Here is a 72,089-nt window from a genome sequence, read left to right on the forward strand (position 1 = left end):
CCCAAAGGTCAAGGGACCATCTACCAGTTGAGAACTAGCAGAGCATAGCTGCGCTCCATCCGTGACATGCTGCCTCCTTCCCCAATACAACCCCTACAACAAGGTAGGGGTTAGGATGGTGTAGCAGTGATGCAAAAGGAGGAGAGGATCCAGTTTGTGTGTAACTGGCCCATAAACTGGCTACATCTAGAGTAACTGATTAAAAGGATTGGAAACCAGAAGCAGAATAAATTCTGGAGTGAAAGGTATTACCAGCTGTGATTGCCTAGAATAGTCATTTCTTTTTTTCTTCAAAGTCACTTTAATACAGAGCTCTCTAAAGCTTTATTTCACTTTCCAGAGGCCTCCTCTGATTCCCCCCCCCCACATTTGTCTCTGATATTGATGATTTTTGACTCTATTGTTTTAGGTGGGAGTTGAGAGCTATAGTTCCTCAGGTGATGAGACTTAGCAATATCACACTTTGCGTGCTTGGAGGAAAAGAGTTTAGAAGATTGCGAACCTTTGTATTTTACTCTGTACGGGTACATTTAAACACTTTTCTTTCCTCCAAGTGATCATCCCAGTAAGCTTTTATAAAATTGCAAAGACAGGACTACTTACAGCTGCAAAGTAACAGCTCCATTTTAAAACAAAGTCTACTTATCCCCACAGCAGTGTGCAAATTTTCCCTCACAGGCACATGCATAATTTAGAGAAATCCTATTCATGTAGGAAAATGGAAAGAAATACCTATATCTATTTCCCTAGCCACAATGTGAGAAAGACAAATTGTTCTAAAATGAAAGGCCATGCATATAAACAAAACACAGATCATTTCTACTGATTAATCGATGACTTGCCATTTGACCACTGATTTCCCTTTGGTAGTGGGGAATAATTACTTAAAATACACAGAATCTGACATATAACTATAACACCACTAAAATTTTTACCAAGTCATTCCTCTGACTTCAGTAGTGTTGCTCTGGATTTACCCAAATGTAACTCAGAGCAGGATTTGGCCAGAGTTCTTAAGCAAATGAATTTACTCAAGTCTCACCCTTATTACATTAAATTAATTAATTAAATAAAAGCTCTATCATAATAAATTTGGCACACCCTCTATCAGGGGATTTGAGAAAGAGTCAGTAGGATAGGCATAGGTTCTAGAGACCAGGAAAGTAAGTGGAGTTATTCTGGATATACCCTGGTGTAACTTGGAACAGAATTTGACACCTTACATGTAAAAGGAATTAGTGTATTTTCCCTAAAATATCTGCCCCCTCACTATTATTTCTGCTAATTAGGTGACACATTGTCTGAAGTTTTCCTTAACCAAATGAGATGAGGAAACAAATCTACTGACCCTCTCTAGAATAATAAAACAAAGCAATTTGAATCCATTTCTCATCAGCCTCTCTGGTCTGCTGAGACCTCATTAATCACCTCACTGTACTGTTTTATGTGTTTTATGCACTTGTGTACTGAGTGATGAATATTTTTTCCTTGCTTTCCCTTTCGACTGTGCCTCTTATGACTAGTTTTAAAGCCACTGTCACCTGACACACTTACAAAAGAGAAGGTTCCTACTTTTAAAAGCTTTCCTTCTTTCCTTTATCACTAACTGATCTACTTTCAAAGATACCTTTGGCTTTTAGCTTGTCAACTACATTTGTTTAATCTCAGTGTGATGGTATATCCACCCCATACAGGACTGGAAGGGGTTAAGGTGGCCAGGTAGGTTAATTCCGCAGGCTGCACCTGGAGGAAGAGCCAGGGAGCAAAGCTTGATTGTAAGCAGGCTCAGCTAGGAAGGAATAGGAGGGGCCTATTAAGCCAGGAAGCTGGCAACAGACAAGGGCAGCAGATGCTCCCTGGGAAGAAGGAGGAGGTTTGGAGCTGGAACTTTCAGAGAAAGGGGGGAGACCTAGGAGTGGAAAGGAGTAGTGAAGCCAGGGAGAGTAAAGGCCAGAATTTCTATGTTGAGGGTCCCTGGACTGGAACCTGGAGTAGAAGGTGGGCCTGCGTTTCCCTACTGACCAGTTGAGAAATGGCACCATCAGGGCAGTACTGGAGAAGACTGCCTAGGACTGCTGAAGAAAGACTTTGGAACCCCAGAAGGGGTAAGCACTCTTTTAATAGTAAAATAGCCCTCTGGATACAGACCATGTAGATAAGAGACAGGAATATTTAGTTAGATCATATTATATCTGAAGGCATGAGCCAACTATCTGGCATGGCTACATAGCACCTAAATACGCACCCTTCCAGGAGAAGCACAAAGAACTACAAATCAATCGTCATTCCAGCTCTTATTTCAAAACATAATCCATGGCCTTCTTCCTCCCAGCTGCAACTGGATATATGTTGGAGGTATTGTATGTGGGTATCATACATTGGCATTGCAATATTTGCTCTGTTGTACATAATGGAGACCGCTTAGACTGATATCTGATGTCTAATATCTATATCTATCTCTATACTGGAATAGAACTTAAATTGCTAGATTCCTGGATTCCCAGGCCAGAAAGGACCATTGTGATAATTTAGTCTGACCTCCTGTAACATGATCCAATGCTGGTTGCAATTCTAGTTACAGGGCTGGATCCTGTACCTACTGAAGTCAATGGCAAGACTTCTGTGGACTTCAGCAGGTGCAGAATCAGGCCCATAGTGAACCTCCAGTTAGTAAACTTGTCCTGTTAAAAAACTGTGGTGTGAAACCAATACAACAAGGTCCAATTTAAAGAAACACATGTGACATTTTCAAAGGGGGAATACAAGCACGTGTGTATATATACTGTGGTGTCATGGCAGCCTGTGAGCTGTGAGCAGCCATTCAGGCAGACGGTCAGTGTAAACAAACTGTCTTGTGGCCTGCCAGCGGATTACCCTGATGGCGGGCCGCAGATTGCCCACCACTGGGTTAGACCATCCCTGACAGGTATTAGTATAAGTATACTTAATCCTGCCTCACTGCAGGGAGATGGACTAGATGACCTTTTGAGGTCCTTTCTAGCCCTATGTTTTCATGATTCAACCACCATGAGACTTCTCTTCCTGCAATTCCCTGTCTCATTCACTACAGACTTTCTATCCTGGCTCACCTCATCAGTGGCCCCAAAAAGTTGTGAGATCTCCTAGTCAACTTCCTCCTGGCACTGGCCAAGATGACCAGCCATCAGTCCAGGAGAAGGAAGTTTGATTGGGGTGGGGTACTCTGAGCTACAGGCCTATTTCTGTTGCCTTGTTCAGTCATACCTCCGAGTCCAAGCACAATTTTTTTGGGCAGCATCCACTGACTTCTAAGAAACCTTTGAGGAGCCGTGGCCACTGTCTGGGGCTCTCAGCTTTGTGCCCCCTTCTGGCTACCTGATCTTCACCCTATGACCATCACTCCCGTCCCTGTTTTTTCACTTGTTCACAGTATTCAGTTGTGGCTTGGGTTCATTGGTCCCTCCATGCCAGCTAAGAGGGAGGGACTTTAGTTATGGGTGGCTTAGGCCCACCATTTTCTCATTACTCACAATAAGTACAGACCTTCCAACTTCTGCATCAAATGAGGCAAAGGTCACAAAGACAACCGTCTCCTTCTCTATATAACCCTGATTCATTCCCAGAGCCTGGTCTGTCCTGTGCATTGAATGAGATGGGATCTTGTGCAAAAATAGTATATGCCGCACAGGCAACATTAATTCTAGTATTTCTTATCTTTTGAATGCTTGACTATGCAACTTTAGAATGCATTTAAGAGGGTGTGGGTTGTTTATGTATTAATCTCTTCGGTTTTTAAATAAGCCAACGGGAGTGGGTGGGAAACAAATTCCATCATGTGGCATCATATTGATACCCACATGGTTCATCAGCAGGGTTGGAACCATTTGAGTCATCATCTCTCTGCCTACCTTCAGGAGAGGGTTCATGGCTGTGAATGCAGAGGAGAAATAGGTGAGGTCCAACAGTGAGGTCTGGTCTACACCACAGACCTATATCGGTATGATTTTTCATACTCCTGAGCGACGCAGTTATACTGACCTAACCCTGTGTAGATAGTGCTATGTCGGTGGGAGAGCTTCTCCCAATGACAGCCAGTGATGAGCTCCCAAAATCCTAAGAACCGGTTCCCTACCGGGTCCTCGGCGGCACTTTGGCAGCGGGGAGGGTCTTCACTCACTCCGGGTGAAGTACCTGCCGCCGAAAACCCAGAGTGAATGAAGACACCCCACCCCCGCTGCCGAAGTGCCGCCAAAAACCCGGTAGGGAACCACGCGGTGAGTACAAGCCCCACATGCCTGTCTTCTCCCCCCCCATCTGACCCCAACCCACATCCTGCCCTCCTCAGAACCTGCAACCCATCAACTCCCCCCCGCTCCTTGTCCCCTGACCACCCCCTCCCAAGACCCCCCACCCTAACTGCCCCCCCAGGACCCTACCCCCTACCCAACTCGCCCCGCTCCCTGTCCCCTGACTGCCCCGACCCCATGCACCACCACCCTGACAGACCTCTGGAACTCCCAGGCCTACCCAACCCCCTCCCTTTCCCCATCCCCTGGCCATCCCCCCCGAGCCTCTGCCCCCTCCAACTGCTCCCCACCCCTTAGCCAACCCCTCCTCCCAGCCCTGGCCCGGCCTCCTTACCATGCTGCTGTGTAAGGATGCTGCGCGGCTGCTGGAGCTCGCAGCCCCACCCCCTGACCATGCCACTCAAAGCGGAAGGAGCTGCAGAGCTGCCCAGAGCGCTGGTGCTGGCAGCGCAGCGCGCTGGGGCTCTGCGGGGGGGGGGGAGGGGGGGACGGAGGGGGAGCGGGGGAGGGGCTGGGGGAGCCTCCCCAGTTGGGAGCTCAGGAGGGCCGGGCAGGACGGTCCCACGGGCCGGATGTGGCCCGCGGACCGGAGTTTGCTCACCCGCCTGCCCCTTTAGGAACCGGTTCTACACCGGCTTCTAAATTTAACAACCAGTTCTTGCGAACCGGTGCAAACCAGCTCCAGCTTACCACTGGACATAGCTATCACCTCTAGGGAAGCTGGATTTACTATGCCAATGGGAGAGCTCTCTCCACTCAGTGTAGAGTGTCTTCATTAAAGCGATACAGCAGTGCAGCTGCACTGATGCAGTGTCTTAAGTGTAGATTTGCCCTCAATTAGACACCTAACTCCCTTTGAAGGGCAGGAGTGAGGCCCCACCCCTATTTTCAGCATTTCCCACAGACTAGTTTAGGAAGCTCCCCACTCAACATGCTAGCTTCTGTGAATCCCATTCTTGGGCACCTAAATTTATCAATGCATTGCATAGGGAGTCTGGGTGCCTCACTTGCAGATTCCACTAGGCAGCAGGGCACCTATATGTTAGGTATTGTGACACTGAGCCTAAATCCCCTTTGTTGAGCTAGGCTTAATATTTTCTTTTAAATGAAAGCTGTGGTCTGTCCATGCACCCTGGCTAGCTAATCATTTCCTCCGTCCCCGCTTTCTTTCAATGTGGTAATGCTCCACACCTTGGAAAGATGTCACTAATTAAATACAATGGGATAGTTTTCAATGTCTCTACTTGGCTTGAAAATGTAGGGAGATTCAGAATGCTGAAAAAACATTCTGACAGTGATGATGTCCCTGAACTACTGAAAGTATCTCTGATTTTAAAAGCTCAAACAGAGATAGGAATGAAGCCTTGAGCTCCCTCTACACAGCAAAAAGATAAATTAGCTACTTTTCCAACATTTTAATGTTAATGTATTTGAATGTGCTTAAAAAGTGTTAAAGTAATGACTCTAAAATATTCTCTTGGGTACTTAATTATGAAGTGTTTAAGGTTCCCATAATCAGAGAAAGATGAAGAGTTAAAGATTCCATGATGTCCACTAGGATTCTCTCTATGCCAATCCAATTAACTCGGGAGGCATTCAAATACAGCAATGATAGGAAACGCTATATAGCCCTAAGGCAGTGGTTGTCAACCAGGGCTATGTATACCCCTGGGGGTACACAGAGATCTTCTAGATATGTCTAGTTTTACAACAGGCTACATAGAAAGCACTACTAAAGTCAGCACAAACTAAAATTGATTCATTTTATATTGCTCTATATGCTAAAATATAAGTACAATATTTATATGCCAATTGATTTATTTTATAATTATATGGTAAAAATGATAAAGTAAGCAATTTTTCAGTAATAGTGTGCTGTGACACTTTTTTATATTTTTATGTCTGATTTTGTAAGCAACTAGTTCTTAAGTGGAGTGAAATTTGGAGGTACGCAAGACAAATTAGACTCCTGAAAGGGGTACAGTAGTCTGGAAAGGTTGATGCCATTTCCCTAAGGGCTTGATTGTGCAGTTATAATTTTCTCTGTAGAAGGGGCAGAGGAACAGAACAGAAAAATAATTCCTTCGACATCTCACTTCCTTCCGAGCTTCCCCCTTGCCTCAGACAGGTTGTAAGCTGCTTGTCCAGCCTAATGTATGCTATGTTGTAGCCATATTGGTCCAATAAAAGATATTACCTCACCCACTATGGCTCTCTAACGTCTTGCCTAACTGCATATTACTACCTGACCCTGTGACAGCTTTAGATGTACTTGCTGGTATATTGTGAGGGGTGTCAGGGAAGAAGATCTGCAACAAGGAAGTTAAAGAACTTACTAGCACTAGACTGAATCAAAGAATAAATGTGCTACTGAGGGGGGAAAAATTAAGTGTTTCCTGAACTACTTAGTTGATAGTAGCTCCAGGGCAGACTTTTTGTTATGCATTTTATAGGGTATTTCTCATTGTATTCACCATACCATTTGATAATTGGAATGACAAGGGTTATGAAGACAGATTTAAATGTGTGGAAACAGTTTTGAAAGGTTGCAGCTAAGGTATTCAAATGTAGAGTTCTATTTCTATATGCTGTTGGGGCCTGGAAGCTTCTTTTCAAGCAGGGCTTTGGAGCAGAGCCCAGAGCTGGAGCGTGGAGCAGTTCCGGAGCAGTAGAGCTGCAGGTTTTTGCCTGGAGCTGGAGCGGAGCCGGAGCACAGCTCCAAAGCCGTTTTCAAGGACACACTTTCTCTGGGTAGATGATTAGCATAGTTAACAAAGCTGTATTTGGAGTGGGTATTACTAGAGCATTTCTCGATGGTTTCCTAAGGGTTAGGCATGCAAGATCTTCACCTACGGGAGGGGGGGAGGAGTCAATTCAGTAGTGCTATGCTGGAGATTGGATGGGTTCCAGCAAGCATGTCTTTGATCTATGGGCAGTTACAAACTTAGTTGAAGTCGATGGATATATTAGCTGCCTTCCATTCAGGCTAATGAGAGAACCGTTAAATGCTCCCTTTTTTAGTGATAGCTAAAACAATGGAAACCACCACCCAAGGACTGGACTGAATGCAAACCCAGGGGCTGGGATTGATTTGGTTGTAGCTGTCTATTGGTGTGTGCGTAAAAAGGGAAACAGACCAGGAGAAAGCTGCCTGAAAGTCGGTGACAGCAAGAGAAGCACTAGTAGTGAGGCCCTGAGAGAGAGTTTTTTAGGGTAGTGCTGGATAGAAAGGCAGGTTTGGAACTGTGAACAAATAAACAGAGTCCTGCTTTTGTTTGTATTGTGTTCAAAGAAACAGAACCGTTGTGTACATTCTTTGTAAATAAACAGGACTGCACCAAAGAAATACCTGACTCTCAGCAATTTCTCCTCCAAACAGAAATAACTTGCAAGGCCCCAGATACTGGCTAACTACTTGGGTTTAACAGAAGCAACACTATATGGCTGACAGATTCTTTCATTCAAAGTCACTTATTTTCAGGTGCTTATAACCTTCTGAAAAAATATTTTGGGGGTCAACATCTTCAAGCTTATTCCCAACCTAAAAGTGAATTTCTTTGGAATGTTGATCAAATTTAATTTGGTGATTTGAGTTACGAGTTTGCTTTTATGTGTACGAAGATAACAGATTAGGAAGGAGTCTAGTCTGTGAAAGGAGCTTATTGAAACATCTCTGAAGATGAGATATTACCTGTAATCAGTTTCTTAATGTATTAGGCTTAGACTTGCATGTTTTTGCTTTATTTTGCTGGGTGACTTACTTTGTTCTGTCATTACCTGAAACCACTTAAATCCTACTTTTTATACTTAATAACATTACTTTTGTTTATTAATAAACCCAGAGTAAGTGATTAATACCTGGGGGAGCAAACAGCTGTGCGTCTCTCTCTATCAGTGATATAGAGGGAGAACAATTTACAAATTTACCCTGCATAAGCTTTATACAGAGTAAAACAGATTTATTTGGGGTTCAGGCTCTCAGAAAGGCTGAACACTGGGAAAGTGCCTGTTAACTAAGAAGCCCCTGGGCTGAGTGAATCTCAGTTTCAGTGAACTGCAGAGAAGCGGGGCCCAACCTCTGGGTCTGTGCCTAACTCAGCAAGACAGGAGTGGAGGGGCAACCTGTTCTGGCAGGAGGGTTGTTATCAGGAGTATCCCAGCTCATCGAGTGACAGTCTCGAGGGGAGTCTCTGTGACCGAATCTGTTAGTGGTGTAGTTGGCAGGATTCGAACCTGTGCGGGGAGAGCACCCTTAATGGCCTCCACACAGGCCTGGTTCACACTAACCCCCCACTTCGGACTAAGGTACGCAAATTCAGCTACGTTAATAATGTAGCTGAATTCGAAGTACCTTAGTCCGAACTTACCGCGGGTCCAGATGCGGCAGGCAGGCTCCCCCGTCGATGCCGCGTACTCCTCTCGCCGAGCTGGAGTACCTGCGTCGACAGCAAGCACTTCCGGGATTGATTTATCGCGTCTAGACAAGACGCGATAAATCGATCCCAGAAGATCAATCGCTTACATCCGGACCAGGAAGTAAGTATAGACGTACCCTTAATATGTTTACATCAGTGATACAAGTTTATATCTTATTCTCCTAACTCCAGATATAGAAATAATACATGCAAACAAATAGGATGAACACACTTAGTAGATTACAAGCTTTCTAATGACACCATACAAGGGGTATTTAGCGTAAAGTATATTCCAGTGATGTCATATTCATAAGCATATTTCCATAAAGCATATAGAGTGCAATGTCACAACATAACTAATTTTTTCCTTCAAAAATATCAAGCATCTTTATAGAATTTGAATGTAATTTTAGGGCTGAAAATGTACATACATATCAGATACATGAAATTACACTACTATAACACAATCAAATTGCACATCTCTTTTAGGGCATAAAAGTTCTTAGCATATTCAAGAATAAAAAATACATTATACTGAAAAGGACTATGTTTCAACTGATGTAAGAGCCTTAACTCTGAATTTCTTAATGCAATATAAAATTCACAGATAAAAATGCTTTGTGGTGATTAATTTTTTTTTTTTACAATTCCCTACCATAATTGCTTTAGTATACATTTATATTTTTGTCCAAAATATCAGGTTGTTTTGCAAGGCGAGGTGGGTGAGGTAATGTCCCTTATCAGACCAATTTCTGTTGGTGAAAGAGACAAGCTAGTGAACTTACTCTGAGCTCTTCTGCATTATTGTAGACACAGGAATAATCTAATACCAGACGTTCTTTCATATTCACACTGGTTCTGGTTCCAGAAGTTCATGTAGGAGGCCAGTGTGAATTCTTTGCCATTGCTATAGGTAACACAAGAGATGGTTTAGAATCATGGAGTGGTTTATGTGATATTGATAGTAATTGTGATACTGATAAAACAGGGAGGAGGGGCTTTTCAGATATTAATTAAAATATCTCATAATTAACCAATAACCTAGCATAATTTTGGGAATCTTCTTGAATGATGGCTGCTATAGCAAGTAAAGCTTAGCTGCATCTCACAACTTTGAGACTGTTTTATGATAACTGGTTGTCAGAGAGAGAAGTCAGTAGGACTACTCACATCCATAAAGTTAAGCATGTGCGTGAGTCTTTGGAGGATTGAACCCTAACCTATTTAATAGCAGAGACCCCATCCAGGGGTACTTGTACTTGCTAAAAGCAAGCTGTTGTCATAGCTAAGACTCAGACTGCTGCTCTTGTAGATAGGGTTGCCAACTCTTCAGGTTTCATCGGCGGTCTCCCAGAATGGGGCTCTATCGGCTGGAGGCTACTGAAGCCAAAGAGGGAGATTTTAGGCACTAAAAGTCCGGCAGCGCAACGGGGCTAAGGCAGGCTCCCTGCCTGTCCAGGCCCCACGCTGCTCCTGGAAGCGACTGGCATGTAATTGCGGCCAATGAGAGATGCGGGAGCGGTGCCTGCAGGCAGGGGCAGCACGCGGAGTCCCCTGCCCCGCCGCAGGGACATGCTGGCCACTTCCAGGAGCAGCACAAAGAGGGGGCAGTGCGGAGAGCACCCTGGCCCCTCTTACCACAGGTGATTCCTGGTCAGTGGTGCAGCAAGGCTAAGGGAAGCTCTGCCCCCTCATCTCCCATTGGCCGCAGTTCCCAGCCAATGGGAACTGTGGAGTCGGCACTCGGGGCACAGGCAGCTCACTGAGACCTCTGGCCCCCTTCCAGGGGCTGCAGGGATGTGCTGGCCGCTTCTGGGAGTGGCAGGGAGCCTGCTTTAGCCCCGCTGTGCCACTCGAGGTAAGCGCCACCAAGCCAGAGCCCGCACCCTTTACCCTCTCCCAGCTCTGAGCCCCCTCCTGCATCCAAACTCCCTCCAGAGCCTGTACCCCTCCTGCACCCCAATCCCCTGCCACAGCCCTGAGCCCTGGCCCAGAGCCTGCACCCCACACACCTTCCCACACCCGACCTCCTCCCTGAGCCCCCTCCAGCACCCAAACTCTCTCCCAGAGCTTGCACCCCACACTCCCTCCTGCGCCCCAACTCCCTGCCCCAAGCTCAGCGCAGAGCCCCCTCCCACACGCCAAACCCCTCCGCCCCAGCCCATAGCCTGCATCCCAACCCCAGCCTGGTGAGAGTGAGGGAGGGTGGGGGAGAGCCAGCAACAGAGAGAGTGGGGATGGAGTGGGCAGGGCCTCGGGGAAGGGGTAGGGGGCAGGGCAAGGGTGTTTGGGTTTGTGTGATTATTCAGTTGGCAACCCTAGAGCCTCCTGCTCCTAACCTTCCTTCCTTCACACCAGGCTTCTATCCACTCACCCTCCTGCACCTGTCTCAGTGCCTCTCTACCCCTGTTCCTTACCCCATTGCATTGTTTAAGTTAGGCAGCTTCCTCTTTCTCCTCCATGTTTGCTGTGTGCCAGATGGAGGAACACAGAGCACAGGAGAGACCGCCTCCTTGCTCTCAATTCTGGTGCCCAGCAGGACAGCACCTCCAGCAATCTAGAGAAGCACTTGCAGGGGCAATCCTGGTAAGCCTGTTCAGATCTAGGATGGTTCAGTTGCTCTTTGCATGTATCCTCTTCACAATCTGGGTTGCTATGAGGGATAATGCATATGGAATCTTTGGATAATTTAGGTAGCAAATTCTAACAAGCCTCTATTGAACTGTAACTTCTCAAAGATTTATGATCTGGGCAAGTTTTCACCATGTTAACAAAAGACACCCCTGACACCACAGCGTCTCTTCTACCAAATTTCAAGCCCTTGCTCCAAAGTATCGAGACACTAGAACTTCCCAATGAACACCTGGCATGGAAAATTTCAGCCTGCTCAGTTTAAGGTTAGCAAAGTTATAGGCAACTGAAAATGGAGTCTTTATAATGGTAAGTATAACAGTCAGCCACCACCTGAGCACCCATAAACAGAGTAGCCCATGGTACCCTTGCCACAGTTTCCCTTCGTTCAGGACTTCTCAATAAGCCTACAAAGGAGTACGGTATGTGTCCATGTAAGCTTACAATTTACGGGCCAGCACCCTCCCGGTAGCAATGATTCCGGCCTGTGGTGATCTGCTTCTCCTTTTGACTTGACCCTCCGGCTAAGTCAAAGACCCACCCCTTCCAGGGTAAACCAGTAATCCAACAACAAATAGTTCAAGTTCATGTTGAACACTCAGTTTGAGTCCAGACTCACTAGTCCTTACCACTAATATAGCGGTAGGGGGGTTACAGTAGTCCTTACACCTCGTCAGGGGAAGGGAACCCAGGTCCTCCCTTCTTCCCTGGATTCCAGTCCAGGGACCCTTGAATGGGCAGTCAAGCCATGACTACACAGACCCCCCCCTTGCTACTTCCCTGGACCACTTCCTACCTTACCCTGTCTTGGGCCTTTGCCTCAGCCTGTTCAGTGCATTAGCTCAATGCTGCCTTTGAGCCTTGTCCAAGAGCTTCTTCCCACTTTCTGCCACCCAGCTGATCCTGCTGCAGGAGTTTTCCTTCACCTCCCAGGCAGTCCCTCACTCATCAGGAGTCTTCCTGCTCCCTGTAAGCTCTTCCACCAGGGTACAAAATCTTGGGCATACTCACTTCCTTTCCCAACTGCTTTGGGCTCCTAGCTACCCCACTGAGCTTCCTGACTCCAGCCAGGCTTCTTATTGCCTGAGCTCAATAGGTGGGCTTTCCTTCTTAGTCAGGCCCTAATTGAAGCAGGTTCAGCCCTTTTAATCCTCCCTCCAGGTTTGATACAGCAAGTGTAGTAGTGCAAGGCTGATTGCTCCCATAGGCAATCATTAACACTTCAAGTCCAGTTTAGGATTGGTACACCCGATCACAGTCCAGTAACATTCCTTCTTAGGGTCTGGTTTATTAATGAGGAATAAAGTCTCTTCTGCCCCTATCACAGGCTGGGCACAGTTTGTTAGACTTTCCCAGGTTCTGCTAAGTCTCTCCCCATAGTCCACCCTGGCTGGGGATATGGGCTTTGGTGTGGGGTGCAGGGTTTTGGGGTGCAGGAGAGAGCTCAGGGCTGGGGCATGGGTTTGGAGTGTGGGAGGGGGTTTGAGCTCTGGGAGTTAGTTTGGGTGTGGGAGGGGGCTCAGGGCTGGGGGTTGGACTGCAGGAGAGGGTGATGGGTGCAGGCTCTAGGAAGGAGCTTGAGTGCAAGAGGCGTTTCAGGGGGTTGGGAGTGTGGTGCAGGTTCTGGGAGGGAGTTTGGGTGTGGGAGGGGGTTCTGATCTGGAGCACGGGCTTGGAATGCAGGAGAGGGCGAGGAGTGCAGGCGTTGGGAGTGAGTTAGTGTGCAAGAGGTTTCGGCTGTGGCTGGGCAGCACTTATCTCAGGCGCCTGCCAGAAGCACCTGGCACGTCTCTGCGGCCCCTAGGTACAGGGTCTTTGAGCACTGCCTGCAGGCACTACCCCTGCAGCTCCCATTGGCTGTGGCTCCTGGCCAATGGGAGCTGTGGAGCCAGCGCCGCTGCTCAGGGTGGCCGCCCCTGCACCTAGGAGCCGGACATGCTGGCTGCCACAGAGCCAGGGCAGGCTGGGAGACTGGGCAGGCAGGGAGTCTTCCTTAGCCCCGCTGGCTAGACTTTTGCGGCCCGGTTAGCAGTGCTGACCAGAGCCGTCAAGAGTCCCTTTTCGACCAGATGTTCTGGTTGAAAACCGGATGCCTGCAAAACCTAGTTGCCCAGCAGCCTTAGTATAAGCTGGCACCAGGTCTGTCTGCACGTCATAGCCTCCTCTTCCCTAACGTCAGCCTCTTACACCCACTTGTACCACACTTTGCACCGTGTTCACAACCAGCCTTTGTTGTGGTGCTTGTTGGAGCTGGGGAGGGTACAAAGGTCTGGGCCCCGCTCTGCGAATATGTCCCCACAGGGGTGGTTGGGGCATGACGCGACTCCGCTAGGGAGCGGTCTGAGCAAGCTGAGGGGAAGAGACCCGACATGCCCGCCGCGGGGCGTGGGGTACCGACAGGCAGCACGCAGACCTCACCGCCGAGGCTGCGGGCGGGACACCAAGAACCTGGTGGTACGTGCCCGGTCTCTCCCCGCCCCAGGTCACGCGCAGCAGGCGGCTCCGCCCGGCCCCACCCGCCGCAGGCGAACGTGGCAGCAGGAGGTGGCGTCTCGCTCCCAGGCGCAGCCATTTTGGATGCGGGAAGCGAGCGGCGGCACGCGGCAGGCAGCGCCAGGGAAGTGGCGCCCGAGGCCCGGCCAAGGAGGAACCCGCAGCTAGGTGAGGACGGGAGGGAGAAGCTGCTGCCAGGCGGGACAGCGCGCGCGGGAGCGACCCGGCCCCGAGGAGCGTGGGCAGAGCCGCCGGCGGGAGAGAGAGACGTGGCAACCCAGACCGGCGGCGGGCGGCATTGCGCATGTGCGGTGCCACCCCAAGTCTCATGGGAGTTGTAGGCCTTGCACTGAGTCTGCGCCCGTTCCTCACGCTCTGACCCCTGCTCTGGGAGGCTGCCCGCGCGGGGCTGGGGGTGGTGCTTCTTCTCCGGCGGCCGCGTCAGAGCCGGCTGCGGGGTCACGCAGCGCCGCGGGCCCGTTGCTACCGTTACGGGGGCTTGTTTTACGGGGTCCTTCCCGCCGCCGGGCGGAGCTGCGCTGTAGACAGCGCTAGAGAGTCTGGCAGCGGGGCCGCAGCCTGGGATCGGGGGGCGCTTCTGCGAAATGAACCGAAGTGAAACAGCAGCCTCGAGTGTTTGACTAGTGTGTGCAGGCCCCGAGAGATCGTCACGCCTCTGGGAGCTGTGGTGGCCGGCTCAGGAAGGCCTCCCTAGGTGGGTTTGCACTCGGGTTACCGTGGCAGGAGTTGTTTCTTTCCTGCATGGGGGGGGGGGGGGGTAGGAATAACTTTGAAAAACAAACCAATGCAAGCTTGGAGTCTGAAGGGGACTTTTCTAGCAGGGCGTGAAATTCCTGCAAATGTTGCAGATGGACGTTTGCAGCTGCCTGTGTTTTTACTGCCTGTGTAACTGGTGTAACCTGAAAAAAATGTCTTACATCTGAAGAAGTGAGGTTCTTACCCACGAAAGCTTATGCTCCCAGTACTTCTGTTAGTCTCAAAGGTGCCACAGGACCCTCTGTTGCTTTTTACAGATTCAGACTAACACGGCTACCCCTCTGATACTTGATTAAATGTTAAATACTCATAGCAAATGTTTAGAAAACAGCTGGGCCTTGGGGTAGTCTGATCAATATCATCCATACTAGAAAAGTGAGAAAAGGACTGGTATAGAAAAACTCAAGAAGTTCTGATTTTGGCTTGACTCTTCCTCGGGCTTTGAACATGTCAGTGAGCATCCATTCTTGCTGTTGACTGTATGTGCATGGTCTTTCCTGTGCCCACGTGGCACTTCATTTACATCAGCAAGGCTCTGTCACCTGAGGGGCCTGCCCATCTGCATTAAAAAATGTGTGGGATCCTCTTCTGTCAAATGGAACTAACATCATTTGCTTAGCTTCTTCAGGAGGCTGGTCAAGATTAATTACTCAATTATAATACCTGACCTTTTGTTGAAGAAGCCACCCCATTGATTGGCAGATGGGTATCACAGCATGTTCTGATAGTTGCTGTTATCTTTTTTGTGTTGCCCAAGAATGAGCTGAGTGCCACAAAAGAGAAAGATAGGGTGGCAGAGCTTGAGTCTTTACCCCAGTACCTGTGAGCTGTTTCTGTTCTGTGGCCTTTAATGAGGTTGGCTGTCTGAGGTAAATAGGATGGATTTTATTGAGTCAGCTCCCCGCTTTATATGCAGATGAAACAATATGTTAACAGTATGTATAGCGTGGTATGAATCTGATGTCCTTCAGCTTTCCCTAGCCATGTTAATCCTTTCCTCTACCCACACACTCCCACCCCCAAACTAACCTGATGCCCATCTTGCCTGGGAAATAATGGTTTAATATCTAGAAAAGACTTAAGCTATGTCTGCACTACCACTTACGAATAAAGCCAACCCCAAGAGACATAAGTTATACTGACCTAAGCACATCCCATTGATATAGTGCAACTGGTGTAAGCTCTCTAGTCCAGCCATAGGCTTAGAAGATGAGAAGGGCTACAGTTCATAAATGAGTATTATTTATATCTGTGCCTATATATCCCTTAATTAGAATGTGTGTATTCAGGATGGCTGCTCATTTGGGGATGCCTCCTAGCAGTTAATTGGCCATGCATGAGGACATCTGCTGCTTGATCAGGAGAGTATTAACAAAAATTCTACTTAATGAGCCTAACCAGTGCTTTAGGTGTTAACCCAATATTACCTTTTCACACCTAGTTATAGAAACATTGCCTGTTACATATTAAAAAAAGTATTAAATAACATTTGAGTCTGGTATTTTAATTGATTACTGAGCTTATTCACTTCTCAGGTTAAGCCTGAGCCTCTCAAGATAATTCTACTGTGCTTTGTCTGTTAACATGGATGTCTACTCAACTGTGGAAATCTGCTTGTTAAGGGTTAACTGTTAAACAGCACCACTGCAAACTGATTCAGTTCTAGAAATTGACTTTAACCTTCTCAATTTTGGGTGGTCTTCATTTGTAAGTAGTTCATCCTTAATTATCAATTCCCATATTTTTGGGACATAACCTGAAAATGATTTTAAATTAAGATTATAGTCAGAAAAACAAATATATACATTATTTGGTTTCACATTTTTCAGTTACTTCTCATAGCTTTTGATTTTTAAAAGTAAACTTTTTCTGATTGCCAACTCAGCAAGCTCAACCTTTGATCTCTAAAATTAAACTTTTTTTTTTCTGCTTCTAACATAATCACCACTTAAAAAAAAAAAAAAGTTGTGCAGTCAGAATTTATTATCTGGTTTTTCTTAAGTGCTGAATGTCCACACATCCTGCTGAAGCAAATGAGAGTTATGGGTGCTTTACACCTTGGAAAATCAAGCTATTAACTGACAATTTGGGGGAAAAGGCTAACAACTGACTAGAATTCAGCTCCCTCTTCCTTGGCTGTATTGGCTCTGCACTTGGAATAAAGTAAATACAGGTCTGTTGCATCTTATGCGCATTTAACATGCGCGATTTCAACTTTATGCGGTCAGCAAAAACAAAAAAAGAGAAAAACAACAATTTTAATACTGTACCTGTAGTGCGGGCGATTTCGCCCGCCATTGAACTCAATGGGGTTTTGGTTATATGCGGTTTTCGCTTTACGCGCTAACCGTGGAACGGAACCCCCGCGTAAGTTGAGACAGACCTGTTGTTACACCTCAAAGAGGCACAGACCTTGTCTGTACTAAGTATTCTTCTTGTTAAAAGCTCCCATGATTGCTCTAGTACTGGTGCAGCTCTAACATTGCTGGACACAGTGGTAGCATTAGCATAGACCAGTTTTTTTTTTTCCTCACTCCCACCCCCTTGTCATTTAGTAACCTAACCCTGCTGAGTTTTATATTAAACTCTTCTGAAAACTTGATCTATATTAAAGGAACTTTTTAGTGGCAAATTTAAAAAAAAAAAAAATCTCTGTAAACAAAGCTACAGGGCAAGGAGCTGTTAGGAATGTGCTACTTTTATGATATTAATTTAGTTTAATAAACACTTTAATGTAATCATATAGAATGCACTCAACTTTGGGTTTTTTCCAAATTTGGTGACATGACCAGACTCACTAAATGAACTTTTAGTCACAAACCGCTAGATGGCAGGAGCACAATTTCTTTTGGGCTAATTACACACTTGCTTGACTCTGCTTGTAATTCTTTGTCTCCTGGATTTTATATTTTTGGACTGGTTTGTGGGGCTTGTATTAGGTCAACTTTGACATAGGAAGTATTGGTTTTGTGGGTTATGTTCAGAATTTTTTTTTAATCATCTGAGAAAAGGCAGCAGTAGGTGTGAGGAGAAAGTGACTAGAGGCATTTCTACACTGCAAACATCCCCTCTCTCCCCCCCACCCCCAGGCTAGCCCACACCAGCTGACTCGGGCTCCCCAGGCTTGGGTTGCAGGGCTGTTTCGTTGTAGTGTAGACTTCCAGGCCTGCACCCAAGCCTGGAAGTCTATATGACAGTGAAACAGCCCCTTAGCCTGAGATCTGTGAGGTGAAGTCAACTGGCATAGGCCAGCCGCGGGTGTTTAATTGCAATGTAGACATACCCTAAAATAGACTTTACTAATTTGCATTAAGGACTGGGTAATCCACTGCTGACTGAATGTTCTTGTGGTAAATAAAGATGAAAATACCACAATGCATGTTGCTAATATATGTGGATAAACATTTTATTTTTGGTAGTAGGTTATAATGTAGTATTTGTGTAGCAGCAGTGACGTCTTAGGAAGAGAGACTTCACTGTAGGGCTCTGTAAATATGTAAAACTAAATCTTTGCTTGAAAGTGGGGTTTAACCTTCAAGGATTACTTGCTGAGAATTATGGGTTTGTGGATTGGAGCAGCGAGGAGAAAGAGAGGTTTTTCTGTAGCTAAATAACTTTAATATGAGGTTGGGAGTAATAGTAAAGACAAAGGCCACTGCCAAAGCTGGTAGAGACTAAGGATTTGGGGCCTGATCCTGATAGGCACTTTGCCTCTGCATTTTTCTTCAGGACATTTTTCAGCAGCTTAGTTGTGTGGTGACTAGTCTTCAAACCTTATTTGTCCTCTTTTGGTTTCTCTTATTCTTCCATACCTGCTCTCTTTTAATTCTCTAGAATTATATCTAAGGGCCTGATTCTCCACTGTCTTGCTCCTTTCATAATCGCTTACACCTGTGCAAACTGAGAGTGGATACTTTTAATTTGGAAGCATGTTATACTTGCAGTGTTGCCAATTCTTGTGGGGTTTCTTTACCATGGGCTTTGTGATATTTGGGTGTTTTTAAGTTTCCTATGATCTCACAGTTCCTGGCTTAAAAAATCATGACATTTGCCCTTATTCACAATGGCTTGATGGGTCGTATGTGTTTGTAGGAGGCAGACTGAGGAAGGTGAGGGAATAGAGGTTGGCAGAGGAAAAACGTGAGGGGTAGGTTACTGTAAAGGAATAAGAGGCGAAAAAGTGGAGGTAGGTGAACTTAAGGTTTGGAGACTGTATGTGAGCATGGAAGGGTGAGGGGAAGAGTGTGTGGATTAGGAGGCAAGCAAGATAGAGTGGGGAAGGATACAGGCTACTGATAGTGGGGGTTGGGAGATGGACACGGGGTTAAGAAGGGGTAAGGAGACGTTCCCCTCTGAACTGCCAGTGGCATGGCATTTTATTTATATATATATATATATATATATATATATATATAAACTTGAAATGCTCTTACACATTTTGGGGCAGGCAGTTTCCCCTCAACGACTCAAGAACTAGAAGGCAAACTTAAAATCACAAAATATATTTTAAAGTCATGATTTTTAGGGGCATACCTGTGATATGTGAACACTTAGGGTAGGCAGTGCTGTTGCCCACTTAGCACTCATTCCACATAAATGTAAATAACTATATAGAATGCATGGTAATGGAGAATCAAGATGATAGATTTCTATTTAAGTATTCTGTTTACACCTTATTTTCTAGATTAGATTATTTGTTCCTTAGCTCTTGAGCCTATAATCATTCTGGAAAATGTATGTAGTAAACCACTGAGAAAGTTCCACGTGGAACCTGTTCAGTCATTCCGTGTGTGTGTGTGTGTGTGTAAATATATTTAGGGGGGAAAAAAAAAACCCTATCAACAGCATTTATTCACAGCATTATCTGGAATACTGCTGTTTAATGAACGTGTTATGGAGAGGAGTCCGGTGGCACCTGAAAGACTAACAGATTTATTTGGGCATAAACTTTCATGGGTAAAAAACCTGCTTCTTCAGTTGCATTGGTGTTAGGGAGAGTTGCTCAAATAGCTTACGTGTTTTAGTCTTTTTGACCAATAACTTCTTTACTTGTCTTACTCCTGGGGGGAATTCTGTGCCGCTACACAATGCAGAATTTGCACAGAATTAATGTTCTGGGCAGAATTTCATTTTTTCCTGCAGAATTGGTGCTGCTGGCTGCCCCAGCAGAGCCTAGCTCGCAGTGAACCTGCACGGGTGGACAAACCTGTTCCCAGGTTTGCTGGCTCCACTTGGTCACCTGGTGTGGCTGAGTCCCTTCCCTGTGCAGCAGTTGCCAGAGGTGGCAAACTGCACCCCTCAGGGAGAGGCAGGAGCAACAGCTGAGAGTTGCAAGGAGGGGCCACTGCTTTCCAGGAGGGGAGATTGAGAGTAAAAGGGGAGGGTCTTGCAGGGGGACTAGGTGACTAGAGTTACTAGGTCCAGGTTTTCCCAGACATTGCCTCTTTTTTGATCAGGGTGGATTTGATTTAAATAATTAATCAGGAAGACTCGATTTAATAATGGTTTTCTATATAAAAGTGCATTCTTGTTGGTTGTTATAACCTTAATACATATTCTCCACAACTCAGAGATAGATGTAAATTTCATTTTTAGAAGGTACACACTATACATTTTTAAACAGTGATTTATTTTGTAAACTTTTCAGATTAGTTTTACAGCTATATCAGAAAACCGAATGATTGTTTGGTTATTTCATTTACCAAAGGTAATTGAAGCAGATAGTTCACCTCCCAATAACTTCATAAATATCTCAAATTCAACAAGTTAATCATTGATATTTGGAGGATATTCTGGCCAGGCTGTATTAGAAGGAGAACATCACCAGACATTTAAATTGTTTTATTTAACTAAAACAACAATGTTAAATATTCTGGATTTTTTTCTTCAGCAGCAAACATACAGTATTTTAACAAAACAAGCATATATCCCTCGCTTCTCACATTTATCTCCAGACTTCTTTTCCTTGTCCAGGTCTATTACACCAGTGGTTCTCAAACTGGGGCCGCCGCTTGTGTAGGGAAAGCCCCTGGCGGGCCGGGCCGGTTTGTTTACCTGCCGGGTCCACAGGTTCATCCGATCGCGGCTCCCACTGGCCGCGGTTCGCCGCTCCAGGCCAATGGGGGCTGCGGGAAGCGGCGGCCAGCAAATCCCTTGTCCCGCACCGCTTTCCACAGCCCCCATTGGCTTGGAGCGGCGAACCGCGGCCAGTGGGAGCCGCGATTGGCCGAACCTGTGGACCCGGCAGGTAAACAAACAGGCCTGGCCCGCCAGGGGCTTTCCTTACACAGGCGGTGGCCCCAGTTTGAGAACCCTGTATTACACTCCCAACAATCTTCTATTCATTGAACTTTTTGAAACTTTGCACTTTTAGAGAGAGGTAAGGGATTGACTCTGTGTACGCAAATTTGCAGAGGGACAATACGGTTGAGGTCTGTTATTTCTCTTCTCTATTTATTTATTTATTTATTTAAAACATTTTCGCTGTTAACAAGCGTGTTACCTCTGGAGACACAAATCCACAGTTCGAGAACTGCAAAACTAAGCATCTCTGATGGTGTCTGCTAGGCTGAGTCCCATTGAATAGATAGAAAGATTAACCTAAATAATCTATGCAGAAGCCTCTAGAACCCCATAAGGTTGGGTCCCTAATCCATGAACTATTGGAACTCATTTATAAAACTTTTCTTCAGCATTACATAAATATATTGTCTCATACTATAGAATTAGAATTTATAATCCCTATTCCATTATGAGATTTTTGAGCTATACTGTATCTTAATTAAAACTATCTTTAGATTGCTTTTTTCCTCAAAAAGCATTTTATCAAAGAAATCCGATTTAAATTAAAAAAAATCTGATTGGTTGATTTATTTATTTTTAAAATCGTTGATTTTTATCCACTTTGTTTTTGATGCTCCACCCTCTGTCCAGGCAAATTTTTCTAATAAGAGAAAATGTCCGGGTTTCTTGCAGAGCAGATGTTGCAGCTCAGAAAGAGCCCTGATTGGTCTGCTTTGCGATTGGTCCCTCCCCTGCATCCACATTTGATTGGTCCCTTGCAGCTGCTGGATCCTGCCCACCCAGGCACTGGCTCCCAGCCCTGGGCAGGGGGAGAGCCCTGCAAGGAGGCCCTGACTGACAGACTTGCTCTATGTTCTGGGTCTGCGCCAGCCTCCCTGCCACTGTGACAGGGGGTGGCACTGCCCCTCCATCTCAAGATTAAGGCCCCACGTACCCACTCCAGCATCCGCCAAATCTCCCCTCCCAGTACAAACACCCCTCCAGCACCCCGCAACTGTACCCTCCCCCAACTCTCCCCTCACCCATAGTGAAAGGCAGTATCCTTTATTTGGAAACTGGAAATATGGTAACTCTGTGGGGGGTAGGGTAAAAATATGAGAATAGACTAAAAGACTGGAAGGGTAAAGTTTTCAAAAATAATTGAAACGGGTGTGATATTGTGTTATTTTGACAAATAAGGTACGCAGAATTTTAAAATGTGCTCAGAATTTTTTATTTATTTATTTTTTTTTTTGTGCATAATTCCCTTAGGAGTAAACTTGTCTGCTAGGATCTGAATTGAGAATTTCTTGTTTGCTCAAGAATAACTAATGTCTTCACAGCCGTAAAAACAACTTTGGATTTTTGGCAGGTAATTGAAGGAGGAAGAGCTTTAGGAATGTTTTTATTGTGAAATATAAACTTGTGCTGTTAGCTTTTTAAAAACATGCTATTAAAAACAAATCCTTCAGCCCAGGTAAGTTTAATGGAAGGCCCTACCCAATGCCATTCCACTGCAGGGGACTGGGGTGGATGCAGAGATTCTGCAGACAGGATCCATACCCCTACAGGCTGCAGAATGCTGCTTCAGAGGTCCTTCATCTGTTCTTGAATGGAGAGAGGTTTTGAGCTGGGGAAGAAAGGGGCTGGCTTGTAGAAAGTAGATCTAATGGCATATGGGGAATTCCCCCCATGTTGCAGGACCTCAGCCATGAAGAGCACTGCATAGTGGACATGGAATGGATCTGTTGCCTTTCTGTAGCTTGGGTCAAGTATTCCATCTCCCTCCTTGTCACCTGAACCTTTTGTGCAAAGCCTTCTGTTTGTGTTTTCCAGGGGCGACAGAACTGTTCCTTGTATAATTTAAACTTTCATTTATTCTCAGGAGCTTTACAGTTCACCTGTGAGCATGTGTCAGAATTGACTGTTGCTATACCTTCTCTTAGCTGTATGTCTGTGTGTGTGTGTATATGAAGGTATATATTTTACCTTCCTCAAGAATAACAAGGTAACAAGAATGTGAACATTTTTAGTGTTAAATCAGTAGCTGACTATTTAGGCTTTTTTACATGGAATATGACTTTTTACTAGGAGGAAAAAAACCCTGTAATTTTCTAAGTGGAAGTTTCTATATGTGTATTGTATTGCATTTTTAGCACATTTTCCAAGACCTTCCCAGTGTGCCTTGTTAAAGGAATATGCTGGCAGAGCTTGATAGCTCCTGACGTAATGGATATTATGGACAATTCTTATCAAGATTCAGTCTATTTGTTATACATATAATGAGTTCACATGGGATTTGTATTTCATTATAGCTACCTTAGGAAACATTCTTCCAAGAAGCAAATAATAACTACCGGTACCTGGTTTACCAGACTTGAGAGACAAGACATTATTATTATTATTTTATTATTTTAAATTACCTTTGTACTGTAGAATACAAATCAGAAATGGGAGAAAAGGAAAGTTGAGAATTCATTTGCATGTTTTTCCCCCATCTCTCTCTCCTGCTTCCCACACATTTTGTGCTACCTTTTTAATAAGGTATTTTTAAGCAAGGGTATGGTTTCATGTTTCTTGCAGTAAAATGGATTTTCCAGTGTTTTAGCATGATGAAAGACACTCCTATCCTGTACTGATCCTGGTGGTGAAAGAAGACAGTTTGTCATTCAGTATTAGTCTTTGATGCTCTCATTAGATTAGTGAGGAAGAGATAGTGTGGTCCCATAGGGCTTGTCTGTTTTGGTAAACATCAACTGCTGTAGCTAAATCATTATAAAAATCCATCTGGTTACACCGGGGGTAACCCCCTAGTGTAGACACATTGAATCTGCTTTAAATTGTGCTTAAGCTTAATGCAGTAAGTCACTTTAAGTGCCATTTAAAACTGTTTTCCATTGTGTCAGTATTAGGGACTTGCACTGGTATAACAACATAGATTTTTATATTCAATTAGTTACATCAGCACAAGTTGAATATAAACAAGGTCATAGTTAAAGCAGAGGACACGGACTCAGGATTTCATGGGTTTTGTTCCCAGATGTGCCAATGGTTTCCTTTGTGATCTTTGGCAAGTCACTTGAATTTACAGAATTGCTACCACATCTTCTTTTGAAATAAGTTGATGTGCTCAGCACCCTGTTGAAAACAAGTGCACAGTCTGAGTGCTTTAGTTTATCTATCTGTAAAATGGCAATATGTACTTATCTGCTTTGTGTGGATTTTGTGAGGTTTAGTGTTTGTAACCAGGGCAGGCACCAGCTTAACAAGTAGGTGCTTGGGGGCGGCCAAGGGAGAGGGGCGGCACCTGCGGCAATTCGGGGGCGGCAGGCCCCTCACTACCTCTAGGAGCGAAGGACCTGCCGCTGAACTGCCGTCCCCGACCCCGTCGTGTTTTTTTTTTTTTTTTTCCCCCACCTGCCGCTGCCGATCGCGATTGCGGGTTTTTTTTTTTTTTTTTTTTGCTTGGGGCGGCAGAAATGCTGTTATTTGTAACATATTTCATATCCTTAAATGAAAGGTGTTTTAGAAGTAAGGATTTCAGAGAGAAGTTTTGAATTTGAAACATAGTCTCTAGTATAAGGTGGGAAAAGAATATTACTGTACAGATGTGCGAGACACTGAATAAATGGTTTGTCTAGGGCTCCTCAAAAGACTCTTTTTGGAACTGGTATTTGAACTGTCCTGGGCTCCTAAACCAGCATCTAGTCCACTATAGCATGCTCCTTTCTTTGTAATTCAGTTTGAAATAGTTTTGTCTTATTTCTCAATACAGATTTTGTTTCTCTGCAGTTTGTTGTAGCTGAAGAAAAATGATGGAAGAGAGTGGAATAGAGACGACCCCACCTGGCACTCCCCCGCCAAGCACAGCAGGGGCAGTAGCTGCTGGTATCACCATTGCCACCACCACCACACCTGTCTCATTAGGTATAAGAGGCTTCCAAGCAACTGGGTTTTGCTTGTTCATGTGTTTTGAAGCATAGCAATTAGTCCAAGCGAAAGCAAAATTATAATCAGTATAATTGCAGTGCACTTCTCCAGACTAAATTGAAGAACTTAATTTCTTCCTTAATCCCAATAGTGTGCTCCTTAAATGACTTGCTGCATCTTTTAAGAATATGGCTTTTTAAACTTACACTTCTATAAGAAATGATGTGGGTGTATGTCTAGGGTTTTTATAGAGGAGTGGGTGGGGAAGATAGAGGCTTTGACTGCTGTGTAGGGAATAGTAATAGAGTTGGCTAGTACTGTAGATAATCTGAAGATTTTGCAGGATCATGTGGGGAAATAACCTGCTCACTTGACCTGATTTTCTAGTGTGTGCACCATTTTGTGCAACTTCAGAGTAACATCTGACCTTCCAGTTGAAACTTAGAATCTAGTGCACTTTCCAGTAGTTGTTTTGCCTCTGAATTACTAAAAGGCATAAAAAGTAATGAGTTATTTTTGTAACGATTTTGAATTCACACAGGGATCAGAACTGTTGAGAACGATGGTATCATTTTTACATAGGCACTCTTCTCTTAATAGCAGTTGGTGCCATGGGGTATGCAATAATGTTGACGTGAGAACCTTAATTTAAGCATTTCCTAACTCTTCCCTTCACGCCCGTCACCTTATATCATTAAAGTATTCTTTTCTTGTTAATTTGCATTATTATGTATCTTAAACTCAAAGTACTCTCTACACTTTATACTGCCATCACACACAGCAATCATTTCACAGTACCGAAAGGTAACCGCTACTGAGGTGAAATGTGGAAGCTGTTAACAGTGTATAGCAGTACTACCGAAGAGTTTAGCACAGGAAGTATAGCAGAATACATCATACCTGTCTAGTTAAAACTTAGGTGAAATTAAGGTAGTTGGAATTTAATAATTCAAGGTGGAATCTAGTTAAAGTCTTACAGAATCTCTAATGAAAACTTCTTCCAGTAGCACAATTCCTCCTAATATCATGTTGGAGTGTTAACTGAGTAGTGACTCAGAAAGCAGATTGTCACCTATTGAACTGGCAAAACGTGAGGCCACTTGTGGAAGTCTCCATTCAAATACTGATCCATCCTGCTGCTGTCTAGCTTGATATCTGATGGGGGTCACAGTGGAAGATGGGGAATCACTTACTTTTTTGGTGAAAGTTTACTTGTAACTGGAATCATTACTTCATACAACTAGGTTTTGAACTCAAACTTATTTTTTGGGGAAAAGCTTTAGGTATCTTATTCAGATATTTTGTAAAGAATTTTAAAGCTATGATAACTTTTTATTAAAGTGCCTTTTCTTTTTTCTGTTTTTTCCCCTCCTAGCTTTGTCCAGTTCTCTCACTGCTCCAGACATATCCCCTCTCCCATCTTTCCCTCCTCAATCATTCTCCACACCTCTACCACCCCTAGTGTCTTCACTTCCTCCTATGAGGTCATCCGCGCCTTTGCCATTTGTGCCTTCTGCAACAGTTTCAACTATTGCACCCCCTTTAACTCCTGCCCCACCTCCTATTACCCCTCCAACCGCTTCAGCTTTTAGCGGTGCCATGTCCCATTTCTCAACACCTCCTCCCCTAAGCTGTATTCCTAGCCCTAACCTTTCTGCACCTCCCACGGCACCCCCCATTTCAGGATTTTCCATTGCTTCATCCTATGACATTACCAGAGGTCATGCTGGGCGAGCACCACAGACCCCGCTGATGCCATCGTTTTCTGCACCTTCAGTCACAGGTAGTATTTTGTTCTGTCTTTGTAAGATGAGGCAAGTTCTCATTAGTGACCTTATGTGTAACATAAGGGGTAGTAGGGTGTCAGCATTTTTCTATTCAACCTGCCTCCCTGTAGAGAAATGCTGGCTGACTTCTGTATTATGTCAGGTGTATCTAACTCATTTTGAGTATAAAGAGGTGGGAGTGGCTCTTTTGGGGAGAAGTAGTCATGGTCTAGGATAGAAGTGTCATTTCAGGGAAACCCTAGGAACATACAAGTTTAGGGGAAAAAATGCAACTAAAACAAAAAGTTACTCAGGATAACCTGTGTAGCCAAACTCCACTGTACGTAATGTATGCGGGCTCTGTTCAGAACAGGGAAGAAACTCCACTTGCTGTACAATACTATAGTATAACATTTTGAATCTATAAATTATACTCTAATGCAGTAGTTTCTAAACTAGCTGGTGATATATAGAGAGCTGGCTGGTCATGTGGTGCTGGCTTCTGCTTTCTTATTTCCAGCCTCTGTATTGCTTTAAGACAGCTAAAAGAATATTGCTATAGCAAATTAATTGTGGTAAGATACATGAATGTTTGTGTGTGGCTTGTTTTTGCTTATCAGGTGTCTTGACAAATCCTGTTACTCAACAAACAACTTTCCCATCCTCTCTGATGCCCGGAACTGGAAGTGGCTCTGCAATAACTTTCCCAGAGGAGCATGAAGACCCCAGAGGAGCTGGCATACAGAATGAAGCATCTGCTGGGGGCCTCTGGGGATTTATAAAAGTAATTTTTTTTTTTCTTTTACCATTTGTGGGTTAAGTCTTTTAACAGACTAAAATGTATCATAGGTTCTTCAAGTATGTGTTAGTATGGATCCCACTTAGGTGCACATGAACTTCATGCATGTGAGATCAGAAGGCATTAATGGCAGGAAGGCTGCATCCCTCCCTCTGTTCCCTCTTACTGCCTGTGGCAACGAGCTAGAGCCTGGCATTTGTCAGACCACTAGTTCATAACTCAGGATAAACTTCAAAACCTTACGAAGTCTTCAGCACTACTACTTATCTTTTATGTTCAACTACCATGAAGACTGCTCCGTGGGAAGATCTGGTACAGGCATTCTTGGCACTGAAGCTGCCCTCGACATCAATTTTGAAGCTAGCACCAAAACCTCATGTTTTGAAATCAAGTACCAAGAAGGGGTGCTCCAAAAATAGAGGTAGACAGTCACGAAGAGACTCACTCTCATCCCACAAGGACAGACTGCCGCAAAGCATTCACAGAGAAGTCCAAGCCCTGTACAGACTCAAGAACTGAGAAAGGGCAGGCTACTATGCAGCAGATTCTGCTGGCCCTAGTCCTGGCTCCAATAATGCACCACTCATTGTTAACCCTGGTCTTGGGGGATGAGACTAGGGCAGAACTGGATCCATCATTGATGCCAAGACACCTACTGGCACTGGTACAGACTCTGGTACTGCGAGCACCGTAGATGTTGGTGCTGCCCCAGAAGAGGCTTACTGCTTCTCACCATCACTGGGGCATATGTTTTCCCATCATTGAGTAGAGAACTCTCCCCTGTGGTCTGCGATCAATGCTATTGGGATCAATGCTATCTTATAGATCTCAAACACCACCGGCCCATCGAGACTGGCATTAGACTGACCAACATCCAACAAAGTCCACTGTACTCCTGTGTTATACAGCCAGTATCACAGGCATTGAGAAGCCATTTTCCATGACAGAGGGAAAGAAAGAGCTCTCTCTTGCTAGCAGTATGCATGACCAGACCACTAATACCTGAATACCAGAGAGAACCAGATTTAGGGTCAGAACAACATCAACACCCCAGCTCATCGCTAAAGAATCTCTTCTCTTTGTTGCCAGATGAAACTGTAAGTCTTGATATCAGTACTGGCACCAGATGACTTCAGGGTGTTCCAGGCGCTCCTTTTGTCGATTTCCAGTCTCAGCAGTCATCAGATCAGAGAAATCTCACAAGCTGTTTGAAAACCTGTCAGCTTTTCGTCTTGTCAGGATCACCCTCCCCATTACTGAGGGACTGTTTGACCTCGCTAAAGCTCTGTGGCAGACTCCATCCATAGTAATGCCAATGGCAAAACAAGCTGAGAAGTACCAGGTGCCTCCCACAGGATTTGAAGACCTTTGCGCTATCCCCAAGCTAGGCTCCTTAATTATTTGACTTGTACAAGAGAGGTAGAAATTGAGCTAAAGCACATCTAAGGACGAAGACCCTAAAATACTCAATTTATTTGAGAGGAAGTCATGCTGTTCAGCTTCGCTCCAGCTGTGTGAGGCTAACAGCCAGCCCTTTCTGCTGAAGAATGATACTTACAAGAAAGGGTGTCACCCTGTTCAACATGAAATTCCTTTATGACAGCAGAGGATCTTCAGGACATAATTTAGAAAGGCCAGCACCAATGGTGGCCAAGACAGTGTTGCAGGCAGCAATGGATGCTTTAGACATTGCAGATCGGTCTTTGGCCACTGTAGTGGTCACGCATAGAGCACTGTGGTTCTAGGCATTGGGCATCCTGAGAAAAATGCATGCCATGATAGAGGACTTGTCCTTTCAGGGCTCAGGGCTGTTCAGCATGCAGACAGGCAGTGCTATGCACTGACTGAAGGACTTGAAAGCTACCCTGCATTCTCTGGGGGCTTACACCTCTGCTCCATGCCACAAGATGGACCATTCACAGTGCATGTCATCCTACCATCCCAGACAGATGGAATATCATGACAAAAAGGTGTTTGGAGATAGGAAGAGGAGACTATCACACCATATTCTAAGCAATGCACCCCACTCCTATGATGCATTAGCAGATTTGACAAAGCTGTTGAGAGCCACATTAGACCTAGACTAGAGAGTACGATCTTTAGAGTTGCCTTACCTCTTTGCACTGCGTATTGTCTGTCATGACATCAAACAGTCCTTCTGTAGCAGGGTCTTGTGAGAAAAGTCTCAAAATAGAAGTGGCCTCATTTCTTTGTCTGGGAACCATAGAGTAGGTCCCAATAGAGCAGTGGTTCTCAAACTTTTGTACTGGTGACCCCTTTCAAATAGCAAGTCTGAGTGCAAACCCCCCTTATAAATTAAAAACACTTTTTAATATATTTAACACCATTATAAATGCTGGATGTAAAGCGGGGTTTGGAGTGGAAGCTGACAGCTCGTGACACCCCCCCCCCCATGTAATAACCTCGCAACCCCCTGAGGAGTCCCAACTCCCAGTCTGAGAACCCCTGCAATAGAGTTTGGGGGGAAAAAGGCTTCTACTCCCAGTGTTTTCTCATTCTGAAGAAGACAGGAGGTCTTTGTTCTATCCAAAACCTGAGGAGACTCAACAAATACATATTTCTCCTCAGATTCAGGATGATAACACTTGCCTCCATTGTTCTATCTCTTCGAGCGTAGGACTGATTCGCAGTATGCAGGATGCATACTTCCACTTAGCCATCCATCCAACCTGGAGAAAGTATCTAAGATCAACAGTGGGGCCATTCATTATCAATACAGGGTTGTAGCCTTTGGACTCCTATTGCACTGAGAATATTCACAAAATGCTTGGTAGTACGAGTAGTACACTTAAAATGACAGGGAATTCATGTCCACCCATACCTGGATAACTCGCTGATCGGGGCAGTTCCCACCAGGATATTGCAACGGCCATATAATATGTCCTTTCCCTATTGTCTCAGGTAGGTCTGTTGAACTACTAGAAATCCTGTATTGCACGATTGCAGACTATAGACTTCATCAGAGCTTTAATAGACTCCAGATCAGAGGTGGGCAAACTATGGCCCGCGGGACCGTTCTCCCCGGCCCCTGAGCTCCTGGCCTGGGAGGCTAGCCCCCAGCCCCTCCCCCGCTGTTCCCCCTCTCCCGCAGCCTCAGCTCACTGTGCCGCTGGCGCAATGCTCTGGCCGGCGGAGCAGCGAGTTCCTGGGGCAGCACACCTGCAGAGCCAGGGCCTAACCTGGTGCTCTGTGCTGCACGGCTGCCTGTCCTGGTGCAGCTGCGTCGCCAGACACTGGTGCTCCAGGCAGCGCGGTAAGGGGGCAGGGAGTGGGGGAGGCGGGGTTGGATAGAAGGCAGGGGAGTTCGGGAGGTGGTCAGGGGCCGGGGTGTGGATAGGGGTTGGGGCGGTCAGAGGGTGGGGAACGGGGGTTGAATGGGGGCAGGGGTTCTGGGGGAAGTTGGGGAGAAGGGGTGGTTGGATGGGGCAGAGGTCCGGAGGGGGGCAGAGGGGCAGTCAGGAATGAGAGGAGGCGTTGGGTGGGGTGGCAGGGGGCAGTCAGGGGTGGGGGTTCCGGGGACGGTCGGGATAGAGAGAGGGGGTGGTTGGATGGGGCAATCGTCCTGTGGGTGCAGTCAGGGGACAGGAAGAAGGGGTGGTTGGATGGGGCAGAGGTCCCGTGGGTGCAGTCAGGAAGGAGGCGGGGGTTGGATGGGGCAGCGGGTGGCAGTTAGGGGTGGGGAGGTCTGGGGGCGGTCAGGGAACAGAGAGCAGGAGTGCTGGATGGGGCAGAGGTCCGGGGGAGCAGTCAGGGAACACCGGGGGTTGGATGGGGCAAGAGTACCGGGGGCCTGTCAGGGAAGCAGGGGCGGGTTGGATAGGGGGCGGGGGCCGGGCCATGCCTGCCTGTTTGGGAAGGCACAGCCTCCCCTAACCGGCCCTCCATACAATTTCTGAAACCCGATGCGGCCCTCAGGCCAAAAAGTTTGCCCGCCCCTGCTCCAGATCCACTTCCAGGCACCAGAGAGGACAGGTGCCAGTCACTTCAGTCAGAGGTGTATGATCTACAGCCTAGTCTGATGATGATAGTGCATATGTGTCTGGGGCTACAATGTCACAAGTTAATGTGAACATATGGCGCCACTTGCCACATTTCATTTACAGTCCTTGCAAGTGTGGCTGAGGTCCATGCACAAAGGGCTCACATTCCTGCCTCAAGTCCTATGGGAGCTTGCTTCATGGTTAGATCCAGTAAATGTGAGAAAAGAGATGCCCTTCTGTCCCCTCCCTGACTACTCTTATCACAGACTCATAGGGGGTGCCTACCTGTAATATCTGCAAATGCAAGACACATGGTCTTGGGAACTACACATGAACATCCTGGAAATGAGGGCCATCAGACTGGCCTACACAGTGTTCCTACCTGTTCTGTGGAACTCCATGGTGCAAATCCTGATTGACAACACATTTGCAATGCACTCTAAACAAGCAAAGAGGTACGCTATCATCCTCTCTTTGCCATGAACCCATCAGGTTCTGGGTATGGTGTTGTCACCATGGTAATCGCAGTGGCTCAACACTTTCAATGGGTCAGCAACCTAGTAGACTACTTGAGAAGACATATAGTGACCAGCCTTGAGTGGCCACTGCAGAAATCCATCCTAGACACAATATTCAGTCAGTGGGGGGATTCCTATCATAGACTCATTTGTCACAGAGGACAATACTAAATGTCTGCATTTCTGCTTCAGAAGAGGTAATGGTCTCAAGGACTCTTATACACTTCCCTATAATTTTTATCTGATTCCCAGGATAATATCCAAGATCAGACAAGGCTGGGATTATCGTAATAGCCCCATACTAGTCAAGACTTTTTCGGCTCTCGAATGTCCCATGCACCTGCCACAGTGCCTGGACCTAACTTCAGAATGGAGGTCAGATAATGCACTCAAACCTGCAGTTGTTGCACCTGACTGCTTTGATGTTGGCTGGTTAAGCACTGACAGATTACCGCCAACAAGTTCAAGAAATTTTATATAAAACACAAAACCTTCCACCAGGAAGACTTCTCCTTGAAATGAAAAAAGATTATATGGGCAACTCAGAATAATGTTGACTTAGTGGCAGCCCCAATACTGAAAAGATCCTGGACTATATGCTGCTCCCAAAATATACAAGGACACCCTTAAGGTTCACATTGCTATGGTATTTGCATGTTGCACTCTGGCAGTCAGACTGTCTTCTCACACCCTATGTATGATATCAACATTTTTCAAGAGCTTCCTTCGTACTTTGCCTCCAGTCAGAGACCTGATTCCCACATGGGATCTCGGTGTCGTTTTCCTATAGCTTTTATGGAGCACTGTCAGAGTGCTCAGAACACCCCCTTACCAGCAAGACTGTTTTTATCTTGGCCATTACCTCAGTATGGAGTGTCAGTGAACTCCAAGCTCTTATGACCGGATTGCCTTATATATGCTTCCATAGGAACAGGCTGGTGCTGAAACCACATCCCACGTTCATCCCTAAAGTGGTCTCAAATTCCACCTAAACAAATCTGTTTACCTGTCTTCTTCCTGAAGCTTCATTCAATGTTGGGAGAAGAACTGCCTACTCTGGATGTCTCCAGAGCTTTGCTCTATTACCTCAGGCTGTCATGCCATCTCTTCGTAGTCATATTTGGTGCAGCAAAAGGCCAAGCTGTAACACAGCAGAGAATTTCTAAGTGTATCACACGATGTATTTCCAGATGCTATCAAATGGTTGGGGAGCCTCTCTAAATGCCAAGGTATGCTCCATCAGGGCACAAACAGCATCTTCTGCCTGCTTTAGGAACATGCCTCTCGGAGATTTACAAGGCAGCTATATGGAGTAACTCACTAATTTGTGTTAAACTGCCACCAGGTTATTTCCTGGTGAGTTAGGATGACCTGACCACCACAAATAGTGGGGAAGAAGCCCGAGACTCTAGCAGTACTTCATAGAGGTGTATTGGTATTTATGTTATCAATTTATTTTTTGTCCAAATTCTACAAGTTTCTGCTCTGTGTTTCAAGAGCAGTTAAACTCCCCTCTCCCCTCCTTTTGGGAACTCAAGTCTTTAAAGCAGGGGTCTCAAACTCAATTTACCTTAGGGCCAGTGCCAGTCCTCAAATCCTCCCAGCAGGCCAATAATGTCACTGAAGATGGTGTTCAGAAAAGAAAACATTTATTGTATTTTTTATTTTGAATTTCTTAGAAATAATAAAACTGTCTTACAACTTTATAAAATTCTTCGCCTGCCAGAGTTTTTAGTGTTTGCCAGACACCTGGCAACACTTCAGTTCTGTCAGTTTGTTGTTTGGCCTCCGTGACTGAGCAGTTGAAACCTTCAGGATTGCAGCAAGGTGTGCATCAGATAGTTGTGTTCAGTCTTTTGGCTTGTTTATATTAATTGTGGAAAAAAAGTGATGCTGCCGCCATGTCTGACTGCCCGGCAACTAATGATGCTGCCTCCATGGGTGACTCTGCCCAGTGACTAGTGATGGTATCTCTGCCCGTCTCCCCCAGCCAATGGGAGCTGCAGTGGAGCGGTGTCTGCAGCAGACATTGGGCAGTGTATCTGCATGCGTTTCTCCTCTGTGGGCCACAGTGGGGAGGTTCTTGGACCGCAGATGGCCCGTGGGCCTGGACTTTGAGACCCCTGCTTTAAAGGTAGCAGGCCCAGCCCATGCCTGCTGTTCCTAATTTGATACTTTCCTTTCTGAAGGTCTGTCGTGTTCCAGAATCTCTTGGGCTCCATTTTAGCCTTCCTGGGTTACTTGTCAGCCTCCCGACAAGTTTTCACTAGGCAATCCCCCTGGAAGCAATAGAACACCCTTCCTAGAGTTGACTATCATCTGCTGAAGTGAGCTGGGCTCCCTCCCACTCCTAGCAGTTTCTGTGAAGATTAGTGATTGATTAGCGTAGGCTGGATCACAACTCTAGTTCTGACTTCCTGGTGTAGGCCACTACGTACAACTGCTTCTCCAGGGACTTGGATTTCTTGTTTTCACACCCAGTAACAGTTGACTGTGTCCAGGGCCGGCTCTGGCTTTTTTGCCGCCCCAGGCAAAAAAGCCGCCGCGCCCCCCCCCCCCCCCCACACACACCACCCCTGCGGGAGCCCTGGGAGGAGGGCGGCGGAGCCCCGGCCGGGGCTCTGCTCTCCCCCCGGCGGCCAGAGCGCAGGGGGCAGGGCGGCGAGCCCCAGCCAGGGCTCTCCCCCCGGTGGCCGGGGGGGAGGGCGGCCAGAGCGCCGGGAGGAGGGCGGCGAGCCTGGCCGTGGCCCCGCTCTCCCGGGGGGCCGGAGCGCCGCGCCGCCCCCCTCCAGGTGCCGCCCCAAGCACAAGCTTGGTGGGCTGGTGCCTGGAGCCGGCCCTGACTGTGTCACACAAACATTATGCACTTGACATGGCAGCAAAGCCAGATGTCAAATTTTGGGAGAGCAATTCTTCACTGTCTGACTGATACAGTGAAAACTCCTCAGTCCTACCATCCAGGGAGGATACTGCTTGCCAGTAATCTGCAGCGGGATCTACACTGACACATACTCAAAGAAGAGAGAACAGTTACTTACCCTATAGTCGCTGGTTCTTTGATCTGTTGTAATTAGTGTGGATCCCATGTCTTGCCCTCTGTCCAACTTTTTGAAGTCCTCACCAATACAAACTTTGAATTACAAGGAACTGACAGAAGGTCATGGTGGGAGCACAAGGTAATGTGGGGAATGTGTGCATTCCTGACTGACATAACTATTAAAAAACCTTTTTCGTTCATGCACACCTACAGTGGAAATTACATTGACTATAGCAGCTCAAAGAGCCACAGTTACTGTAGGGTAAGTAACTGTTTTATTTGCTGTATCTAATCAGACAGTTAGCTCACCAAGCCTTATACCTGTCTCTAGCAATGACCAGTGTGATGGTTCATAGGAAAGTGGAAGATGCCTTTCCTCACCCATCTCCCTGATCCCCAAATTAATGCACATGGTTACTTCTGCAGTGCTGTACAGGGTGGTGGGGGGACAGATTCTATCCTGATTCCTGTATCAAATATTTTGTGACCTGATGAATGAGAGCTGACTTGTTGTTAACATGTAGCAGTCATTGCTATTGTTTATAAATTATGTGCATTTATTTATGTGCTGCATCTGCAACAAAGAAATGGAAAATATCAGTATTTTGTGGAAAGTGCTTTGGTAGACAGCAATTTAAAATACTTAGAAAAGTTATCAAAGTATTGCACATTTCCTCAAAATATTGTAAATATACTGAGCAACATAAATAACAAGCGCTTCACACTAAGAGAAAATTTCCTGGGCTATAAGATGCCTTTCACTATAGCAAAAATGTAGCTATATAAATGTGAATAACTTTTAAGTCTGGTTTTTTACTTTATTGTATTTTTTTGCTCATTTTTGTGCTTGTGAAATGCTTTTGTCAAACAGTGTTACTGAGCTGACTCTTGGTGCCTTCACTAAACTAAATAAGTCTGATTAAGCTGCTCTGGAGTGACACTGGCATTCACTCTGATTTGGGGGCGTATTTGCATTCATATTGAATACAATTTGAATGCAGTAGAAAGCAGTTCCACCTACGATGATTTGGCGGAGGAACATTGGGCACATTGCTAATATTGTCTGGAACCTATATATAAATGACTTTCAGCTATGTCGCTTCAGAAATCTTTGTTAATGGTGGACTATACAAAAATAGATCACGTTGGCTTTTCAAGAAGGTAAAAAAAGAAACCCTCTGTCTTAATGTTCGTTTAAAATTGTTTCAGACAGTCCAATTACATGGTGTGAAAGCATCTATAGTCAATACTAGGGACCTATGCATAAATTCAACCCTAGGATTTCTGGTCTCAGGGTAGTGGTACTAGACAAGCTATAGTAGGTAATGCTCTTGGTCACTGAGAGAGAGGGGTTGTTTAATGTACATCTCAATAAAGCCTTTCAGTAATGAATTTATGGAGTAGCATTAGTGGCAAGGTCAGAAAAGTGTACCCTAGTTGAAGAGAGTCATACTATGGTAGTGAGACTCCAAAATTCTTGTGGTGGAAGAGGAAAATTCATTGATGTGTTTGCACCGTGCATGCATACATATGTGTGTTCTCGTTCCCCCTCTCTCTCTCTCGTGTGCACGTGCGTGTCTGTTAGCCAAGAGAAAAGGTAAAACTCAGTCTCTGTTCAGTGGCTAAAAATCATGATTTTAAAAAAACTTAAATCATATATTTACATGTATTTTTGTTTTTGTTTTTTTACTTTTCATTTTATAGTCTTAAATTGTTATAGTAGTACTTGTTTCTTAGTTTAATTGCTAAATCTCCTTTTCCCCAACTGAGATCTGAAATTCAGTAGGAAAAATTTCACACTTAAATTGCTCATCTGTGCTGAAACAAATCCAGGGCCTCATTAATATCCTTAATGCACAACACCACAAACTCCAATCCAAAATTGATAAGCAAAAGAGCCTGAGCTGTGTTTGCAAACAGTGTTACTTTTCGATATATTGAATTTCTACGTTTCAAGGAAGCTTGAAATATTTTGATCATACTGTCCTCTTTCATCAGGATTTGCAGTTTGAAGTCAGTGGGACCTGTGTGCCTAAATCACAAAGGTGCTTTTGAAAATGCCAACATTAAGAGCCTAAATTCAGGCCTAGAAATCTAACTTAAGGTTTCTATTTCTGAACTTTGGCCTGACTTTTTTTTGTTTGTTAAGTTCACCATAACTTAAATAACGTTTAATTGTTAAAACTGAGGTAACTTTCAGTTTGAAGCGACAAAGATTTCATGCCACTAAGATTTTTAATAAAAATTTTAACTTTTAATTCTGGAAACAGTTATGCACATGCTTAGCATGCACAGTGGTAGTCCTGTTGAATTCAAGAACTTATGGGATCAGGACCTTTAATTTTCAATATTTAGTTTTTTGCATATAGCATTTGTGTAAAATTCAACTAAGATACACCAATAATGGCATTTCAAGAAAGCATTTATTCTGCATGGGAGCATTTAAAAAAAGCATTAGTTCTGTGTAAATTTTAATCTAAAATTGCAAAGGCACAAATTTTTGCATCAGTTTTACAAAGCCTCAAAATGATTTTAAATCATTTCAATCTGGTTTCTGCCCTGAGATGCATAATGTCAAAAAGTGTGGATTTATCTTCCCTAGATGCCTACTGAGTGTCTTGACTTTTATTTCAGGAGTTCTCAAACTGTGGGTCAGGACTCCTCAGGGGGTCATGAGGGTATTACCTGGGGGGGGTCGCGAGCTGTCAGCCTCCACCCCAAATCCTGCTTTGCCTCCAGCATTTATAATGGTGTAAAATATATGAATAAGTGTTTTTAATTTATAAGAGGGGGTGGCACTCAGAGACTTGCTATGTGAAAGGGGTCAATAGTACAGTAGTTTGAGAACCACTGTTTTATTTGAATGGAAAATCTGAAGCAACTTGCTGTCCCAGGTTTGTTTCAAGTGTAATATTTCAAGGTTTAAGAAAAGGCCTAAAGGTTTGAGAATAAACTCAATATACAGTATTTACTTATTTATTTGTTAATTTTGTAGGGTGTAGCTGGGAATCCTATGGTAAAGTCGGTGCTTGATAAAACAAAACACTCAGTAGAGTCCATGATCACCACGCTGGATCCTGGCATGGCTCCATATATCAGTAAGTATTTGAGGCAAACTTCCATAGGGTAGTAAGTGTGAATCATACAGAACTTGTAAACTTAAAGTGAATCTTATACTCTTTAGAAGAACTTTTAAGTACTGTACAGGTTTACAATGAAACTGATCATTTAAAAGCAGTACTGGAGTGTGGTGTACACCGAATTTTGTACGTAAGACAGGTTTTTTTTTGTTGTTTTTAATGTTGGGCCATGGTTCAGGTTACACAACACTGACTTTTAGTGGTGTGGTAGTGATGGAATCATTACATTTGGAATGCTGCTATCTTTCTATGCCCCACTTTGCAATCAATTTGTAACTTCCCCAATTAAACTTGAGGTTGAAATGTCTCTAATTCGGCTCAGGAAGTGTGCCATAATTTCCAAAAATAGGCACTTTTTGGAAAGTTGTATAAAAACCCATTCTGCCACCTTAATTGGATGTTTTGTCAGGATGGTCTTGTGGTAAAGCACTGGACTGAGACTCAGGGGGCCTGGATTCTAGTCTCAGCTTTGCCACAGACTTTGTGTGATCTTGAGCAAGTCACACAGCTACATCTACACTGTGAGCCACGAGTGTGATTTCCCCTGCTCATGTACGCATACTTACGTAAACTTTTGTCAAGCTAGTGTGAGTGTAAATAGCAGTGTAGCTGTGGGAGCAAAGGTGGTGGCAGTGGACACGTGGCTGAGCTGTGGCGAGTACATATCCACTGGTTTGTGCTCAACCGTGCGTCTGCTGCCACTACCCGTATTACCGCATCTGCACTGCTATTTATGCTTGGGATAGCTCAATAAGAGCTGGGATGAGCATGTTTACGCAAGCAGGGGAATCACACTCCTAACTCACAGTGTGGATGTAGCCTTAATCTCTCTGTGCTTTAATCTTCTGCTTGTATGTTATATCCCTTTGTCCCTCTCATTAGACTGTAAGCTCTTCAGTGCAGGGACTGTCTGTTTGTATTACACTAGTGCCTAGAAGTCCTACCTGAGATTGGTGCCCCATTGTGCTAGGTGTGGCATAAACACACAGTAAGAGACAGTCCCTTCACTAAAGAGCTCACAGTCTAAATAGGCAGGACAGACAAGAATGGGATGGGAAACAGAGGTATGTAAAGTGACTTGATGCAGCAGGTTAGTGGCAGATCTGGGGATAGAACACAAGTTTACAGTGTAGTCCAGGGGATAGGCCAGTGTCTTACCCATTGGCCCACACTGCTTATACCAACGTTGGTTGGACTTTTAATGTATAGATTGCTATGTCTGCACAATCTGTTAACTTCAGAAAGATCACTCATGATGTCTCTAAAATATTTGAAGGTGAGCAGTTATCTGGGCACCTGCAGCTACCTCTTTATGGTGCAGTTCTCTGTCTGCTGTAGTCATCTGCATAGATGCATATGAAAATACAAAAACTGAGGAAAGGGAGAGGGAAGAGCTTGGAATCTTATTTAATAACTAGTAACTGAAAGTCCGTCCCCACCCACGGGCATGACATTTGGGTAAAGTAATTCAACATCCCGGCAGTCTGTAGAGTAAGAGTGGTGATTTGTTGAGTTACCTCTATTGTCACAATGATGTAAGACTTTGCATGGCATAGATACATGCCTTTATTGTAGCTGTTCACTGCATGGATGTAATTTGTAAAGTCACAATGGCTGAGAACTTAAATTGGATGGCAATAAACTGAAGCCCAGTGATGGTTGAACCTGGTGATATTTTGAACAAAAAGAGTTCTCAACTTTGCTTGTAGCTGTTTCCATTGCTTCACGCTGGTTAAACAGACATTCTAGACTTCAGAGTGACTCACAGGGAGCATCCTGGAATCTTAGAACAGACTGTACAACAACTTTAAAATATTTTAATTACAGAGTTATTCTAGGCTAAAAGGAAAAAAAAATGTAATGTTGTAGTTTAGTGCTAAAATATGTTGCATGCCTCAAGTGTGTTGGAATTTGTTTTTGTCCCTTCAGTAATCCAATAAGTATGCTAATTGCCAAGGAATACTCACCCGGCTAGTGGTTTATTTGTACTATAAAATGGTGCCTTTGTGGCAGACATGCCAAACCCATGAAAAAAATGCAGAAATTATGCTTGTTTTTGGCTTAATTGGCTTGTGAGTTGCTTGTTGACTAGTGTTTGGCTTGTAGCTTGTTGCTTCTTTTTTTTGATCGGCTCCCGGCAAGGAGAGGAGGGAGTCAGGGATGCACAGCGGGCCCACCACAGTCCCAGACTGCACGCCGGGAGTATGTAGTCACATAGTGTTGAGGTTCTTAGGGATTGCCTTGTTTTGGCCTTGTTTTGAAATGGGATTAGCTTGATTTTTGGCTTATTGTGAAAGTCAGGGTGCTTTACTGCGTGTAAGTTGGCAACTGTGCTTTGCGGTAAAGTCCATTGGATTTCGTTTTTAACTACGTTTGAGGGAATTTCACTAATCTTCTAGTATGAAAAAAAATAAGACAAAGTTCTCTTGTGTGCCACGTATATTTTAAATAAATGTTTAAGATTTTTATTTGTTATGTAAATTGCTTATACGAATCTTCCATCCAGCATGCTTCCATTTAAATGTGTTGCGTTTTCATGCAACAGTGTCATTGTACAGCCACTTTCAACTTTCTGTAGTAAAACCTACCTTATGGGGTACTTAAATATCATCCAGCATAGTTCTGATACCAGAAAGTGAGAATCGAAAGTCACTAAAAGGCCACAGAACACAACTTAAGGGTTTGTAGAGGCATGAAGAGGAAATGCTAATACTTGAATGTTTCTCTTCTCTTCAAGACCTGCAGCTCTTCTGGGTTGGCAAAAGTTTTTTTTATATTTTATTTAAGAAACTGATTTGGGATCTTTACTCATAGCTGACTTGGGAGTTGTTTCAAAGTTAAACTTTAAAGCGGCCCAGCCAGTTCTGAAGCACTGTTGAGTATGGTGACTGGGCTGAGAGGAAAAACACAGCATTTGCATTGCTGCTTGAGAATCGCTGGCAGCAGACTCCAAAGAGAGACTTCATAGTACTCAGTACTTCAAAGGTGTTGGGATACATAATATGTTACTTATAATGGATTTCAGAGCTGCTTCATCCCAATTCATCTTGAAAACTACAGGAACCTAGGTGGAGTTGTGGAGTGGATGCAAACCTATAGACTCTTTATGTCTTTGTGGCTAAAATTCTTAAAGATGATAATTATTCAATAGCATTGAGAGCCTCACATTTAAGTGACAAAGGCTTAGCTGCTCATTAAGTAAGAGTTTATTGTGTGGTATGAAATCACTTATAAGGCCAACCAGCCATGGAGAGAATGGCTTTGGGGGCAGGAAACCCCAAAGCTCTAGTAAATGTTGATTACACACAATTCAGGAAATCTAGAGTTAAAGGTTCCTACTTCAGTCTTAACTCTCTCTTCTTTCACAGGATCTGATCATGTAACTCTAGGCAATTTTATGTGGTATTCAGCATACAATATAATATTATCTAATGCAGTAATAAACTTGGAAACTTAAGATTCAGTTAACCAAATGAACTTGCCCATGTTGGAAGTTATATCAAATTGTCTAAAAAACACAAATTGTATCAAAGGGGAAGGTAGTTCTTGGAACTTTAACTGTTGTGTATACGGCCATTTTTTGTATTTGAGGAACCCTGTATGTCGCAGGATCATGACATAAATTCGCAACCTTCCTGTTGTCATGAAAATAGCAAAAGGCTCATCCCTGGCATCAGGGTGATTTTCCCCCTTCTTTGCAGAACTTCAGATCCCTGCTCCAAATCTGGGGGTGCTAGAGTTGCTTAGTGGAAAGGTTGTAAGAATTTTTTTTAACATGGGCAAAAACAATATATTTTCCCTTATGTCATTCTTGGAAAGAGCTGAACTATTTTAACTGACATGTTCTAAAAAGAATTTAACCTAAGGCAGGCACCTGGCATGGAAAATTTCAGTCTGAAGTTTGGCCAAATTTTGAGCTGCTGAAAATGGGGTCTTATAATGGAAGGCGTTGAGCAAGCTTTACTATTGGTGGTGCTGCTAGCTCCGCTTATCATGTGAAGTATGTGTTATGTTTTGTAATCACGTAATGAAAGCCTCTGTTGTAATCTGTACATTAGGGGAGGAGAGCCAAACTTGACATGCTAACCTTAACTCTGAATTTCCTGACTTGTGGTTAAAACCTCAAATTTAACATAGCTTTTAGCACATAATACCTTTATTTCTATATTGTAGCATTATACAGCATATAAGATGAGTGAACACATGCTCTCACACACTCATTACAGAAAAAAGAAGAACAGGAGTACTTGTGGCACCTTAGAGACTAACAAATTTATTAGAGCATAAGCTTTCGTGGACTACAGCCCACTTCTTCGGGTGTGTGTGTGTATGTATGTATGTATGTATGTGTGTATATATATATATATATATATATATATATATATATATATATAAAATTTGTTAGTCTCTAAGGTGCTACAAGTACTCCTGTTCTTCTTTTTGCGGATACAGACTAACACGGCTGCTACTCTGAAACCTGTCATTACAGGAAAATAATTATCATAAACCCAGGGCCGAGTCCTGCTCTTAATAAAGTTAATGGCAAAACTGCTGTTGAATTCAGTAAATATAATGTTGGGAATGAATCGCTTTCCTTTCCAACTAGTTACATTTCTGAGTGTGTCCTTGAATCCTGATAGTTTGGTTTGACAAGCTGCAGTATCTAGCTCATGTAGTGCACGCTAGAATAAAGAGTGTACCATATATAGAATAGTTTATTGGACATATAATAGATTAACATTAGCACCAACCTCCTAGAAGATTTTTATGCTGTCAGGGCATTCCACTAGAGTTTACTCCTGCATAATTCCTAGATGAATCTTCAAACACCTGTTAAACTATAGTGCCTGATTCCTTATTCATATCAAGATGTTCTCAGTTTTCTGTCTTACTGTACCTTAAGGTTTAATGCAATTGTTAATGTTCAGTGATATATACATAAAATTCCATTGAGCAATACGGTGACTTCTTGAATTTTTTGTTTTAAAAATGAAAGGCTTGGGTAGAATGTCCTGTTGTCACTATTCTGGCAAACCTCCAGTGACTTCTAATACAGAGAAACTGTTCCCTGTAATTGAGGGTTGACAAATCAATATGGGCCAAGGTGAAAACTCTTTTTTTCCAATATTTTAAGCTTCATGTTGATTGTGGTAAATGCTACTGTTGATGACGTATTGGGGTAAGTACTGCAGACTTCATCAGCAGGTTTTCTAGGTGCAGTGTTTGATGTCTGTCTCTCCTCCCCCCCCCCCCCCCCCAAAAAAAAAAGCATTACATTATCTTGGCCTTTTTTTAAAGAGGTTGCTTTAATTTTCTGTTTGTTCCTGCTGTCAGAGGATTTTTAGAAATGGCAGCTTAACAGACTAACAACTTTCCAGTCTTCTCTGTCTGTACAAAGTATTCATATTTGATACTTTGCAAGAGAAAATTAACATCCAATTAAACTACTTGAAGTTCAGCATTGTTTGCTTGAAAATACCAACGTGTTATATTGAGGGGTTTTTTAAGCTGTTCTTAAGAAGTGAAGCATGTTGCAGCAAGGACTTTTGGAAGGTGCTGTGATGGATTAAAGCTTATCCAAGATTGGCTAGTGAAAATAAAGGGAATGTAATATCTAAAATAGTCTTAGAAGCAGTTAAAAAACAAATGTGTGGGGGTGGTGAAAATGTGTCATTTTTAGGCTTCTTCCAAAAATATGAATTGTTTACTATAAAAAGTTTTTTTTTTTTAAATTCTTTCCTTAAAAATTATTTTCTTGATTAAAAATACAACCCACGTTTCATAGATGTTAGCTGTCTAAGGAAAACACGAACTACAAAGATGCGGAACCATTAGAGCTGCAAACAAGCAGACACAGTTAAACAAACTATGTTGAAGCTCATGGTTCAAGAATATACTTGGAAAAAACCCTTTCTTTTGGGCTTTTATAGTCTTATAAGTATTAATGAGTATGAGGTGTCAGTTCATTTGCTTGTGGGCTAGTCTCCACATTACCAAAACATATCAGACTTTATTCCTATGGCCAGGATTTAAAAAAAAAAAGTGTTAACCAAAGTCAGGCTTCTAAATTCATATTCTGGCTTCTATAAGTTGTCTGTTCTTTAAAAAGGACTGAGCATCCATCAGCTCCCATTGACTTCCCTGAATGCAAAACTTACTTTAAAAAAAATCCTAATTTTAACTCTTCACCTAAAAGATTTCCTAAGTAGAGGTTACTTCATGAGAGATGGCTGGTGAGAACAATTTCCTTTTAACCAACACTCCTGTTTCCAGTACCCATTACAAGAAACTCAGCTTGACATGCGTTGTACAGTACATGAGGAAGACAGGGAAAGAGAATTCTGATTTTTATTGAGGCCTACTCTGAGATGTGAGTGTATTTTGAATTAGCTTCTATTAAAATATTTTGTCTTTGTAGAATCTGGGGGAGAACTGGACATAGTGGTTACCTCCAATAAAGAAGTAAAAGTTGCTGCCATTCGAGATGCTTTCCAAGAAGTCTTCGGAATGGCCACAGTTACAGGAGAAGCTGGACTGTCTAACATTGCACCACAACCTGTGGGCTATGCAGCTGGATTAAAAGTAAGGGGTTAATAGCAATGTAGAAAGTTTTGTGCGGAAAATATCACAAATATCAGTGATCATGAGTGGAGCAGTTTGCCTAGAACAATCCCATCCTCTGAGAAATACCTTTCTGTCTCCCCAGAAAAATTAAATGGGGGAGCTTTCTTGTTCATTACTGTCTTTGTGTATAGGTGTCATCTATGCCAAGTCAGTCATTAGAAAGTGGTCTCAGGCATTTGTGTCCTGTTGCAAAGACAGTTAAAGGGCATAATTATTTTGTCAATTTTCTACATGGTCACTGACTGCAAATGTACCTAGCATATTGTGTCAGATCATGAGTTTCACAGTGTATCAATTCTTGGTCCCCTGTCTACTTTACAGTACCATTTTAAATAAATTACACTAGTTTTAAAGGAGAGAGTCTCCTATGATGTTACCAACTTGATAAAGTTTTAACATAATTAGGTGATTAAACAGCCAGAACATAATGCTAGAAAATATAGGTGAGAGTAATAGAAACATTTACAATCTTTAACCATGGTGAAACTCAGCACCATTACAAGTAAAGGTGTCTTAATTTTCTTTCAATATAAAGCTAGTTATTTTTCACAGGAAGTCAGTAATTTGATTTGTAATGAACTAAATCAATTTTGAAACTGTCAAAGTTTTATCACAGTTCCTGTAACTTTTGGGATTCTAAAGGAAACATTTTTTACTTCAAAATGTTGTTTGTTATATAACACCAAAGGCTTTTTGAACAATATCTGTGGTGTATCTTAATGATAAAAGTTACATTCGTCCATCAGTTTTATGCTATGTTGTGACCTAAAGAGAATATTTTCTAACAACTTGTTACGTTGTCATCTAGGGAGCTCAGGAAAGGATAGACAGCTTGCGTCGGACTGGAGTGATACACGAGAAACAGCCTGCTGTATCTGTAGAAAATTTCATCGCAGAATTGCTTCCTGACAAGTGAGAGGCTTAGAAGTATTCTTTGGAAGAAAAATCATTCTGTATTGGGTCCAGGTGCCCCATAAAGAGTTGTTAGCAATATTCTACTTGGGAGATGAAAGGAGAGAATCTGTCAGTGTACGGTATTGTCTTGGCAGGCTTTGCTTTGATGAAATTGTTCAGCTTCTTGTCCAAAAAATCTTGAGAGCTTAATAGCTAAATTTTGTCAGGTTTATGAGACTCAAAGTTGAAAAACATTCCACAGTTGCACTTAAATCTACAGAAGTACGAGACTTATAATAAAGTAAGAGTTGGAATTGGTTACTAGTTCTGTTCTAAAATGACAACTGATTTGGAGAGTAAACTGGGTAGATACTGAGACTCTAGTAATGTTATGCTGAGGTAGTACCTTCATCTAATAACGTATGATATTCTCAAGTCTGGTCAGTTTTCCTTTATGTACTTCCCAGCGCTGCTCTCAGCAGTTGTGACAGGCTTTTGTTTTGGAGTTCACATTAACTTGTTTTCTAAACAAACTATTTTCCTAAGAAAAGATGGAACTAACAAATAATTGTTGAAGTAATTCTTTTCTTAATACAATTTGAGAAGTATTAGGGCCCATTTCTTGTTTGTCTTATATGATTTCTTCAGAAAATACTTCTTTTAAGAAGAAACAAAAAAACAAACAACCCTCCACAGCCTTGCCGATGTGCTGGGCTTTGATTTGTTTATTTTTTGAACCTACTCTGCTCCATTCAATTACACTTTTCAAAGCTACCTTTAATACTTTAGGTAGAAGATCGAGCTTGGATTTTTACCCTGCCAGAGTTGCATCATTGCTAGAATGCCATTCTTCAATTGGTTGATGTTCTTTACTGTTTAAAGCTTGGGTAACTTGCGTGCCATTGCAGGTGGTTTGACATTGGATGTCTGATTGTTGAAGATCCAGTCCATGGGATTCATCTAGAAACTTTTACCCAAGCGACACCAGTGCCTCTGGAATACATTCAACAGGTGAGGTTTTTTTCGTTTTTTATCAGGGGGTAGACTTGTGGCCTGAGCACTAGGAGTCAGAACTCCTTAGTTCTAATCTCATCACTGACATTGATTCTCTGGGCAGTTACCTCTCCATTTATAAAATGAGGCTAAGGTCTACCTGAAAACTGTTGTGAAAGTTAGTCAATATGCGTAATGGCTTTTTGCAGATAAACACTGTACAAGTCTCATTACTTTTTTAAATTAAAAAATCCAAAACAACTTGTGTAGACACATTTCAGTTTGCAAACATGATTTTTCATAGGTAGTCATTTAAATCCAAGATGACAGTTGGCAAAAGCCATGTCATAAAGATCTAAATTGTGCCCAGGAAAGAAATTTAAATTTTAAAATGCTTTCAATAAAGAATAGTGGAATGTTTGAAAATAATGAATTATTAAAACATGCTGTGCAGGTTACTGCTGAGTCAATATATTTTTCCATCAGTGAGAAGATGGCAGTTTCTGAATCATAATGCTTGCATTTGTATTAAGTGTGACTTAATGACACAATAAGTTATTACCCAATCCTACAATATATTAGAGGGCCAAAATGCTGAGCCAGCATGGAGTCCTATTGCCTTCAGTGAACCTATATGCAAGTGCAAGGGTCTTCCCATGCATGATATTTTTGCTGGGTTAAGACCTTCTGTTTAGCATATGTAATCTTGGTTTTAGGTTATTTTGCACATAACTTAAAATAATAAAACTGGTCCTTGTCACTTTAAGTGAAGTGTAGCCTTGCTCTAGGGGACTTGGGATTCACCACTCCTGTATTCAATTCCTAGCATTGCCACTGACTCAGTATCACCTTTTCTAAGGGCCTTAGCCTATTCCTTAGCTTGCCCTTCTTTACTTGCCATCTCCACAGAAGTATTGAGAGTTTCAATTAATAGTAAAACTATTTGAGAGGTTTGGCTGAGATGAGCTGTGTGAGTGCAAATTATTGTTTGTATACATAAATGTTAGCATTTTAACAATGTGACCTAGACTCCATTTAGTTCTTCAATTATAAAATATTTATAAAACTTGAGGCAAAGTTTAATGACTTTTTAAAAAATTGAGTTCATAAATGTGATTTAAACTGCCAACAATTAGCAGCAAACAGACAATCCCAAGATTCAGTAGCAGCAACCACTATGGAGGAAATAAGAATAAACAAACAACTGCCTTGTCATTTCTTAATAAGTGGAGGTATCTCCTATCCAAACCTGTGTATGAGTTAAAGTCCTGCATAAACAGATTCTTTGTTCTGAGGCTGTGACCTTAGAAGATGTAGGCTGTGATCTTTCCTCTTTGGGCTGCGGCACTCCAACAAAGAGGAAATTTCAGAACTGACTCTCCAATCAGAATGCCCTTTGAAGGTTTAAACTTCAGAGTGTCTGAGCTCATATCAGAGACACAAGGTAGGTGAGGTAATATCTTTTATTGGCCTAACTTCTGTTGGTGAGAGAGACGGGCTCTGAAGAAGACGTCTGTATAAGCTCCAAAGCTTCTCTCTCTTGCCAATTGAAGTTGGTCCAATAAAAGATATTACCTCATCCACTTTATCTCTCCAGTATCCTGGGGTCTACCTGGCTACAACTACACTTCATACAACGTTAGTTTATCTCATCCACTTTGAAGGTCACAAATCAAATATAACCTAACATCACCTAGCTTTTGCAAAACATAACCAATAAGAATTTTTTTTCTATTGTTTCCCAACATTTTTCTGTAGGATCTTTCCCATGAAAAATTGCTAAACAAAACAGTTTTTGTTCTGAATATAAACTTCAGTTTCAGTTTTTGAAAACCCAAAACACCAAGATGTGGGTGTTTATCTGTTTTGCTACTGAATCCAATGGAAGACTGCCTGGATCTTTTTTTCACTTTAATTTTTCAGAACTTTATCCAACTTTGGGGAATGTGCACATTCCAAAAGGAAAAATGTAACTTTTTCGGTCTCATGAGCCTTGTTGACTTGTATTCAATTTGTGATCCACTGTAACCCTGAGATCATTTTTAGCAGTACTATTGCATAACCAGTTATTCCCTATTTTATAGTTGTGCATTTGATTTTTCCTTCCTAAGTGTAGTACTTGGCATTTGTCTTTACTAAATTGCATACAAAAGTAAAAATACAATTTGTAGTGGCTAAGACTTAACAAGCCACAACTTTTGTTCAAGGCAGATTTCTTACCAGTCTTTTTCTTTCCAGCCGTGGCTGCCTTTCTGTCAAAGATCTTTGCCTAAGCAGGTTTTTTTACTTACATTCAGGTCCCAGAGACTTCAGCCCCCTTGGTTGAATTACCTATCTTTTTTCAGCTTGCAAGAGCTCTGGCCCCTTGTTTCTGTCCAGTAATGGATGGCAAGATGGCTTCTTTCTCTCTCCTTATATCTTCCCAATCTCACTGTTTTGTCCCCAGACTCAGGATGGACCTCTGGCTGTTCTTCCCTTTCTGTGGACTTTCTATCCCCATGCTGATTCATATGTAAAATGACTTCTTTTGTTTTGATTCAACAGTGCTACCCTCCCTCCTGTCTAGGGAAAAACTTGTTTCTCTATGTTTGGTCACAGACTTTAAAGCATAATATCATTGTGTATCCAAATTTCCTCATATAGTGTTAATACATACATTTGATAATGATATTAATCAACAGTGTGTTACTAGCTTTCATAAAAGACCTTACTTGATACACGTTTATAAAAAAAATAATATTATATACCATCAGTTGATTCCATTACTTATTGTTTGAGGTTCAGATCCCCTCCAGAGGCTCTTTCCCCCACTCGCTGGGTTGATATTTTTGTTTACCTTTCTATATAACTGTGCCTTCGTTGTCTGCCTGACCAGCAAATACATATTTCTTTGTTTAGGTCAGACTGGCTTTATGCATTGCTTTCCAGTGATAATATTACATGCCATCTTTTGGGTATGTATCATGACGGTGTGTCAGGTGTGGTGAGCATGTCAGGCCTGATAAGAATAGCTGACACAGAGTAGTAAACCACCAATTGGTCTCTGTGTTACAGCATACTCTCCACTCCATTACCTAAGTCATTAATGAAAATGTTGAATAGTATCAGGCCCAGAAGTGACCCCTATGGGAGCCAACTAGATAAGCCCTCCCAGTTTGACAGCAAACTATAGATAACTACTCTTTGAGTACAATCTTTCAACCAGTTGTGCATCCATCTTATAGTAATTTCATCTAGACCACATTTCCCTAGTTTGCATATGAGAATGTCAGACTGTTTAAAAAGTTTTACTAAAATGAAGCTGTATCACATCTGCTTCCCTTCTAGTCAGTAGCCAGTAACCCTGTAAAAGACGGAAAGTAGATTTGTTTGGTATGATTTGTCCTTGACAAAGCCAAGCTGGCTATTCCTTATAACCCTGTTATCCACTAGGACTAGGTACTTACAAATTGATTGTAGAGTAATTTGTACCAGTAACTTGCCAGGGATCTGTTATGTAATTTCCTGGGTTCTCTTTTAAAGATAAGTACTACCTTTACCCTTCTCCAGTTATCTGGGACCTTACCTGTCCTCCCTGAGTTCTCAAACATAACTGCTAATGGTTTTAAGATTGCTGAAACTAGTTCCTTAAGTACCCTACTGACCTGAATACATCTAACTTATCTAAATATTCTATTCTTTAACCTGTTCTTTCCCTGTTTTGGCTTGCATTCCTTCTCCCTTGTTGTTCATACTAATGGTGTTAGTATCTTGTCACCGGTCAACCATTTTGGTGAAGACTGAAAAAAAAAAAAAAGACATGAAATACCTCACCCTTCCTGATCATCCATTATTAGCTCTCCCCCGCCCCCCAAGGACTTTACCCTCAACCAAGTGAGTGGACAAGAATACAACCTGCACCCCTGACTCCTTTACCGTCACTCCCAGAGCCCTGTGCTCATTGCTGAGCTGCTCAGGGTCATATCTGGAGTGTCATTCGTGACCATATGGTTGAGCAGCATGAAGTAGTGGTTGGAGGGACAGAGGAGCCTTAGCAACTTTTCTGTAACATCTCAGGTGTAGGCTCCAGGCTAGCAGAACATCTCCTGAAATATCATGTCAGATTGGCAGATGGATTCCTCCATTCCCCTTGAAAGTGAGTCCCCGACCACCAACATTCTGCACTGCCTTTTTGGGGTTGGGGGTGGCCGTAAGCATCCTAGTTTGGGCGCAGGTGGCTCCTCCTTCTCAGGCCTGGTCTACACTAGGCGTTTATGTCGAAGTTAGCGCCGTTACATCGAATTAACCCTGCACCCGTCCACACCGCGAAGGTATTTAGTTCGACATAGAGGTCTCTTTAATTCGACTTCTGTACTCCTCCCCGACGAGGGGAGTAGCGCTAAATTCGACATGGCCATGTCGAATTAGGCTAGGTGTGGATGGAAATCGACGCTAATAGCTCCAGGAGCTATCCCACAGTGCACCACTCTGTTGACGCTCTGGACAGCAGTAAGAGCTCGGATGTTCTGAACTGCCACACAGGAAAAGCCCCGGGAAAATTTGAATTTGAATTCCTTTTCCTGTCTGGCCAGTTTGAATCTCATTTCCTGTCTGGACATCGTGGCGAGCTCAGCAGCACTGGCAACGATGCAGAGCTCTCCAGCACTGATGGCAGTGCAATCTCAGAATAGAAAGAGGGCCCCAGCATGGACTGATCGGGAAGTCTTGGATCTCATCGCTGTGTGGGGCGATGAGTCCGTGCTTTCCGAGCTGCAATCCAAAAGACGGAATGCAAAGATCTATGAGAAGATCTCTAAAGACATGGCAGAGAGAGGATACAGCCGGGATGTAACGCAGTGCCGCGTGAAAATCAAGGAGCTGAGGCAAGGCTACCAGAAGACCAAAGAGGCAAACGGACGCTCCGGATCCCATCCCCAGACATCCCGTTTCTACGAGGCACTGCATTCCATCCTCGGTGCGGCCGCCACCACTACCCCACCACTGACTGTGGACTCTGAGGATGGGATAGTGTCCACGGCCGGATCCTCGGACATGTTAGCGGACGGGGAAGATGAGGAAGGAGATGAGGAGGACGAGGCAGTCGACAGCGCTCACAACGCTGATTTCCCCGACAGCCAGGATCTCTTCATCACCCTTACAGAGATCCCCTACCAACCCTCCCCAGCCGTTACCCCGGACACAGAATCTGGTGAAGGATCATCCAGTAAGTGTTGTAAACATCTAAACATTTATTTGTAACAGAACATGATTATTAACAATTTAAAAAATGGGTTTCTCATGATTAGTTTGATTAACTTAACGGTTCAGTCATGGGCAGTGCAACTATTCCAAAAAATCTAGCAATGTCCGGTTTTGCATGATTGTCCTGCCCAAGCCGCTCTACTGTTTAGTCCCTGCTACTGCAGCTACAGTAAGATGCGGTCTATATGTCCGGGGATGGAGCAGTAATCCTCCTGGGACATCTCAAGGAAGCTCTCCTGCAGGTAATTTGAAATCCGCTGCATTAGGTTCTTGGGGAGAGCGGCCTTATTGGGTCCTCCGTAGTAGGACACGTTGCCGCGCCACGAGACTAGCAAGTACTCCGGAATCATTGCTTGGCACAGCATGGCGGCATACGGCCCTGGTCTTTGAAGGCTTTCCCGGAGCATTCTCTGTCTGTCGCTCTCAGAGATCCTCATGAGGGTGATGTCGCTCATGATGACCTGCTTTGAATGAGGTAGGGGAATGTTAGTGTTGGGACTGCTTTACCGTTCCTTTACAGAACTGTAACCGCTGGTTTGCAGCCACGCGGTGGAGGCGGGAGAGGGTCAGCCGAAAGGGATCGTTCCCGGGGACAGCCGCGAGGGTGTGGGACAGGAGCAGACTTCCTGCTTGCCGGATTGCTGGCAGCAGGGACCGACATTGATTTCAATGTGAAATGAGGCCATTGCTAATATTAAAGTTTTAAGCTGCCACGAATCTACGGCTTACCATGTCTGCGTGCAAGAGCAATTCCGTTGTCCTGACAGGGTTCTCAAAAGTGCTCTGCAAAACCCCAGACACTGAATGCGAAGGCCGAGAATTCGACCTTGTGCTGAGTGCGCATGTGATAGGTGCTGTGCATGGTCCTGTTCACAGAGAAAGACTATGTTCTTTGTTCACAACTACATTTATCTTTCTGAGGAATTCACTCCCTTTTTCCCATTCCCACAGCCCCATCTGCGACTGTCTCACAACCTAGCCTGTCATCACACTCCCAGAGGCTAGGGAGGATTAGGCATAAGAAGAAGAGGACACGGGAGGACATGTTCTCAGAGCTTATAGCCTGCTCCCGAGCCCAGGCAGCACAGCAGACCCAGTGGCGGGAGAACTTGTCCCAAATGCACCAAGCCAACATGGATCGGGAGGAGAGGTGGCGTCAGGAAGACCAGCAGGCGACTCAAACCCTGCTTGGACTACTGAGGGAGCAAACGGACACGCTCCGGCGCCTTGTGGATGTTCTGCAGGAACGGAGGCAGGAGGACAGAGCCCCGCTGCAGTCCATCTCTAACCGCCCTCCCCCGCCACCAAGTCCCATACTCCCTTCACCCAAAGTGCACAGAAGGAGAGGCGGCAGAGTCCCTGCTAACTCTCACTCCACCCCTGCAGAGAGCTCGAGCAGCAGAAGGCTCTCATTCCCCAAAGTTTGACAAGTTCTTTCCTTCCCGCCTGACACAAGCCCCCGTCCAAGTTTCACTTCCCAGTCCCATGTGTAGTTGATAATAAAAAATATGTTTCTGTTAACTACTGTTTCCATCATGTTCTTTTGGAGGAGGGGGGGAAAGGGGGTTGGTAATTGGACAGGACAGTCACCTTTGGCAGGGTACATAGTCGGGGGCAGGCACAGCAGCAGGGCACATACATAGTGCAGTGATGCAGTGACTACTTACCCTGGTTAGTCTGGGAGGTTCTTTTCATGTTATGTGGTGGGGGGTGGGTTGCTCTGTGACTTTGTGGCAGGGGAGGGCAGTTAGAGATCTTAAGCGGCGGTCCTTAGGCAGGATCACAGAGCCACACAGCAGGGGATCTGTAACCGTCCCCCCCCTGCCACAAAGTCACATAGACCCCCCATACACACAGTCCCTATCAGGAGGGGTGACAGGCTCCGTTGAAAGAACCATCCCACCGCAGCGGAGCCTGTCAGTCCTTGAGTTTAGAAGCTGCATTCGCGCGACTACACTACACCCGCTCCGCACCACAGTCTGCGTCCCAGTTTTTAAAAATTCCCGCGAAAACAGTATTAAAGAAAACGGTGTGCTTTAACAAAGTAGAACTATTTTTATTTTGAAACGTGTGTTGGAAGTGGGGTGAAGGCTTCTCTGTACACAAAATTAGAAAGTCACAGGTTACCCTGCTCACTCAGGAACTTTGCTTTCAAAGCCTCCCGGATGCACAGCGCTTCCCGCTGGTCTCTTCTAATCGCCCGGCTGTCTGGCTGTGAGTAATCAGCAGCCAGGCTAATTTCCTCAACCTCCCACCCCGCCATAAAGGTCTCCCCCTTGCTCTCACAGAGATTGTGGAGCACACAGCAAGCTGCTATAACAATGGGGATATTGGTTTCGCTGAGATCACAGCGAGTCAGCAAGCTTCTCCATCTCCCCTTGAGACGTCCAAAAGCACACTCCACCACCATTCTGCACTTGCTCAGCCGGTAGTTGAAGAGTTCTTTTTCAGTGTCCAGGGCACCTGTATAGGGCTTCATGAGCCAGGGCATTAGCGGGTAGGCTGGGTCCCCGAGGATGACTATAGGCATCTCCACATTCCCCAACAGTTATTTTGTGGTCCGGGAAGTAAATACCTTGCTGCAGCCGTCTAAACAGACCAGAGTTCCTGAAAACACGAGCGTCATGAACCTTGCCCGGCCATCCGACATTGATGTTGGTAAAACGTCCCCTGTGGTCCACCAGTGCTTGCAGCACCATGGAAAAGTAGCCCTTTCTGTTAATGTACTGGCTGGCCTGGTGGTCCGGTGCCAGGATAGGGATGTGAGTTCCATCTATGGCCCCACCGCAGTTTGGGAATCCCATCGCTGCGAAGCCATCTATGATCGCCTCCAAGTTTCCCAGGGTCACTACCTTTGGCAGCAGTACATCAACGATTGCCTTGGCTACTTGCATCACAACAACCCCCACGGTAGATTTGCCCACCCCAAACTGGCTCGCGACTGACCGGTAGCAGTCAGGCGTTGCAAGCTTTCAGAGGGCTATGGCCACTCGCTTCTGGACAGTCAGGGCTGGTCGCATCCGGGTGTCATTGCGCTTCAGGGCAGGGGACAGCAACTCACAAAGTTCAAGGAAAGTTCCCTTCCGCATGCGGAAGTTTCGCAGCCACTGTGATTCATCCCAGACCTGCAGCACTATGCGGTCCCACCACTCAGTGCTTGTTTCCCGTGCCCAGAATCGCCGTTCCACGGCATCAACATGACCCATTGCCACCGTGATGTCCTCGGCGCTGGGTCCCCTGCTTTCTGAGAGGTCTGTGCTACTCTCAGACTTCAGGCCATCACCGCGTTGACGTAGCCTCCTCGCCTGACTTTTCTGCATCTGCCTCAGGGCAACCTGTATGATAAGCTGCGAGGCGTTGAGAGCGGCCACAACTGCAGCGATGGTTGCAGCGGGCTCCATGCTCACAGTGCTGTGGCGTCCGCGCTGTCAATGACTTGAAAAGTGCGCGAAATGATTTCCCGCCGGCGCTTTCAGGGAGGGAGGGAGGGCGGGAGTGATGGACGGATGACGACAGTTACCCAAAAGCACCCTGGCCCCTTTTTTTTTTTACCCAGAAGGCATTTGCGGCTCCACCCAGAATTCCAATGGGCGGCGGGGACTCCGGGAACTGTGGGATAGCTGCCCTCAGTGCACCGCTTCCAATGTCGACGCTTTCCCCGTTAGTGTGGACTCACAAAGTCGAATTACTGTCCTTAGTGTGGACACACACGTTCGACTTTGCAATATCGATTCCAAATATTCGATTTAAGTAAAATCGAACTACTCTCGTAGTGTAGACAAGGCCTCAGCCATTGCGGTCTGCTCCTCACATATTACCATCTGTCACAATTATCTATCCCCTTCTTAAACAATTCTTTTGCTGCTAATTTAATTCTCTGGAGAGGAAACTTTGGTCTTGCATCAAAACTGTTGTATACTTTTGTCAATAACAAAATTCATGACAATGTTAGGGCAGAATTTGATTATATTCTAGCAAATGTACTGGCATTTATTGTCATCTAATGGTGTATTGCTTCTACAAGACAGTAGGATCTGTGAGGCTGTGCACACAATATGGGTATTTCAACTTAGGTAGACAGTGCACACACAGCATCTGATTGAGTCAGTGAGAATGTTGCCACTCAAGGAGCTAAGAATGTGACACATTGTAATTTTAATGAAATTAGTATGGTATGATGATGTAAGGAGTTGACATCCAGTTCTGGTATGGACTCCCTCTAATTTTGGGCAAATCGCTTGGAGTCTGTCTGATTTTCCACATTGAGATGGGATACTTGTTTCACAGGGTTGTTATAAGGATTATAATATTTTTAAAGCCCATTGAAAGATGAAAATCACTAGATATATAAGTAACTTTATTGATCACATCTGTTTGGCAGCTTTTTAATATAACATTCTGGTAATGACAAGGTGACTTTATTTTAATAGTCATGCTGTACTCCAGCTCTGGGAATGTCTAATGGTTGTCTAGGAATGTAATATGTACAACTATGAAAAACTGTTGGGTGGGCAGAGGTGTAACCAGTTATTGTGGGGCAGACTTTTAGGGTCAGATTCTAATACCCTTTCTCCTTGTATATTCTTATTCAGGAAGCCTTTTAAAATTACTGAGACTACTGACCAAATAAAGTGTTAATCCAGGGGAATATGGGTATTAGAACCTGGCCCTTCAACTCATTCATTTAATAACATCTCCTCAAATTATTACACAGGCGCAGAGTCTCACTCCCCAGGACTACAATCTAAGATGGTCAGGTCTTTTGGTGACAGTTGGTGAAGTGCTGGAGAAGAATTTACTGAATATCAACAGGACTGATTGGCATGTGGCATTCACTGGTATGTCCCGTCGACAAATGATCTACAGTGCAGCCAAGGCTATAGCAGGAATGTACAAACAACACTTACCACCCAGGACCATTTGAAAGAAGCTTGACTCATCACACTGAGTACTGTTTTTCTGTTCAGCTTGATATGAAGGAAAAGATTGCAGCTTCTGCCAATATTCAAGTCCTCTGTGGATACAGCACAATTTTGTAATCTACCTGTCAACTGTAATTTTTTTCTTTTTAAAAAATGAAGGTACTGTTCCAATAATGGAAATGAACAACTCCAATTTTTAGTAATCCAGTATAATTAATGAGAAGGGAATTAGATGCAAACAGATACATTTATAGCAAGGCCAAATAGCATTAATTAAAATTTGTAAGGTGGAATGCATTTTCATTTCAGACACTTAACTTAATATTTTATTTACTCAAGTATAACTTTTTAAAAGGGGGTGAGGGTACAAATATTATCTTTTGCATTTCAGTCGAGGCACTACCCTGTATTTTCTAGATGTCTAAATTTTGGAAGTATTTAGCACTTCATAGGGTTGGCCCCTATGTTTGCATGATCTCAGAACTGTTGCTGAGTAGTTCTAAAGCATCTTAAAAGTGAATAACCAAGGAAGGGCATAAGTCCATGCTCAAAAATATCCAAAGTGGGGGCCAAAATAACTTTGAATTTTCATCTTCCATACCTCTTTTAAAAAAATACTTTTTCTGAAGTATGGTCCAAGACAATTCCCCTGGAAACCAATGAATTAGGCACTTCATACACATGAAAATGTGTCAACAACTCAGTATAACACAATTCACTTACTCCAGCATTTATTTACATACAGTCATCTGGGGTACATAACGCAAGCTCTTATGTAATTTTCTTTATCAGTTTTCATCTACCACAAATTAATATAGCAAACTGTGACATTCATACGGTTTGCTCTGCCATTCTATATTTTCCAAAGCAGGAATAAACTCCTGCATGGTGTGATAGGTGTCGTTGATTCACTGCTTCTCCTATATATCTTTGATATCTGTCCTTCATAGCTGAAGATATCCCAAATCTATGCTCAAAGATAATCCTAAATCTCTATTCAGAAATACAGAAGTTATTGTAAAATAATATTTTGATAATAGGTTTGTTTTAAAAACAATGAATTCTTTGTTTGCCTTAAACACTAGCTTTTCAGCTTGAACTGCTCTGCCTTATCTTTTGTAGATGATTTCAAAGAACACTTTTATATGCCATATACTGTCTAGCCAACTTCTTATATTTGTACCCAGTGAAAACCTGTTCTTTTTCTAAGTAATATATTTTGCCATAATTGGCTCAGTGTAAATTAATATTAAATAAACATTTTTCCTACAGAATTAAACCTTTTTCATTTAAGATTTTTTTTAAATAGTTTGCCTGAATGAGTGTAACTTTTACTGAGTCTTACGCAGGCCATTTGTATAACTGGTATCTAATGACACAGCATAGCTTGTTATCTGAAAATAGAAACCTACTAGTTCAATATTTTTGGACCAAGAGCTCAAAATGAGAGAGAGAAGTGGGCACGAACAAGCTCTTTATTTTCTTCGCTGCTCTGAGTCTCTAAACCATTCGATCTCATGCCCTCTTTTCTTTCTCAAATTTAGAGTATTTGACCTCTTCCCCAGGAAAAGTGGGGCTTGGATAATATAGTGATGAAGACCACAGAGGTATCTAGAAAGACTTTTCGTGTGGAGTCCGAGTTGTCTCTTCCCTCCTCATGAATCTTTTGAAAATAACTGTGAATAATAAAAGAAAATCAAGAATCTGAGATAGTATCATGAGAAGAAAATCAAGCAAATGAAAATCACTCCAGAAACGGAGTCAGTTTTATGTCTTACACAATCTCTCACAGAATGAGTGTGTCTCCAGTCAATTTTATTTGTACCACGACTGTGGCAGGCAACATGTTACCTGGAAAATATTTTCAGCAAACATGGTAAGCTGCTGCTATGTCTAATCCTGTCTGTAAGAGCAGTCTGGCCTTTTCCATCATAATCCAAAAAGATGGTACAGAAACCTCTTGTCTGCCAGTCTTCAGTAAGGGCATCTTTGCCCTTTCAATTTATGAATTTTTTTTTTCTTGAATACACATTGTGAAAAATGTTTGTTGCTCTTTCCCCCCAAGTGGAGGTAAAAGATTTCTAATACTCAATTGGGTTACATGTCCAGGCATGAATCAGACAGCCTATTTCAATTTTAATAGGCTACTTTGTTTTTCTCCTGGACCTTTTTGTCCTCTCTCCTGACAGTTGTCACCATGATGAAGTGAACTGCTGCTAATTTTTCAGCACCTTACTCACAATGACAGCTGCTCAAGAATGGGTGGCCATGACATCTACTTCCTATGATACTACTTGGTAGGATTGAAGTTGCCCAACTGCCTGACCCAGGTTATTTGTGTAGTGTATAGCACTGTTATAACTCTTTACCTCCGAGAGTTCATCACCATACAAAACAGTCAAGAGTCTGCTATGTCAGTGCGGTTTCTGAATCCCCAGTGTCAGTTGCTTCTTCAAATGTTCCAGGAGCATAGCTCCAAAATTCTGGGTAAATGGTAATTTTTTAAAAGGATGCCACTCATTCAGACTAGGAATTCCCTACCACTTGTGTTCTGGACAAAAAGTCAAACCACTAACAATTTCTTCTAAAATGGGGTATTAAACTCTGAACAGTTGGGGTGTATGAGGCAGGAGCATATCTACTCTGTGGAATGCAAGTAGTTCCACAGTGAGATCAAACACATTCTCGATTGCTGCTAGAAAAAGGAAGCACTGAAACTGCTTGTCTGTAAGGCAAGCTCCCTGCCCTGTGCTCTGAAGCCTGACAAATTAGGCTATATTGGACCAGCGTGGGAGCCTGTTGCAGAGTCTGAGCCCTTTATAAGAAACACCTTGCTAGCTGCTCCAATTCCTCTGTTACATCAAGGGAGATCTATGATCAGCTCTTCTGCTGATGGTAACTGGGACTGTATCATGGGGGAAGTGAGGTGGTCTCTCAGGTGAACAATATGGTGGCCCACAATTCTAAATAACACAGTTATTTAAGAATAAATGTGCTTCCTTATAAGGTAAAAGCATTACAGAGAAAACATTAAAAACAACAAAAGAACCTACACCCATGCTAAAAAGCTTAACCCAGATCACCCCAAGTCTACCTTCGGGTTCTAGTAGGTGTCAGTCCTTAAAAACCTTCAACTGGGTTTTCCTTGTGGTTAAAAGTTCATAACTGTCTTAGGTTCAGAACCGGATCAACCATGAATAGTTCAGTCTTGACTTTATACAGCTTGGGCCTTTGATCCTGGCCTCATGTGATAGGTGATCAGCAGACAGGTGATCAACAGACAATGATCCCCTCTGCAGGTATAGCTTCAAAAGGCTGCATTCACCTCCCTTCAGATATTCCCCTGGAGAAAACACGTTTTGTTCCAAAAGTCCATTAGTATCTGTCACATTGTTCAACAGAGTCTTTTGAACCCCTCCCCCAGTGTCTCAACTGTCGCATCTCCTCCCTTGAGAGGTTATATACAACACTGGTTCACAGTAATACATAAACTATTCATTTAATACCATGGACCCCAAAGATACTTAAACTTAATTCAATAACGTCTTCTAACATTATTTTAGGAAACTGCCATCTGTCACTTCTACTATGCTGCCATTAATTACCATTAATTGATAATGAAAACTTAAAAAAAAAGACAAAAACAATGTGTGGTGCTTGTGAATAACTTGTGAAAATGTGACCATCACTTTGTAACTCTCAGCTCTCTCGTACTAGTTACGCTGTCTCAAAATGGAACAGTTCCTGTTATCGCTAAGATTCTTTGTAGGGATTTTCTCTGTACTACGGTTGGATTCCCCGGCTTTGACCTTAATTTTCTTCAAACTTCTTTAGCAAAAAGCACAACATGAGATGAAAGTCATTGCCTCTGTTCTGATGACATCTGATTTGCTCTGTTTTTAACTTTCCTTTTTTAGTTTCCAGTACTTCTGTCATTCCGTTCTGTCTATTTTTTTTTCTCCCCTCTCCTCCCAAACAGTCACTTCTCTTATTTTGTTCTTCTTTAAACTTTTCTTTATATAACTTATCATACCATTCTCCATTCAACGGAAGTCCTGCTGCTGTCACTATATCTTCCTCAGACCTTTTGTACTCTCTCAGGCTGCCATTCTGAACCTTCTGATATCATCACTTCCTCCTACTGTTGACATGAACCCAGTCATTCCACTTACTCATTGAAACAAGGGCTCTATATATCAACTGAGAATGCAAGTTGCCCCTCCCCTCTGTTTTTGCATTCAGCATTTAATATCAATGCATGTGGATGTAGCATTCAAAGCAAGATGTTAAATGTTTCCTATCTTGCCTGGTGTGTTTTTTCCCCTCTATCTGATTCTTTTTATTATGTATTTGAAAAGATATTCAAGGGCAGAAAGGAACCACTGACACTCCTAGTGAATTCTACCTACTCCTATTTAATGCTCCCAAACATTTGGAGCCATAAATCAAGGTAGTATTATGGTGTAATTTTACCATAGAAGGGACTGCATTCTGGGATATTTTCACATTTGTGAAGTTTTCAGTGAATTAAAGACTTAGACCAAAGGATGCACCCTCTGCTTCTAACTAACATCTTTTTAAAAGGCAATTTTTAATAATCTCATCAGATTGTCTTGCTTACATGTATTAAAACTCTTTTGTATTAAGTGTAACAAATCCATGGCTACCCAGAACTTTATGGTTGTCACTAATGCTACAGACTTTTTGATTGTTTAGCACTTTGCAGTGCCAGAGAAGCTAGGATTCATGCTCTAAAAAACACAGGCCCTTACCACATAAACGATTGGGAAATCTTCTTCAGCTGTTTTGAGACACTGCAATAATATAAATAATAATAATAAATTATCTATGGCCCTCATTAAGCATTTCTAATTGTATCCAGAAGGTGGCAATGTTGTATATACACACTAACCAATTCATTACAGTATTAACTGAATAGAATGAGACGCTCGTTTAGAAAATTCTTTGTTCCTTTGAAATCTCATTTTTCAGTTGTGTGTGATGTGCAGCAATTTACTGCTGGTGATTGGCTGCTGGCTTCTAAATCTGTCATGTGAACTACTGTATACAAAAACTGATGGGACAGTCAGTCTTGGGGTTTCCAGGGCCCCCCTGTGTGCATCATCATACAGATTTTTTTTAATCACAAATAATTTTGTATTCTTTATTAGTCACTGTAGGCATAAGCAGGCAGCCATAACTTTGTGATTTTTTGACTTGCTCCCTTTGCTACCATAACATTCTTTTACTGTGGGAGGTGGAGTGAGTACAGAATATCTAATGTTCTTCAAGTTACAGCCTGTCTAATAAGCCAGCAGAATTATGAGTCCAATTGCAGTGAACCCCTCTTTATAGCACTGCCATTTTTCTCCTCTCAAAAAAGTATTTGTCACAAAAGCCAAATTCTACTTATGATTTTAAAAATATAGTTTCATATGTATTTTTCCAATTCATGAGGAGCATCGCAGACAATAGCCCTTAAAGGTAAACATCAGGGTACAAAGTGTTGCATGTTTTATTGAGAATGGGCTGACAGCTGCTAATCTTTATAAAATTCTAGTACCTGACAGGATCTCATTAAATACTATTTTGCACTAGTCTGAAATCTATCATAAATGTGGCACATCATTGATTGCAGATAAATAGAATTTCAGGAGCAGTAGATAGCTGAAGAGGAACTTGCAGCCTGAGTCTTAATTTGCTTTCTCTCACTAACACCTTTATGCTCCCCTCTGTTTGTATAGTGTGGAGGGGAGCAAAGGAACCACAAAGGGGAGGAGAGATCCCACTCCAGTGACTAGTCCATGGGACTGAGTTAGGAGACCTTGGTTCTGCCCTCAGCTCTGTTACTGGCCTGCTCTATAATACCTTGGGCAAATCACTTCACACCTCTGTGCCTTAGTTTCCCCACCTGCAAAATGGAGAGCATAATATGTGTCCTCTTTTGTGAAACCCTCTGAGATCTCCAAGTGAAAATTACTGTATGAGCTAAGTATTTTTATTATCTACCTTTGGGAATTCAGCCAGTGGGATACTCTCTTCCCTCCTGAGGAGATGGGCTTGATCCAACTCCCACTGAGGTAATGGGAATCTTTCCTTGACCCCAAATTGATTCTTTTTTTAGAGTCTACTTTTGTTACTGGAGGACAAGAAAAAAGGCACTAGGACATAGCCTTAATGCCACTAAAATGTAGCTAAACTGATTTAAATGCAAGCCTCTTTAAAAATGTTTTTCTGATGGAGGTGAAAATACTAGTGTCTCCTTCACTGCTCAGCCTCTAGTTATTAAAACTTTTTATTCAGTTCACATATAAATACCAGCTTTTTTGCCAGTATTAGTATTTGACTGAAAATTGGTGAGAGGAAATAAAACAGGTGTTTCCCAGACTAAAAATGGCTAGTGCCATTCATGAGTGTAACTCCTGGTTCACATTTTGAGGGGAGGAGGATTTTAGCTTGGTAGTCTGTTGCTGGAGCAGATGTGGTGTTTAATCGGTTGTGTCAGGGATCCAGCAGGGAGTTGGGAGTTTTAGCAAGCCTCTTATTTAGAAAATGTATGCAAGACAAGGTGCCATGCTTAGTACCCTCACTGAGGACAATTACAAGAAAAGATTGATAGCTTCAAAGAACCAGCATCTGACACATTGGTGAAGTCCCTAGAGCAGGTGAGCTTTTATGTTTTCCTGAATGGTGTCTCTCCACTTTTAACAATGGGGTTGGCTAAGATGATTAATCAGTGGGATGGTAATATTAGAGGAGTGCCTGTCCAATCGACATGCTCACTGCATGGATATCATTTCACTGCTGCTTCCCCCATTTTCATATGGGGAATTTCTGACAGAATGATGTTTCTAAGAGGGGTTGCTGTATTTATTTAAACAGAACTGTTGAATATGCATTAGTTATCAAAGGCCTGGCGTAGGAGGACATACACTACCTGATTACCATGATTGGCATGTTGTGCCTGACAGCTCATCTGCATTGTAAAAGCATTAGGGCCTATCTGTGCAGCACCCCAGGGGATGTTATTACACAGCTCAGCTTTTTTTATAAAAGTAAACTACCTATTTTGCCTAGCACAAAAATCTCAGATGCTTGAATGGTGAAATGTATGTATCGGCATGACTGGACTCCAAAATATATTTTCAGATATTTCCAGTGGGCATTTCAAAGCCAATTAATCTTAGTGGCCATCTTGCTGACCTTGATGACTAATGGCTAGAGGGGTCTTCACAGAACATTTCTCTAGCTTGACAGGAAGCACTGCCTTCAAAAATTGTCAGGATTTTCCTATTCCATACTGGGACAAACAGGGCCCTTTTGAAGTGGGAGACTCAGCTTCAAGTCGGTGCTCTGCCTGATTCTGCGTAGGGACTTGAACTCCAGTCTCCTGAATCCCAGGTGAGTGCTATAACTAGGCTATAGACTCTGGAGTCACTCAGATTAAAGACTGTTTAATTTATGATATACCCTTATTGTAAAGGGTACCTCTTTCTAGCCTAGTATTTGAGCTGAACTTGGTCTTTCTCTTTTCTCTCCTTTTACTACAGAAGTTTCTTGAGAGCTGATGGCACTGAGTGCGGGAATTCACCTAGGCATTTTGTTAGCTTGGGCATATGATTGCATGAACCCCATGAAACGATTCATTTCTCTGTAAACCTGAGACCAAGAGAGATGGAAACTGTATTGATGGTCTTGTATATTTTGTTTATAAACCTGAACAGTGCTTGCCTATGATAATTATAATACTATATAATAATAGTTATAAAAATAATAACTTGTGGAAAGTAACACAAAATTGCTCCTTGTATGAGAAATTATATTGTCCTGGAAATACTTTTCATGGCTGAACTTTAAAAAAAAAAAAAATGGTTACTTCAACTCCCACCAGGGCTGGGCCTGGCATAAACAGGTTAACAAGAAGCTGTAACTGGCTCCCTGGTGACCCACCATCACCCAACCACTCAGAGGAACTTGAACACAGAGCAGAATCTGGCCTGTAATCTAAAAAACTAGAACATTTCTCTCTCCTTTTTTTTTTTTTTTTTTATTTTGTTCAATATGTCCTAGGGGAAAAAACAAACTCTCTTTCATTTGAAATGTCCTTTCTTCCCCCACAAACCATTAGAACATTTTGAAGAGTTTTATACTGCCTAATAACTTAGAACCTTTCAAGGGTCTCCTGGCTGTAAGAGAAATTCATTTTCTGGTGATCAGAAAGATATATTTACTGCAAGTTTTACTTTTATCTGTCTAAGTGGAGTTGCTAGCACAGACAAACCAATTGTATTTTGGTGCTGCAGACATTACTTGTCCTGATTGTGTCATACTGGGTTGCATAAGATTCTTTGCTAAATGGGATGTTAACTGCCCATTGTTGAACTGCTTTACAGCCAAAATGCTTCTGAAATAAATGTAGTCAAACTTTACTAATTCTGGGTCACTGAGAACTAAAATGATGCTTAAAATTGTTGATTGGCTCTAGTTTTCAAGATATGCTACTGGGTCAGTATATACGACCCTTGACTTGGGAATGGCGGAGGATAAGTGAGTTATAAAGGGAAGGGATCTCAATTTAAACTAGAAATGACAAAAATACATCTTTGACTGGATCTATGGATAAATCTATGACTGGGTTTGGACAGTACTTGCTTTTTAGGCAAAACAATGAATGATGCAATCTGAAGCTGGTATTGCGTCATACATGATATGAATTGCATCATGTTATTCCTAGAAGTCATGGATGATGCAATCATAACGAAGCTTACATCACTCTGCTGAACAAATTGCCCTGTATCAGTTCTAGAAATCATACAGTGTCGTGCTCTCTTATTTGTCAGTGTTTGATTTTGCAAAGGGACACATTTCTGTTTAGCCAAAGTGAGCAGAGATGCCTCGTACTTGTGTGAACAGTGCAGATAACTTCTGCTATGTTTGTGGTGAAGTGACTTTTGCATTACAAAAGCGCAGTATAACCACTATGGTTAAGAAAGCCTATCACCTTTATTTTGGCTGCAAAATTGGAGATCAGGACAAGAGGTGGGCCCCACACATATGCTGCAACACTTGTGCAACAAATCTTCGCCAGTGGTTGAACAGGAAAAGGAAATCTATGCCTTTTGCAGTGCCAATGATTTGGAGAGAGCCAAGAGATCATGCCAGCAATTGTTACTTCTGCATGGTGCCTCCAGTTGGGAAAGGTGTGTCAAAGAAGAAAAAGTGGACTGTGCATTATGCAAACATTTCATCAGCTATACGCCCAGTACCCCACGGAGAAGGACTGCTGGTTCCTGATGCACCAGAATCATTCTCACTTGAGTCAGACGAGGAAGAGGATGAAACTTCTGGTCCTGAACCATCAATGTCACAGGACCCACATTTTCTCCCATCCTCCTCCTCTGAACCACACCTCATAACACAAGGTGAACTGAATGACCTTGTCAGGGATTTGGAACTACCCAAGAGTAAGGCAGAGCTGTTGGGCTCCAGACTACAGCAGTGGAATCTCCTGGCAGGTGATGTTAGAGTTTCCGTGTTCCGTGACCATCAAAAGGATCTTATCCCATTCTTCTTCATGGGAAGGTGATCTTGTAGCCTGCAACAACATCGATGATGTGATGGCAGCCCTCAACATTGTTCACGATCCAGATGAGTGGAGACTGTTCATTGATTCATCGAAGACGAGTCTTAAAGCTGTTTTACTGCATAATGGCAATGTTTTGCCCTCAATTCCAGTTGGTCATGCAGTCCATATGAAGGAAACCTATGACAACATGAAACAACTTTTGAGGTGTATAAACTATGACCAACATCAGTGGCAGCTTTGTGGCGATTTGAAGGTTGTTGCTCTCTTGCTTGGTCTGCAGACTATCTACACAATATACATAGACATAAAATGTAAAAACTTAAATATCTTAGAAACAGTAGCCAATCAGTTGTTTTAATTGTCATATTTGAATTCAGCACATCAAAATACATAATAAATAGCACATTTTATCTCTGAAGCAGACGACTTCTCAAAAATTGTAGACCAGTGTTATGTCTGAGATGCAGGATATTGTTAATATTTCCATAACTCAGGAATAATATAGTGAGAGGACAAATACACAACTACCCCTTTGCTACTCTCATAAATATTCTGGTTGGTGGTAATGAAACACAGAGTATACCATAAAATTAGACAATTAATATGATATGATGAATTTCATGATCCAAAATATTGTTTCTCTATTTGACAAAGATGTTTACATTTATTGCTCCACTATTTTATTGAGACAAATCTTTCCCCAAAAGGTGTTTCATATGTAGCAAATTTTGGCTACTTTTTGGGTCTTCAGACTTTTAAGATATTTGATGAAGCATAAACATTCATTCTCTTCAGTTCAGATCTTCAGGTTGAATGTTTGAGCTATACAGTGCTTGAGTCCTGCTGGAAAATTCTAGGATGCCATTCCAGAACTTTCTTGAGGAGCCAGAATGGCATCTGATGGCACTTCTGGTACTTGTGTTCAGGCACTTCTTGAGTGCAGCACTCACCTACTGGACCTCTAGTAGGCATGCAAACCACAGGCCATCTGCTTGAATAGAACTACATGTTGTGCTCAGTGATGCATTCTGAGAAGGAAAGCTATTTTGAATCAAGTTTTAGAAATACTGATTACTTGCTTGTTTGAAGGTTCATAGATTCAAAGGCCAGAATGGACCATTGTAATCATCTAATTTGACCTCCTGCATACCACAGGCCATAGAACTGCTTTTGACTTCTCTTGGGAAATGCCTTGCACTGCCAAACCAAAATGTATATATTCTCTGCCATAAAGCGTGTGGGTCAGAAAATATAGTTCATCCACATTACTATCTCTTTGGTGTTTGCTAACCAGTAATGGAATCCCCTACCTTTCCAACCCGTTCACGAACCTGTCCAAGTGTGTTCATTTCTAGGTGTGCAGAATTTCCTAACCAAACAATTTACAACAAGAATTTAGTGGCAATAAGTCTTAAATATTGTTGTTTATTCATTTTTTATCTCTTCTTTCTTGTATAGCGTCAGCATCAAATAATTTATATAAAGTTAGAGGTGAAATCCTGGCCCCATTGAAGTCAATGTCAAAACTCCCATTGACTACAAAATAATATCTAGTTCTTATATAGGCTTTTTTCATCCACATTTTGCAAATGGGGTAACTGAGGCACAGGGAGCTGAAGTGACTTACCCAAGATCACCCATTAGATGCAGTGGCAGAGCTGGGACTAGAACTCAGGTCTATCCATTAGGCTACCCTGCCTCCCAATGGGGTCAGGATTTTACCCAAAGTCCGTTAAAGGCAGTAAATACTATATAAAGAAAAGGTAACTCCATGTTCTCTCCCTTGAAAGAGGTGAAGCTTGTATCATTCTGGCTTCTGCAAAGAGAAAGCGACTTTGCTACTCTGTCTCTCCCTTTGCCATATGCCTGCTGTGTGGGGAGAAGGTTTCCTATGCTCTACTCCTCTCCCAGCCTCAGTCTTCGCAGCTGCTTCCTCTGAGTAACACCAGTGCCTCAACAGACAAGACAGATGGAAGGAAACAGAGGTCTGCTGCTGCTTAGAGATTTCTCAAAGAGCAACACAACAGTGAAATTGAAATGATTATTCACAGTTTCCTGCAGCCAAATTCCAGATAAGAGCAGAGAAACTGACCAATGCTTTATTAATTTCATTTTGTTATAACAGCTTGACAAAGCAATGAACTGCAACTTGCTTTGGCTCCACGGAGCTGTCCCTTCATCTCAACAAATGAATGCACTAATCTCAAACTTCCATTGCTCGGGGAAAGTCATTGAAATAGTGGTGGCTGGGCAACACCAGAGAGCACAGTGAGTTTTTTTTCTAACCTTACAATCTTGTTTCAAACCAGGAAAAAAGACATGGATGCAAACCATGCAAGCCACAGTTTATACAGATAATAACATAATGTAAGAACAGCCATACTGGGTCAGACCAATGGTCCATCTAGCCCAATATCCTGTCTTCTGACAGTGGCCAACACTAGGTGCTTCAGAGGGAATGATCAGAACAGGGCACTTTTTCAAGTGATCCACCCCATCATCCAGTGCCAGCTTCTAGCAGTCAGCTGTTTAGGGACATCCAGAGCATGGAGTTGTGTCCCTGGCCATCTTGGCTAATAGCTATTGTTGAGCCTATCCTCCATGAACTTACCTAATTCTTTTTTAAATCTAGGTATACTTTTGGCCTTCACAACATCCCCTGGCAATGAGTTCCACAGGTTGATTGCGTGTTATATGAAGAACTTCCTTATGTTTGCTTTAAACTTGCTGCCTATTAATTTAATTGTGTGACCCCTGGTTTGTAGATTATGTAAAGGGGTAAACAACACTTATTAATTCGCTTTCTCCACACCATTCATGGATTTTATAGATCTCTATCATATCCACCCTTAGTCATCTCTTTTCCAAGCTGAACAGTCCCAGTCTTTTTAATCTCTCCTTGCTTGGGAAGCTGCTCCATACCCCTAATCATTTTTGTCGCCCCTTTCTGTACTTTTTCCAATTCTAATGTATCTTTTTGGAGATGGGGCAGCCAGACCTGCATGCAGTATTCTAGGTATGGATGTACAATGGATTTATATAATAGCATTGTGGTATTTTCTGTTTTATTGCTTATCCTTTTTGGAACGTTTCCTATTCTGTATGGACGCAATATGTCTACACTATGTGTTTCCACTAGTGCAGCTATGTCAGTGTAATTACTTCCAGTAAAACCAACAATGTAGCAACTGATGAAATAAAAAGTTATCCAAGGGCATGTGCACTTCACTGCCTTCACTGAACTGAAGATGGAAAGTGACCTCTGACACCAAGATTTTGGCTCTTCCCAATGGATTTGTGGCAACATTTTCTACAGATAGCTGAAACAATGAGCTAAATCCTCAGCTGGTGTAAATCAGCATGAACTCCAACTGATTTTAGTGGCACCATACTGATTTAAACTAGTCAAGGATCCAGTCCACAAGCTCTAGTTTCTACAGGCTGTTAAATCTGAAATTCAATTATGACCATTTCTATTTACTTCAACATTGAATAGAGCTTTCAGGAAGCAAAGCAAAACTGACCACTTCAGCCACTGTCACTGACAAATACTCCCATCCTGCCAGTTCCATGGAAACACAGGTACAGTTAATAAACAATCAAGATACAATCAATGATGGCAGTGTTGGAGAGGAAACATCTGGATCCAAACGTGGCTGGTGAGGAAACACATGGGTCTTGTCCATTCCAAGGCAGTTTGATCTAGGAGTGGTTAGTGAGGAAACACCATTTACTAACATCTATTTTAAATGAAAACTGCAAAATGGTCAGATGCTTAAGAACTCCTTTTAGAGAGGAAAAACTCTCTATAGCATACAAAATTCAGTGGCAGAAAAATAAAATGGTAATCTAAAGCCTGTTTTTGCAGTGAAGGCAGTGAAGTGCTCTTGTCCTGGGATAACTTTTTATTTCATCAGTTGCTATATTGATGGCTTTATTGAATTTCTGCATCATGCCCTCACTGCTATCCAGATGAAACACATAGACTATGCATCTATCCTACATCAGAAGTCTGGACATAAACTGTCAAAGAGAATTTATTTCTCTCTTTAAAGCTATGAAAATGATTGCATGAGGGTTACAATCATATTCCCTATGGATGTTTCTCCACAATTTTATCATTAGAAATAAAATATTGGTGGCTTAATACTAAGCTGGATAAGATAAACTCTAATCATAGGAATAACATTATAAAAACGTTGGTTTAAAACATTTTAACAGGAAACAAACAACCAAACCTGAAATGAAACATCTTTAACAGGATTATTGTGAGAATGGAAGGAGGAACAATCACATATTCCAAAATGCATTCTCATTTTAAAAAACACAGCACTCTTCAGAAATTGCAACTATAGGCCATAAATGCAACAATACATTCAGCTTATCAGTTTGGAAACTGGTATTTTGTCCTGTGAAACTTAGCAAAATATTTCAGTTAAATAAATTCAAGAATCAAATAACATTTTATCCACATGTGATTTTTAAAGGTAATTTTGATTGATACTAACCAATGAATGTACTGGTGAAGAAAACACAAGACAAAGAGGTAGCAGAAACAATAATTTATAATTTTGTAAATCCCTGTCAAAGAAATTGTGATAGCCTCCTTTTATTAGTTCACAGTTTAAATTCTCACTCTTTTTTATAGTTTTGTGGTTTCTTCGAGGCTGTACTGACATTAATTCAACCTTATAAAGGAGTAGATACTTCTTATTTTTCTTCACTTTTTAGTGAATTTACTCTTTTCACAGGAGAAATTTTAGTATAAGATTAATTTCAACTTACACACTTACAATTCACTGAAAAATTCAGATACTTATTTTGCTTCAATATAAATAGTTTCCTGGTGTGTAAAGTTCCTAGATATTATGGTGAATGGCATTTCAGAGAATGCTTATAATAATCATGTTCACTAATATTTTTTAACCAATAGTTTTGCACCTACCATAGATGAGACAAGTGTTTAAAAATGTGTCAGCTTCTTATGGTTAACTCCACCTTAGAGTTAACTATGTTTAGCTAGGACCTTTTTAAACGTGACTGTCCTTGTCCACAAAAAGTATAAAATCATGTTTAACTTGGTATTAGTTGACATGTTTCTTAATACGTTGGATTTCTCCAGTGTAGCCAACATCTGAGACAGTTGATTTGTTCCCTCATTAATCTCTCTCATCCTTGGATTTTTGAGACTTTGTGCTCTTAAATCTTTTCCTCCAACTGCTTCTTTTCACAGCTCACTTTTTGGTGTCAAATCCTCCCCCTGCCCCCCCCCCCCCCAAACACACACACAATCTCTCTCTCCCATCTAGAACTGGTCAGAAAATAGGTTTGTCCTCCAAGCAAAATGTCTCTGAAAATTAAAAAAATTGTTTTCATCAAAATTTTCCATTTTGGCAAAAAATCAAAACCTGGAAATTTTTGTTTGAAAACCAAAAACTTTGATTGGGAAATGCAATTGTGGTGTCTCATGATAATTGTAGTTCAAGTGCTTCATGCCCCCATTCTCCTGTATGGGCCAGCCCCACTGGCCAGCCTATTTCTCCCAAGATGCACCATGGTCTCATTTATTGGTGAGGTGCTGTGGTGCATCTTGGGAAGCCCATATCTGTGTTGCACTATGGGAGATGTAGTCCAGCTGAGGAGCACCCAAAATCTATTACTATTTTAAAATCTCATATTTTTGCATCTGACTCACGATTTTTACATTCTTGCGATTGGGAATACTGGGAAGGGGGTGACATCAAAGTAGTGTTT

General features: G+C 42.9%; 1 protein-coding gene across 6 annotated transcripts; it reads left to right on the forward strand.

The window, feature by feature from the left end:
- The first annotated feature begins 13,839 nt into the window (after positions 1 to 13,839).
- On the forward strand, positions 13,840 to 58,023 carry PRRC1 (proline rich coiled-coil 1). 6 transcript variants are annotated; one of them, XM_034773766.1, is made up of 9 exons: positions 13,840 to 13,993; positions 24,677 to 24,811; positions 26,190 to 26,597; positions 27,201 to 27,364; positions 37,931 to 38,033; positions 44,494 to 44,657; positions 45,508 to 45,611; positions 46,502 to 46,604; positions 56,542 to 58,023. In XM_034773766.1, the coding sequence occupies exons 2-9, from the start codon at positions 24,697 to 24,699 to the stop codon at positions 56,749 to 56,751; spliced, it is 1,371 nt and encodes a 456-aa protein (XP_034629657.1). In that variant the 5' UTR covers positions 13,840 to 13,993; positions 24,677 to 24,696; the 3' UTR covers positions 56,752 to 58,023. The 6 variants fall into 6 exon arrangements, with proteins under 6 accessions (XP_034629657.1, XP_034629663.1, XP_034629660.1 ...); XM_034773772.1 differs by having other exon boundaries at positions 13,885 to 13,993; positions 24,660 to 24,811; XM_034773769.1 differs by lacking the exon at positions 13,840 to 13,993 and adding an exon at positions 14,230 to 14,540 and having other exon boundaries at positions 24,660 to 24,811.
- Positions 58,024 to 72,089: the final 14,066 nt, after the last annotated feature.

This window comes from Trachemys scripta, chromosome 6 (genome assembly GCF_013100865.1).
Source record: "Trachemys scripta elegans isolate TJP31775 chromosome 6, CAS_Tse_1.0, whole genome shotgun sequence".
NCBI lineage: Eukaryota > Metazoa > Chordata > Testudines > Emydidae > Trachemys > Trachemys scripta.

Excerpts from the sequence above, each read along its gene's own strand:
- PRRC1 (XM_034773766.1), top strand. The coding sequence starts at position 24,697 with ATGATGGAAGAGAGTGGAATAGAGACGACCCCACCTGGCACTCCCCCG. Across the intron at positions 27,365-37,930 it reads GCCTCTGGGGATTTATAAAA|GGTGTAGCTGGGAATCCTAT; the intron begins GTAATTTTTTTT and ends TTAATTTTGTAG. Across the intron at positions 45,612-46,501 it reads GCAGAATTGCTTCCTGACAA|GTGGTTTGACATTGGATGTC; the intron begins GTGAGAGGCTTA and ends GTGCCATTGCAG.